Genomic DNA, 69,195 nt, shown 5'->3' on the forward strand with positions numbered 1-69,195 from the left:
AGACTGTGAATCAGGGGACTCCATGTCCCAGGTCATATCAGCAGGGAGATGGCCGTGCCTCCCGAACATCAGATAATACGGGGTGTATCCTGTGGAGCAATGAGTGGTGTTGTTGTACAGGTACACTAATTCGGGCAACAATTTTGGCCAGTCAGCCCTTTTTGCAGGGGTCAGAGTCCTCAGCATGTTGATTAGAGTCTGATTCATCTTCTCGCAAAGCCCATTGCCTTGGGGATGATAGGCTGTGGTCCTCAGCTTTTTACAGTCATATAGAGTGCACAGTTCTTGGAAGACTTGGGATTCAAATGCTGTTCCTTGGTCCGTAAGGATCTGGTCCGGACAGTCATAGGGGAGGATGAAGCTCTTCCACAGGGCTACTGCAGTGGTCCTTGCAGATAGGTCTCTGACAGGTACTGCAACCACAAATTTGGTATAGTGGTCGATGATCGTGAGAGCATAAGTGTGAAAAGATCTGCTTGGCTCCAAATTCACATGATCCAATGCCAGGTTCTCTAAGGGACGTTGGCTCACAATGGGATTTAGAGGGGCCCTTTGATTGTGTCGCTCTCCTCGAGCGATGGCGCATGCTGGGCATTCCCGACACCAGGCTTCGATGTCGGACTTCATGTTGACCCAGTAGAAGCGCCTTCGGAGGGTAGCTTCAGTCTTCTGAGCGCCAAAGTGTCCGGACCTGTCATGGTACATATCCAGTACTATCTTGGCGTCCCTCCTGGGAATCACAATCTGATACAGCCGGTCATAGGTGATAGGGTCCAGAGTTCTTCCCTTTAGCAGACCCTGATGCATGTTCAGAGTCTTTCTCTGGCACCACAATTGAGACAATTCTCCATCAGCTCTTCTCCGGCGGATTCTTTCAGGCACTCGCCCACTAGACAGATAGTCCATCACTTCTCTGGAGGTTTCTTCCTCATAGAGGAGACAGTCACATCCAATTGGGTCAACCGATCGAGTATTTTATGCAGGGTGTTCGCCAGATTAGGGACCTGTCCTGCTAAGCCAGCAGCTTCCGTAGCCGCAGGAGTAGGTGATGTCGGCTGCGTTGGATGGCAAGCTAGAGCAGAGTCTTCTATTTCCGCAGATTCAGGCTCTTTCTGCGGTCCAGTAGGCGGTCGGTCCCCTAATATGTCAATGGCAATTTCCTTAAACTCAAGAAAGGAGGCCTGGGCATGTTGAGAAGAGAAGATCTTTAGTTGACAACTTTGATTTCTATCAACAAGTCCATTAATGAATTGTTCTCTCAGGGTTTGGTCAGAGGTTTCAGCGTCTTTGGGATCAAGACGGGTTATGGCCTTCCATGTCTCCTGTAGGGAGAGGGCAAAGTCTCGGAGGGACTCTTGGGGCTTCTGTCTTTTCCCGAAGAATTGTTGCTTCAACTCTGAGGCAGTGCACTTGTCAAAGATGTTGCGCAGCCTATCGAGAATTTGGACCACATTCTGGCGCTGTTCTCGGGGCCAAGACTTGACTTCCCGGAGAGCGGGTCCTTTCAACTGCCCGGTTAGGATGCCCACTTTCTGTTCCTCTGTGAGCGGGTACATGGCGAAGGTGGCTAACAACTTGTCTCTGAATTCAGGGAGAGTGTGTAATTCTCCCTCGTAGTGGGGTAACCAGGGGGCCCCCAGATAGTAGGACATAGTCAGAGGCATCATGGTGGGGTCCCAGGGACACTAGCTGTAGCAGGGCTGAAGGGACTCTTTGGAGGGCTTAACATGCTCCGGTACCCTGAGGAGGGATGAGGGGACAAAACCTGCCCCAGTCCTGTATCTTCGTCCTGGGTGGACATGACGGGCCTAGCTGAAGGAAGTCTGCAAGGCACAATATCCGTTGCTATGGGCAATGGCTAGAATGGGACGTGGGCACCTTAAGACACAGTCACTATTCCCTGGGAGGTGAGCTAATAGCCTAGCGTCGGAAACAATCTCTACCCCCCTTTAACTTCCCCAGCGGTGCTCACTCAGGATCAGCACGGTGACAGGACAGCTCCGGTGTGCGAAAGACTCCGTCCCCGATGTCCATCAGGCAGCAGGGGCTCGTGATGCTCAACGGTGCTCCCCTCTAGTCGCAGGACACATGCGCCGGAACTCCGGATGAGGCGCACGGTACTGGCAGGCTTCAGGCGCGGCCTGTGCCGAAATCCAAGATGGCCGACTAGCCCTCTTCGTTGCCGGCCGCATGCGCTCCAGCGGAGCCTGGTGACGACTCGGGAGTTCCCGCCAGTGAGGATTTGGCGGGCTGGAAATACTTGCTGCGCCACACACCTCTGAGGTAAATGCTTCAGGCGCGGCAAGTGCTGGAGCGGAGCTCAACAGCATGGGGCAGCAGCAACACAGTTCATTGTAGAAATGCACACAATCACTTGGGCCTAAACCCGGATGGCAGCGGGGTTAGGCAGCACAGTCTTTGTAATAAAGGACAGTCTATAGTGCCAGAATAAGGCACAGAAGTATAAATCATGTTCTTGACGCCACTTGCAACATCCCCCACCAGGCCTAGCTTCTTCTTGGGGCCTATAGACACCCGGGGCCCGCAGTACCTGAGTGGCTGGAGGTTGTGGCCTAGGCATGCTAGTGTCACGGTACTTGGTATGGGGAACTGGAGGGCTGTCCTACAGCCTGGCAGGTCTCCAGCAGGGTGGTGTTGGCAAGAAATGATGAGGGAGAGGCTGCTATAGCGGTTCTCCCTGGGGCAACCCTTTGGGGTCTGGAGTATGAGTCTCTGTGTGGTGGATAGGGTGCCCGTGATGGTGATAGCCATAGTAGCAGGGACCAGACGGAGGCAAACGTTGAACAAAAATAACTTACAGTTCTTTATTGGAACCGACAGGAACAGTAGCAACGTGCCTTGACAAATGGTAGAATGCTGGGGCTGCAGTTGGAGATGGAACCACAGGAATGGGTCATCAGCCTGGATGCAATGGCAGGCTGGGAGATAGCTGTGTCCTAGTAGGATGCTTCAGCTTGTCCTGGGTTGCTTCAGATATCACCCTTGAAGGTCGGATGATACCCCTTTCTCTCACTAACTAGCTCTGCAGAGCTGCTCAGACAGTGAGCTGAGCTCTGGCTGCACTCTGACCAACTGGTCTGATCTGCTGAGTGACTGACACTAACTTCACTGGATGAACTCCAGTCTTCTTCTGAACTCTAGAACTTTCCTGACCAGGGGTTTTATTACTCCCACTGGTCAGGTGGTGGTTCCTCCTCCAATCGCATCCCAGCTTACAGATTCATGGTTAGAACACAGGTGAATGGCTAACACATATTACATCACATCCAACACTTAACTCCTGCCTTACCAAGCAGACTCTACCGCTGCAGTGTTCCCCTGTGTTATGTAGTGACCTGCTGTGGGGTTGATCAGACCCTTCACAGGCTGTAAGCTACATGGTGGGACGTATTTGCAACAACCCCTCTGCCTTGCATCAGCAGGGGTGTTGCATGTGTATGTGGCCTAAGGAGGAGCCACGAACCAGAAATACATCAGGCCCACAACAAAACTTTCTGTAACCTTTAACCTCTTAACGCTCAGCGTCCGATATATCGGACGCTGAGCTCAGTGACTTAGCGCTCAGCGTCCGATATATCGGACGCTGAGCTGATGCCGGTTTGGCTCAAGATCTGAGCCGAACCAGCATCAGGAAAGACGGGGTGCTGGCTGTGACTGATAGCCAGCACCCCAGTGTAACACCCACGATCGGAGTTGTCTCCGATCGCGGGTGCTTAACCCGTTAAATGCCGCGGTCAGCGCGACCGCGGCATCTAACATGCATCTGGGGGGCCTTTCCCCCACGATCGGCCCCCCGAACCGTTTTCGGGGGGCGCCGATCGTTGCTATAGCAACTCTTACTTGCAAGAATTGCCGGTAAGATGGCGTCTGTGACGTCATCTTACTGGCACAGTGCCAGCCTATGCAAGTGTATAGGCTGACACTGATAATATTCTGCAATACATCAGTATTGCAGAATATTATCATGAAGAAGCAATCACATGATTGCTTGCTCATGTCCCATGGTATAAAAGTGAAAAAGTAAAAAAAAAAAAAGTTATTCAATAAAAAAATAAAGTCATAAATCACTAAAAATGCCCCAAACCCCCAAAACATATAAAGAGACATATAACTCAAAAAAAAGTCTAAATCATAACACAAACCCCACATATATAGTATCACCGCGTCCGTAACAACCCGTAGAATAAAAGTAAATCATTATTGAACCCCCACGATAAACGCCGTAAAAAAAAACAAACTGTTATAAAACCTCCAAAAATTATGATTTTTACCTTTTCAATCCCACAAAAAATGCTATAAAATGTGATAAAAAAACCTTATGTACTCCGACATGATACTGGTGCAAAGTACAACATGTCCCGCAAAAAACAAGCCATCAACAAGCTCCGTAGCCAAAAAAGTAACAATGTTATGCCACTTGGAAGACGGCAATACATAAATGATAGATTTTTCCCCACATTAGGGTTTTGTTTGACAAATTTAGTAAAACGTAAGAAAATATATTCATGTCTGGTATCCCCGTAATCGTATCAACCCATAGAATAAAGATAACATGATTATTAGTCTATACGGTGAACACCAAAAAAAAAAAAAGTAAAAAATCCAGTACAGAATTGATGCTTTTCTACTCCCTCCCTCAAAAAAAGTTCCTAAATTTTCAACAATAGGTGATACCAACCCCAAAATGGTAACAATGGAAAAAGCATCTCATCCCGCAAAAAAAATGGCATCACATGGCCCAAATAACGGAAAAGCGAAAATTTTATAGCCTTCAAAAGGGGACAATGAGGAAACTAAAATCCTGGCAGCTGCAGGGCCCTCTTTCCATTCTGCACCTCGCTGTGCGCCCATAAAACAAGTCACAGCCACATGTGGGGGGTCTTTGTACTCAGGAGAAATTGCAGAACAAATTGTATGGTGGGTTTTCTCTTTTTATATTTTGGAAATGTGTAAATTTTAGGGCTAAATGAACGTATAAGGGAACAACATTCTAAATTTCACCTCCATTTTGATTCAATTACTATGAAGATCTCAAGGGGTTAACAATCTTCGTAAAAACTGTTTCTGATAGCTTGAGGGGTGCAGATTTGAAAATGGGTTGGTTATATAGGGGGTTTTGATGCTAAATATGTAAAATTTCATACAAAACTGTATTTATCCCCAAAATAGTCAATTCTGAAAATCCGGAGAAGCGATATTCTATTTGTAAGCCGCGTGACATCAAAATAAATTATCCAAACATTTCAGAAATTATGAAAATGTAAAGTAGACAAATGGGAAATGTTATTCTGCAAGTTATTTAGGTGGTAAATCTATCTGCCTGAAAACACAATGATTTTGAATTTCGAAAATGGCAAATTTTTCAAAAAATTTATCATATTTTCTTTTTTTTTGTAAATAAACGCAAAACTTATCTGCCAAAATTTACCACTAAAATGAAGTACAACATGTGGGGAAAAACAATCTCAGAATCGTTTTGATAAGTAACAGTGTTCGAAAGTTATAACCATATAAAGCGAAGCAAGTCAGAATCCAAAAAAATCGGGCTGAGCCTTAAGCTACAAAATGGCTGCGTCCTTAAGGGGTTAAACTGGTTTCACACCTCAACAAATGGTCTATATTATGACCATGACAATGCGGTAACTGCACATAATGTGGCTAAACCACCTGCAGTTTTTCAGGTAAAAATGTGTTTAACCTTTAGAGGTGATAGGCAGATATGACTCATTTTAAATATTTGGTATATAGTTGTGGCAAAATCTTTAGTTAAGTTTGTCAAGATTAATATTTACCACTACGGAAAAATTGAGGGCAAATGTCAAAATTTGGGCTAAATTGAAACTTTCATATGCAGCTGGATTGAGTCTAAATAACACGGCCTTTCTCTCAAGAATTCTCTGATGAAGATCAATGAGAAAAATTATCTTACTATGGACAAGATTTTTTTTTTTTTTGGGGGGGGGGGGAATGTCAAGTGCTAGCATTGGTAGTAAATATTTGCATTGCTCCCTGTGTGACTGGAGGCTTTATTTCATGGCTTGATAGCGGCTATTGAGAAAGACTCTCCAGAGGAGATATCGAAAAGTTTTGTGGAACAATTTAAATTTTCAATTAAAATTTTAGGATAAAAGCCTTTGGCCCCTTTCACACTTACGAGTGTGATGCGCTGAACTTGCATCACACTCGCAGCGAGTGCTGCCTGGATCGCCCGGCCTGACTGCTGCAAACCGGAACTGAACTCAGCATGTCAGTTCAGTTCCAGTTTGCAGCGGTCTGGTCGGGCGATCCAGGGAGCACTCATTGTGAGTGTGATGTAAGTGTGGAAAGGGCCTTAAAGAAGACCTATCACCAGAATTTTACCACCTTTACTAACAATGCCTGCTGATAAAGGGTTACAATAGTTGCCTCACTGGCAACTATTTTTAGGTGATATGGGGAGACCATATCACCTAAAAATAGTTGCCAGTGAGGCACTGTACCTTAATTACAGGTATTTTCTGAAATGTAAATTACCTTTCCTGACTCATCTCTGGTAGCTCCGACTCTTCTCTCTCTCTCAGGCTGCCAGTGAATAATTCCCTATAATTTTGACTGACAGCTCTGTGTCTCTTCAAATCCCTGCTCCGTCTCCGTGTACATAGGGACCGTCTGCTGATATACAACTACAGACATATAAAGCTCTATTTACTTATAGGAAATACTGTTTCAATTTTTTTACACAGTTCCTTGTGTTTTATTCATGACATATGACATCATTGCAGGTCTCTCAGCCTTCTAACAATAGCAAGAAGTCCATGGAGGCTGCTGTGACTTCATGTCATCACATACAGTACAATACAGGTGCAGTTTGCTATTGTTAAGAGGCCAAAGGACCTACGACCTGGTCACATGACATGAACTGCTGAATAGTAAGGAGGCATAAGGCATGGGTAGTATGAGATGGGAGGGGCCGTATAAGCAGGACATGCCGCCTCTTATGCGGGATAATATAAGATAAAAGATGATTTATGCGTTTGTAAGGAAAACTATTTTTAGCTAAAAGAAAGGTGTCAGTCAGTTCATAGAGCTCTATAGGAACCTGTCACTGGCTGTATATGTGCAAATGTGGTGACTAGAGATGAGCGAGCACTAAAATGCTCGGGTACTCGTTATTCGAGACGAACTTTTCCTGATGCTCGAGTGCTCGTCTCGAATAACGAGCCCCATTGAAGTCAATGGGAGACTCGAGCATTTTTCAAGGGGACCAAGGCTCTGCACAGGGAAGCTTGGCCAAACACCTGGAAACCTCAGAAAAGGATGGAAACACCACGGAAATGGACAGGAAACAGCAGGGGCAGCATGCATGGATGCCTCTGAGGCTGCTTAAACGCACCATTATGCCAAAATTATGGGCAACAGCATGGCCATGACAGAGTGACAGAATGAAGCTAGATAGCATCTAAAACATCCAATAATTGACCCTGACACTATAGGGGACGGCATGCAGAGGCAGCGGCAGCAGCGGCAGGCTAGAGAGTGGCATGGTGACATACCCTAAATGGACTCAGGCTTCAAACCAATGGGTGGCAGAGAGGAACCAAAGGAGGTGAGCAAGAAGCGCTGAAATTATTTCCTCTGTGAACAAAAGGTTGACGGTATATTTAGTCGATAACACAGCACGGTGGCGACATAGTGACCAAGTTCCATAACGTATCTGGTGAAACACCCGAAAAATGAGCCTGACACAGCTCGTTTGATAAGGGGACGACATTTGGAGGCAGCCATGGAGAGGACTTCCATTATTAAGAGCGACAGTATGGGGCATCCATATTGCGCTTCTATGATTGCAACTGCAGGTCTCCAGCATGGCGGCGACAGATGCGCCGAGTTCCACTATGTATGTGGTAAAACACCTGAAAATTCTGCCTGACACAGCTCGTTTGATAAGGGGACCATGTATGGAGGCAGTGAACTAGTAGTAGATTAAAGGTGCTGCAGTTAAAACTATGTTAGTTGGATCTTGGGATGGAGCTGGCGCTCCGCTGCCAGGTGAGCTTTCGCCAATCCAAGCCCCTGTCTCTAGGCTACTACCCAAACAGCACTTCTAAGAACCTTTTGTATAAGATCAAGTGTAGTAGCGTTCTTATAAGTTTGGGATATGGCGGGTGAGGGGAATGTAAACAGATGCGCAAGAAGCGCTGAAATAATATCGGTAAATGGTAAAAGTTTGGCAGTATATATTGTGGATTACACAGCAGGGTGGCGACAAAGTTAACAAGTTTGATGTGGAATGCCCTGTAATAGCTCTTGGGCGGTGTGCCTTTTATCGCCTAGGCTCAGCAGTTTGAGCACCGCCTGCTGTCGCTTAGCGACGGCACTGCTGCTGTGCCTAGAGCTAGCGACTGATGGCGCCATGCCCACGGATGGTAATTCGGAGGAGGAGGAGGAGGGGTGGGAGGAGGAGGAGGGGTGGGAGGAGGAGGAGGTATAGTAGGCCTTTGAGACCTGGACCGAGGTAGGCCCCGCAATCCTCGGCGTCGGCAGTATATGACCAGCCCCAGGGTCAGACTCGGTCCCAGCCTCCACCAAGTTAAGTGTAGTAGCGTTCTTATAAGTTTGGGATATGGCGGGTGAGGGGAATGTAAACAGATGCGCAAGAAGCGCTGAAATAATATCGGTTAATCATAAAAGTTTGCCAGTATATTTTGTGGATAACACAGCAGGGTGGCGACAAAGTTAACAACTTTTATGTGGAATCCATGAAAACAACCCAAATTTCTGCCTGACACACCTCGTTTGATAAGGGGACGATGTATGGAGGCAGCTATATGGACGACTTTTGGAGGTAGCAATGGAGACAACGTGTGGAGGCTGCTATGGAGACAATTTAATTTGGATAGTGCCTGTATGTGGCAGTCCAAAAAAGTTTTCAAACCAGAGGAGCAGGTAGGTGGCCCTCCAGAAAAATGAAATAGATTGAGTGCCTGTATGTGGCAGTCCAAAAAAGTTTTCAAACCAGAGGAGCAGGTAGATGGCCCTCCAGAAAAATGAAATAGATTGAGTGCCTGTATGTGGCAGTCCAAAAAAGTTTTCAAACCAGAGGAGCAGGTAGGTGGCCCTCCAGAAAAATTGAATAGATTGAGTGCCTGTATGTGGCACTCCCAAAAATTGTTTAAAACAGAGGACCGGGTAGGTGGCCCTCCAGAAAAATTAAATGCATAGAGTACTATAGCTAGAGCAAGTGGGCCCTGTCAAAAAATAGCCAGTTTCCTCTGCTTTAGTGTACAAAGAGGAGGAGAAGGAGGAAAATGAGGAGGAGGAGTGCATAAATTATTCAGGTTGAGCTTCCTTCACCTGGTGGAGATTGGAAATTATGAGAAATCCAGGCTTTATTCATCTTAATAAGCGGCAGCCTGTCAGTCGACAGGCGTGTACGCTTATCGGTGATGATGCCACCAGCTGCACTGAAAACCCGCTCGGACAACACGCTAGCGGCAGGGCAGGCAAGAACCTCCAAGGCGTACAGCGCCAGTTCGTGCCACATGTCCAGCTTTGAAACCCAGTAGTTGTAGGGAGCTGTGTGATCATTTAGGACGATGGTATGGTCAGCTACGTACTCCCTCACCATCTTTCTGTAAAGATCAGCCCTACTCTGCCGAGACTGGGAACAGGTGACAGTGTCTTGCTGGGGTGACATAAAGCTGGCAAAAGCCTTGTAAAGCGTACCCTTGCCAGTGCTGGACAAGCTGCCTGCTCGCCTACTCTCCCTCGCTACTTGTCCCGCAGAACTACGCACTCTGCCGCTAGCGCTGTCAGAAAGGAAATACTGTTTCAGCTTGTGCACCAGGGCCTGCTGGTATTCATGCATTCTCACACTCCTTTCCTCTCCAGGGATGAGAGTGGAAAGATTTTGCTTGTACCGTGGGTCCAGGAGAGTGAATACCCAGTAATCGGTGCTGGAATAAATTCTTTGAACGCGAGGGTCACGGGATAGGCAGCCTAGCATGAAATCTGCCATATCCGCCAGAGTCCCAACGCGCAAGAATTCACTCCCCTCACTGGCCTGACTGTCCATTTCCTCCTCCTCCAACTCCTCTTCTTCTGCCCATACACGCTGAACAGTGAAGGACTGAACAATGGTCCCCTCTTGTGTCTCGCCAACATTCTCCTCCTCTTCCTCCTCATCCTCCTCCACCTCCTCCGATATGCGCTGAGAAACAGACCTGAGGGTGCTTTGGCTATCAACAAGGGAATCTTCTTCCCCCGTCTCTTGTGACGAGCGCAAAGCTTCCGACTTCATGCTGATCAGAGAGTTTTTCAACAGGCCAAGCAGCGGGATGGTGAGGCTGATGATGGCGGCATCGCCACTGACCATCTGTGTTGACTCCTCGAAGTTACTCAGCACCTGACAGATATCAGACATCCACGTCCACTCCTCATTGTAGACTTGAGGAAGCTGACTGACCTGACTACCAGTTCTGGTGGAAGTTGACATCTGGCAGTCTACAATCGCTCTGCGCTGCTGGTAAACTCTGGATAACATGGTTAATGTTGAATTCCACCTCGTGGGCACGTCGCACAACAGTCGGTGAGCGGGCAGTTGGAGGCGGCGCTGCGCTGCCCTGAGAGTGGCAGCATCTGTGCTGGACTTCCTGAAATGCGCACAGATGCGGCGCACCTTCGTGAGCAAATCAGACAGATTGGGGTATGTCTTGAGGAAACGCTGAACTATCAGATTTAACACATGGGCCAGGCATGGCACATGTGTCAGTCTGCCGAGTTGCAGAGCCGCCACCAGGTTACGGCCGTTGTCACACACAACCATGCCTGGCTTTAGGTTCAGCGGTGCCAGCCACAGATCAGTCTGCGCTGTGATGCCCTGTAATAGTTCTTGGGCGGTGTGCCTTTTATCGCCTAGGCTCAGCAGTTTGAGCACCGCCTGCTGTCGCTTAGCGACGGCACTGCTGCTGTGCCTAGAGCTAGCGACTGATGGCGCCATGCCCACGGATGGTAGTTCGGAGGAGGAGGTGGAGGAGGGGTGGGAGGAGGAGGAGGCATAGTAGGCCTGAAAGACCTGGACCGAGGTAGGCCCCGCAATCCTCGGCGTCGGCAGTATATGACCAGCCGCAGGGTCAGACTCGGTCCCAGCCTCCACCAAGTTAACCCAATGTGCCGTCAGCGATATATAGTGGCCCTGCCCGGCAGCACTCGTCCACGTGTCCGTGGTCAGGTGGACCTTGTCAGAAACGGCGTTGGTCAGGGCACGGATGATGTTGTCTGACACGTGCTGGTGCAGGGCTGGGACGGCACATCGGGAAAAGTAGTGGCGGCTGGGGACCGAATACCGAGGGGCGGCCGCCGCCATGAGGTTGCGAAAGGCCTAGGTCTCTACCAGCCTATAGGGCAGCATCTCCAGGCTAAGCAATCTGGAGATGTGGACATTGAGGGCTTGGGCGTGCGGGTGGGTTGCACTATATTTCCTTTTCCGCTCCAGCGTCTGGGGTATGGAGAGCTGAACGCTGGTGGATGCTGTGGAGGATCGTGGAGGCGACAATGGGGTTTTTGGGCCAGGGTCCTGGGCAGGGGGCTGACTATCAGCTGACACAGGGGAAGGAGCAGTGGTGTGCACGTCCGGAGGTGAACGGGCTTGGTGCCACTGAGTGGGGTGTTTAGCATTCATATGCCTGCGCATACTGGTGGTAGTTAAGCTAGTAGTGGTGGAACCCCTGCTGATCCTGGTTTGGCAAAGGTTGCACACCACAGTCCGTTGGTCATCCGGTGTTTCCTTAAAGAACCTCCAGACTTCTGAAAATCTAGCCCTCGCCGCGGGAGCCCTCGCCACGGGAGCTTCACTACGTGACACATTTGGCGCTGATGCACCAGCTCTGGCCCTGCCTCTCCGTCTGGCCCCACCACTGCCTCTTCCAACCTGTTCTGGTCGAGGACTCTCCTCCGTCTCAGAAGCACTGTGTTCACCCGGCCTCTCAACCCAGCTTGGGTCTGTCACCTCATCATCCTCCGATCCCTCAGTCTGCTCCCCCCTCGGACTTCCTGCCCTGACAACAACTTCACCACTGTCTGACAACCGTGTCTCCTCATCGTCCGACACCTCTTTACACACTTCTTCCACTACGTCAAGAAGGTCATCATCACCCACAGACTGCGACTGGTGGAAAACCTGGGCATCGGAAAATTGCTCAGCAGCAACCGGACAAGTGGTTTGTGACTGTGGGAAGGGTCCAGAAAACAGTTCCTCAGAGTATGCCGGTTCAAATGCCAAATTTTCCTGGGAGGGGGCAGACTGGGGGGGAGGAGGCTGAGGTGCAGGAGCTGGAGGAGTGCCGATTTCGGTGACATGGGTGGACTGCGTGGAAGACTGACTGGTGGACAAATTGCTCGAAGCATTGTCGGCAATCCACGACATCACCTGTTCGCACTGTTCTGGCCTCAACAGTGCTCTACCACGAGTCCCAGTAACTACAGACATGAACCTAGGGAGTGTAGCTCTGCGGCGTTCCCCTGCTCCCTCATCAGCAGGTGGTGTCTCACCCCGCCCAGGACCACGGCCTCTGACCCCTGCAGTAGTTGGACGCCCACGTCCCCGCCCTCGTCCTCTACCCCTAGCCCTCGGGTTAAACATTTTTAAAATGAAAGTTATAACTTTAATTTTTTTTTTACTTTTTTTTTGTGTTTTTTAGTTTTTAAAACCAAACGATGCTATCCTATTGCTATGGCTATTTTCTAGCCAACTATGAAAGCACACTGCTATGCCAGATGAGATGACGCTGAGTTATGAAAAAATAAACATAAAATAAAAAGAAACTGGCAGACTGTGCCTAATTGAAATCCAACCCCTAATAAATTGTCCCACTTCGGTCTTTGCGATGGATATGTGCGTCACTAAGCGCTAAACACAACGGTCGCAAGTCTCACTGCAAATTCCTCACAATATGGTAGTAGATGCACTACAGCAAGGCCAGCCACCAGCAGATCAACCAGAAATAAAATATATAACGCTATTGTAGGCCTAAGTAAGCCGTTTGGATTCTCCTATGGCTATTTTCTAGCCAAGTATGAAAGCACACTGCTATGCCAGATGAGATGACGCTGAGTTATGAAAAAATAAACGTAAAATAAAAAGTAAATGGCAGACTGTGCCTAATTGAAATCCAACCCCTAATAAATTGTCCCACTTCGGTCTTTGCGATGGATATGTGCGTCACTAAGCGCTAAACACAACGGTCGCAAGTCTCACTGCAAATTCCTCACAATATGGTAGTAGATGCACTACAGCAAGGCCAGCCACCAGCAGATCAACCAGAAATAAAATATATAACGCTATTGTAGGCCTAAGTAAGCCGTTTGGATTCTCCTATGGCTATTTTCTAGCCAAGTATGAAAGCACACTGCTATGCCAGATGAGATGACGCTGAGTTATGAAAAAATAAACGTAAAATAAAAAGTAAATGGCAGACTGTGCCTAATTGAAATCCAACCCCTAATAAATTGTCCCACTTCGGTCTTTGCGATGGATATGTGCGTCACTAAGTGCTAAACACAACGGTCGCAAGTCTCACTGCAAATTCCTCACAATATGGTAGTAGATGCACTACAGCAAGGCCAGCCACCAGCAGATCAACCAGAAATAAAATATATAACGCTATTGTAGGCCTAAGTAAACCGTTTGGATTCTCCTATGGCTATTTTCTAGCCAAGTATGAAAGCACACTGCTATGCCAGATGAGATGACGCTGAGTTATCAAAAAATAAACGTAAAATAAAAAGAAAATGGCAGACTGTGCCTAATTGAAATCAAACCCCTAATAAATTGTCCCACTTTGGTGTTTGAGGTGGATATGTGTGTCACTAAGAGCTAAACACAACGGTAGCAAGTCCCCCTGCAAATTCCTCACATTATGGTACTAGCTGCAAATAAAAAAAAAAAATGTATAATGTTATTGTAGCCCTAAGAAGGGCTGTTGGGTTCTTGTTGAATCACTCCTGCCTAACACTATTCTAATAGAACAGCCTAACGCTTTCCCTGACCAGCAGCAGCTCTCTCCCTAGCGGCATCCAGACACAGAATGATCCGAGCAGCGCAGGCAGGGGCTAGTCTATTCCAGGGTCACCTGATCTGGCCAGCCAACCACTGCTATCGACGTGTAAGGGTACCACGTCATGCTGGGTGGCGTGCAGAGTCTCCTGGCTTGCGATTGGCTCTGTTTCTGGCCGCCAAAAAGCAAAACGGCGGGAGATGCCATTTTCTCGAGCGGGCGAAGTATTCATCCGAGCAACGAGCAGTTTCGAGTACGCTAATGCTCGAACGAGCATCAAGCTCGGACGAGTATGTTCGCTCATCTCTAGTGGTGACAGATTCCCTTTAAGTTTGAGTAGCTTATGAAGACAGATAATTAGCAGAGTCAAATAAAGTTAGGATAATTGAGACATCTATATACAGTTGGCAGAAAATGAAAAAATAATGTGTAAAATTTGGAATACCATTTTCATGAAGAGTAAAAGCATTCAGGGATAGAGAGATGGGTTAAATAAGGGTTTGAGATACGTCTCACAAATGTATAGAGCAGGATCTTTTGAGTCACTGTTGGTAGAATTCAGTCTTTCAAATAAAGTGACAAAATGGTTTAAGATAATGTTGAGGGAAAATAAAATTCTATGATGGATGTGGGAATGTATATTGAGCACATTGGTATTGGTTTTCAGTGATGTGTAATAGAATCTCACATAATTTTATTGTTCATATTGGAAACACAAGATAGGATATAGAGATAATGATAATTGTTTGAAATGTGGAGAAGGGGGGCAGATTGTTTCCATAGGTAATGGGAGGGGGTTTCTATATAAAACAGAGTTAGAGGTTACGTAAGAACTGTATATTTTATATATGTAGCTCCAGATAAATTTTTTTTTTGTCCCTTTGGCAATTGGATGTTCAAAGTTGTGTGCTGTCATGGGAACAAGGATCAATTAGGCCCCTTTCACACTTGCGTTTTTCACGCGTGCTTTTGACACGCAGAACTTGCATTGCACTCTGACCCATTGTTATCAATAGGTCTTTTCAGACTTTTTATTCACGCACACACGTTTTTTTTAACGTGCGTTGAAATCTCGGCATGCTCTACTTTTGCAAGTTACGTGCGTGAAAAACGCACCATACAAGTCTATGGAGACGCATCAAAAACGCATTGTACTCTGAGACACTTGCAAGTGCAATGCGTTTTTCACGCAGCAATTGTCATTTCACGCGCATTACCTGCTCGTGAAAAACGCATTGAAATTGCATTGAAAACGCGTGTGAAAAACTGAGACACTGAACAAACTCTGACTGAAAACTGACTGCACTCTGATGCAAAATGTGCGTTTTTCACTGACCAGACCCTGATCGCACCCTGATCTAACTCCAACGTGATCTGCAATGCAAGTGTGGAAGGGGCCTTACAGGCTTCATTACAGAAACATTGCAGCCTGGGACTTAAGTAAAAGCCTCCAGAGATCTTCACCATAGTGGGCAGAGGTGTCCGTCTGTAACTGCCTGTACACTTGTGGACAAAATTGTTGTAACACCTTGGTTTTTTTTTTTTTAAATCAGAACTTTTTTTTATTAAGGCATAGAAAAACGGAGCCTTACATTTTTTACATTTTAGAGTAAAGACACTTAAGAAAAAGAAACAGTAGGATCATGCAATGTACCAACAGTTTCCTGGACGCAGACGGACTTTGTATCTTCTTCTATGAAGGTGACGCAGCTGTGTCATATAAATCACAGAAAAAATAAAATGTCTCACAGCACTAGATGGATCATGAATATTTTGCTTAAAGAGAACCTGTCAGGCAAATTAACACACATACTTAATACATTTTTATAAACTGCCATTAGAAAGCATTGCCCCTATCCCTTCATTGTCCCTCTACATGCCTGTAAGCTTAAGCAATAAGGTACTAAGGCTATATTCACATAAATGTGTTCCCGTCATACAGTCCCACGGGGCTCACAATCTAATCAACCTTCCAGTATGTTTTGGAGTGTGATAGAAAACCCATGCAAACACGGACAGAACATACAAACTCTTTGAAGATGTTGACCTGGATGGGACTCGAACCCAGGACCTCAGCGCTGCCAGGCTGTAGTTCTAACCACTGAAACACTTTATCTCTCCATGTGCCCAGCCTCATTTACATAAGAAAATATGATTTTAGAATTATTAGTGTATGAATTAACTAGATAAAGGCTGGGATGGGATCCTTGTGAGCTTCTCCAACAGGTTGTGGTGACAGAATTAGTTACAGAAACCTGATGACATGTGTCCTTTAATGAGTCCTCACCCACACTTTGGGATTTTACACTGACCATCACGAGTTAAAGGGCATCTACCAACAGGATGAAGGACTGTATGCAAATGAGCCTGAGGTGCTCCGCGCTCCATAGTTGTTAAACAAGCCTTGGGCCCCTCAAACTCATTTGCATACAGTCTTTCAACCTGGTGGTAGATGTCTTTTAAAGATGCTAAAACAGCAGTAAAACGGAGTCAAATTGTAAAGTAAGGTGTTAAAATGATCTTTATTCTGTAAATATCACTAGGGGATTAACCCCTTAACAACGCAGCCTGTTTGTACGTTAAGGCTCGGTCCTTTTTTAAATTTTTCCAGGGTCTCTTCCTGTGGTAATAACTTTTCATAGCTTTAAGATATCCCTGTGATTTTGAGACTGTTTTCGAGACTGTTTTCTCGTGAGACATTGTAGTTTTCAAAGTTTCAAATGTTCTACTTTTTGGACAAAAAGGCAAACCACAATTTTTTTTTGTAGAAACCTTTTGCCATTGGTCTTTTTATTTCCATAATTTGTTTTACGTTTCCATTTTTTTGTTTAAAGATGTGAGAAGGTTTCAAATATTAGTAGAAACTTCTGCGGGATACCCTGTTTAGGGCAATACCCCATAAGCAGCAATGATCTGCAGGATGGAGACACAGCAGGGCTCAGGAGGAAAGGAGCACAATTTAGGTTTTTAAGCTCCGTTTTCACTAGATTGGTGTTGGGGGTGCCCCTGAGGTACCAGTACAATAGTACCCCAAGTAATGACCCCATTTTGGAAAGGGCACCCCTCAAAGAATGTATGCAGGATTGTATGATCATTTTAACCCCTAAGATGCTGGCTCCAATGTAATACAAAGTGAGTAGTGCAGAGAAACACATCAAAAATCATTCTGAGTGTTACCCCGTTTAGGGCAATACCCCATAGGCGGCAATAATCTGCCGGGTGGAGACATGGCAGGGCTCAAAAGGAAATTACTTGGATATACATTTGGAGCACAGGCATTGTACATTTTTTGTTCTTTTTGGCATCATGAAGCATTTGTAGATTCCAATAGGGGCCAGTATAGTAGAAAGCCCTAATAACTGACCCTATTTTGTAAACTACACATCTCCATGTATTATTCTAGGGGTATAGTTAGAATTGTAACCCCACCGGTGGACCTCCCAAAAAATGCATAATGGATAGTGCATAGTAAAACATTTCCATTATGTCATCTTGTGCCCAGCTCCTGCCACGTGAGACAAACACCCCAAAAATCATGATGCATGTTTTCCCAGGTACAGCAATACCCCATATGGGGCAGTAATCTCCAGGCTAGGCACATGGCAGGGCTTAGAAGGGAAGGTGTGGCATTTTGCATGATGTATAAGCTGTGCATAGTACATCAGGGTAAAATCTGCATCTAAAGATCCTGGGATATATGATAAATTCAGAAGCACAATTTCATACATAGTTCTGGTTTTTCTAGGCATGTCTCACAATGATAAAAGGTGTCCTTCTGGAGCACATCCTGCACCTCTTCTGTGTCCTTCCCTTCTTGGCAGTTTAAGGAACTTCTAAAAAGTGCTGCCCTGATACAATGCATGATGTGGCCTCGCTTCTGGAAGTGCTGGCACTCCCCCGTTCCTGGTCTCCAAAAAGAAAGTACTTTATTCCCACTTCTTGAAATTCCAGGAAAGTTCCCCTCTGACCTGCACATCGATATAACATGTAAGAATTATTTAGTGCTATCTGCATGATGTGCACAGCCAGCTTCTTGTACCACACACAGTATTTCCACATGGCGTTATAAATCTGAAGCACTTGGTCGACAAGTCCACCCCTCCCATGTACTTTTATAATCTTAAATACAGTCCGGCTTGGGGGTTTCTGTACTGGTACCTTGTACTGAGACAGGGGTGGTGGTGTGCCCATGTATTGTGATTAATACAAGGACCTCTCTCTTGTCCTTGTACTTGTACTTAACACACAATACAGAGTCGCTGCATAGTGCTCTGCTCTCCTGTACAGAGTCGCTGCATAGTGCCCGGCTCTCCTGTACAGAGTCGCTGCATAGTGCCCTGCTTTTGTGCCTTTTAAGTTTTTGCCGATTTCTGCGTACAGTGCCGTATGCCGCAGTATTTCTGGAAGCGAGGCACTTGAACAGGGTAGTACTGGTGTACAAATTGTTGAGGTAGAGATGGTAGCCCTGGTCCAGCAGTTGGTGCACCAAATCCCACACTATCTTCCCTTTAACACCTAGGAATTGGGGGGGGGGGGGTATTCTTAGGGCACTATAGTGGAGTCCTTCCCTTCATATACCCTGAACTTGTAGGTATACCCTGATGTACTTTCGCACAGCTTATAAATCTTCACGCCATACCTTGCCCTCTTATTGGGCAGGTACTGGCAGAATTGAAGTCCACCTTTAAATTTTACCAGGGAGTCGTCTATGCTCATGTTTGGTGGGGGGTATATGCCTGGTCAAAATTGGCACTATAATTATCTAATAAGGGCCTGACCGTAAATAAACAATGTTGTCGGTGTAGTGCATAAACTTATGGATGGCTTCAAAGCGCATCCTGCTCATGCGGAACATCTGGGTGTGGTACAGAATGTCTATGCTCCAGTAGTCCCTGATTGAAGGCTTCTTTACAATTCCCATAAGAAGTATTATGCCCCAATACTTCTCCATCTCTGCTCCAGTGACAGGGGTCCACCTGTAGGGTTGTGCATAAAATGAAAAGGGGTTTTGGGCAATATGCTGTGCAGCGTAGAGATTGGTCTGGACTACAATTAAATTCAACAGCTCCTCAAAAAAACCTTTAAAAAGTCAACAGCTCTGAGCCCTGCCGTGTTAAATTTCATTCCAGGTTGGCCCACAAAGTCGGGAACTGAGGGGTATAATTATCTGGGGCTACCGAGTGGAAGCCCCAGGCACTTCAATCTCAGGAGGCCCAGGCACAGGAACCCTACAACACCATCTCGGGGGTCCTTCTGGGTCACTGGAAGATGAGCAGGAGGACATCATCCCCACTTGTTGTACGCCAACACGGAGTACGTCTTCTGAGACATTGCTCACAAAAAAAATAAGAACGTACACCAGAAAAATTAGATGATGGGCACCCAACTACTGTCTGCCCGGCACACACAAAAAAAAAAAAAATTAAATAATGCTCACCAAACCACACGGACAAGCCGCACAAATGACACAAAAAATAAGATACGTGCACCCAACTATGGGCACACCCACAGCGCTCTGGGCAAAAAAAAAAACCTGTGTGCACTGCACAAATGCACCTAGTTTGCCCTAAGACAACCTAACTACCGCTAAAGATACTGTGCAGGCTATTCACACAGCACACTGAAAAGTGCGTCCAGTGCAGCACAACTGCACTGAAAAGTGCGTTTGGGTTTATAAGGGACAGGAAAGATATGGGAAAAAATGGAAGACAAGTGTGATCACGCAATTTCCCCCAAAGCTTTCCCAGTCAATAAGGTTGAGTGAAAAGAGAGCCACAATTACATTCATACAGATAGCGATCAATAAGGATAGGATCGAAAATAGTGTTTTTGTGCAAACAGTAACACTCTGCTCCTCTCTCCTGCGATACCAAACCAAAATGGAGCCGCTGGAGGAAGAGGGAGATAAAAACATGTTTTCGCAGTGATTGGTGGGTGGGACCAATCCGAATGGTTGGGTGACATGAGCAGGAGGTTCTCCTGACTCCGTCACGTGCGTCCCACCGTGATGTTATCATGTCATGTGACATGGTGGCACAGAAGAGCCTGGGTGCCCTCACGCCGTACGAGTACTGCACTGAGCGCTAATTGCTGGAGCCAGCGCTGTACTAGTACGGCGCGGAGCGCCAAGGGGTTAAAATTTGAGAACTTTCTTTCGAAGGAAATCCCTTTTAAAAGGAAACCTACCATGATGGTAACTTTTTCCTCCCTGCCTCTGCCTTAATCTGTAATTTAATAATCCTTAAACCTAATCTAACATGTTCATTTAAGTATTAATAAAATACTATTTTTTAAAAATTATTTTTATTGTAGAGGCTACTGGGACGTGTTACAGACTGGCTGCAGACATTGCCCCCCACTTTCTAGATAACCTATAAACACTGACTACACCAATTCAATGTTATTAATGATTCTTGGGGGTTTTACAGATAATTAAATTGCAAGTTAGAAGGTCAGCAGTGTTTTCTACGCACCCATCTCCAGTGAAACGACAGGTACACATTCTGCAGCGCTGGCCACGCATGCGTGGTCCGCACTGAGCGATTCGTGGCCACTTACAAGCCCCAGCCTCCTGTGTGCATGCACATGTGCCACACACAATGTAATGCTAGTAGATGGCTGCATTACATATATGGAGCCACATTGAGCCAGAGGAACTTGCAGAGCGTGCACGGCGGTCATGCACGCTCCACAATACTAGCGCACAGCACAAGCAGCCAATGGCTGCTGTGCTGTGTGCATTCTGTGCATGAGCACACTCTGCTCCGTGGGAGTGGAGTATCACGGGACTTGAAGTCCCCATGCGGAGTGCTGCAGCCATCTTGATTCATCGATCCTGGCATTCAGGAATAAAAAGGTAAACCATTGTAAAAATAATGGTTTCCGCATGATTTAAGTGGAATTTTTTGTTTGGGGATCGTATAACCCCTTTAATTTACACATTACTAAAGTAAAGATTTTAAGTTAAGTTAGGGCAGAAGTAGGCAGGAGGAATCTACCATCAGATCTACTTGTGATAATAGACCTCTCATTCAGTTGTCTGGGGTTTGCAGGGAGCCTTTTCCAGATGGCAGGTTTCAGCTCCTGCCAAAGATCCTCGATAGAATTTAGGTCTTTCTTCCTGAAAGCCATGCTTGGTGTTAAAAGGGCCGTCTTACAAGGTAGCTAAAATAGCCATGGGTTTCATTATGTCATCCTGGAAAACTTATTTTCAAATGTTCCCAGAAACCCCTAGAAGAGCATCTATGGCTATAAGTCTCCACAAGGCGGCCTTAATTGGCAAAGTTTCTGTAAGGAGAGCTGTTATATCTCAACCCCAATTAAAAGCCTCTCACTCAGACAAAGCAGTTCCCTACACTGTACTGAAGAGATACATTCACATCAAAACAGTGCTGTCTACAGTTGGAAATCTTTTACTTCTGGAATGATATACTGGTTTGGTTTTTATCCTGCCTTCATATCTTATCATGATGCTTGATAACAAGGCTGCCTTACAAGGTAGCCAAAAGAGGTGTGGTTTTCCTTATCCCATCCTGAAAACCTATTTGCATATTTTTCCAATCGGATTTAGCTCAGAGCTCATAAAAGGCCATTTCAGAGCCAATGCCCCCATCAGTCACAGCGGCCTCCAGAAGACACTGACCCCCCACCACAATACCCCCAGTTACCACTGTCCCCATCACAGTGCCCATAGTAGCAACCCCCCCACCCCGCAGTCAGTGCCCCCACCCACCTGTGATACAAAAAAAACAAAACCCTCACCTTTCCTTGCTCTCACAGCCATCTTCTTTTAGTGCACACCAACAATGTCACATGTACTGGCTTCAGATCCCAGACTAGTGCTGTGCCGGGGGAACAAGGAAAGGCGAGCATCACACCAGGCCTCTATCCTGCACTCCTGACAAGTGCAGCATAGGGGCAGGGACCAAAAGTTGCGGACCAGCTTTTGCCCATGGGCCTTGTGTTTGACACCCATGACCTAAACTGCTTGTAGACTACCTTGAAAGATCACTTAAAAAGGTGAATGATGTTGTTTGTATAATTAAAAGTCAAACAATTTTCCAATATGCTTCCTGTATCAATTCCTCACTATTTTCTAGATCTCTGCTTGCTGACATTTAACAGGAAGCCCATGCATTTACTTCCTGTGGAAAAAAAACTGGTCCATAGTCATGTGACATCACACAGGTACATAACACACAGCTGGGATTACTCTCTGCGATACTAACGAGCCGTGCACCTGTGTGACATCACATGAACAGGCACTGGTGTTCATCCACAAGCAGTAAACAATGAAGCTTCATATAGAATGTCAGTGAGTGAGAAACAACGAGGAGTTGTTACAGAAACTCAGATGAGCTGCTGACTAGTAAATCAGACTATATGCCTTTACCCTGTGACACTGTGGTGCACAAATGAAAAAAGTTTTTAGATTCTTTAAATTCCCCGCGATCATATGGGCCAATTGTTCTCCTTCCAGTACAGCCAAGTTTATCAACATATTTCCTGACTTCTTTTGGGCTTCTATATTACTAGTACCCTTATCCATAGGATCTGATCAGCCGAGGTTTGACACCTTGCACTCCTAGCTATTGGCTCTGACAGTGCTGGAGAAGCCACTACAATACAATCTGAGCCAGACAGCTCTGTCCACAGTATTTCAGCCTATTGGTGCAGTCGATTCATTATGGACGGAGCTCTGCCATAGCGTTTACCAGCTTATCATTGGGGATGTTGGGCATCACAGCTCCATCCACCAACTACTGCCATAATTCCCAAGGATACATCTTTAGTAGTATAAATACTCTCCAAAATACTCTATAAAATTCTAAGTGACTTAAAAGAGTACATTCACACAGTGCAGTTTGGAGTAGTTATAAGTCCATTACATCACACTGGATAAATTATGCATGTTTATGATGTTGGGGTGTTTAACATTTAACCCAAATTTTAAAGTTATCCTGTTTCCATGGGATAGGGGTATTACATACTGATTGATTGCATCCAACCACTGGAACCATCCAGTGATCATGAAAACATTGGTTCTATTTCTCTATGGTGCTGTAGGATTTAGCCATCCAGATGGCTCAGCGGAGTGAATGGATTCACAAGCGAAGGGACTCCTGCTGTTGGGATTTGTTAGGGGTCACACCAGTCAATAGATTATATAACAATTATTATGATTATATAACAATTATTAGAATTCAAATCCACTGGCATCATAAAACAACTAAACCAACTGTTTCACTCTTGGAGTTTAGTACAAATAAAGTCGTTATTTTTTATTTATTTTTTACTCTTTATTAGTCACTTTTCATAATTTGTTTCAACCAAAAGACGATAATACACAGCAGTCTAGTAACCCATGAAAATGTTTACACCCTTAATGCTCCCCAATGACTTATTTTTATTTATTTTTTTACAAGTTTTGCTTTTACATCTGAAAAATAAGTCTGCGGTACTGAGCAGTTCATTATCCACCCACTCACAGATGGAATCTGAATGTCCTTTTCAATGAGGCCACAGCAGGGAGGGGTCATAAGAAAGTTGTAATTTACTAAAACAGGGAAACAATTTTTGATGACTTTACAGGGGGAAGCCAGATGGCCGCAAAGAAATAAAAACAGAGTACCAACATGTGGCAAATAAAATGTCTGCCCGGGTATTAGGAGATTGCCTGCTAAGCAAGAGGGCATACCAGGACTGAGGGGAGAAGCTTGACCTAGCATCTTGTCTCCTTTTTGCATTGTGACGCTGCTGCCTTTGTTCCTAATGGATGATCCAAGCTCATTGTGAAGACAAGAAACCGTTAAAAAAGTCCATCTATCGGCTTGCAGCGTTGAGGCTAAGGAAAGGCAGGTCATCCCTACTAAGGCCACCGCCTGAAAATGGTGAAGCCAGCATCACATCCCTCGTTATTTACAGAATAATTTCATTTGGGAGGCGATGTTGCTTTCCTCTCATTTTACTTAGCAGGCACAGCAAACCTACAAATCATAAGAAATCAGCAGCTGCAACTAACAAAAAATATATCCGATACTTTAGCGTCAGCTCCTTGCTATCTGTACAGCCTACCTAGTGAAAGTCATGGTTCCAGTACCATAAATGTCACAGCTATATTCCATTGAGTAGAACAAGAGATCCAGCACAAGCCTTTCTAGAGGCAGGTCATCACTATTTCCCTGCCTTATAACCAATACAACCAGTGTGAGGCGCTGTAACCTGGACACAGCTCATTGCAAAAGAACTCCAGAAGGAGTTTACAAAGTTACTATCATGTGCCTAGTGGCAGATTTTGGGGGCTCACTTTAGATAGAGACTGCATAAATAGCACTGTTTGGGGGCATGGTGTATCTAGAAAAAGGTGCAAGCAAATGAAGGGAGCAGCAATTCATCCCTAGGAAAAGGGTTTAACAATTTGATAGTATTCTAGAAACAAGAGCTTTTCTCTGCTCTGGAGAAGGAGACAGAGTATAAGAAAGGAGCCTGAAGGGCAGGTGGTAAGGGTGGAAACATGTCTGCAGGAATGTACAAAGGACTAAAGGGGAAGGGAGAAAAAACACAAAAAGTAATCCCATGAGATCCGGCCTGGGAAAATCAACTAATTCCCGGCGGGGAGGGTGAGGGTTGAAGGAGGCCAGGCTGCTCCCTCTTGTGTCGAGGAGAAGAGAGGCAGCAGTGTCCTTGTCTTGCGTTCATCGCTTCACTCAGTTGCAGAATGTCCCTCAACCTTTTCAGCTACCCCAAGGCCCAAAGTGCAATCGTTGGCAAACCAAGGGCAGAGGCTCCAGCCCAGAGTTCCTTCATCTTGGGTGGGGGGAGTGAGAGTAGACACAGCGCCGTCCTATTGCCAGGATTGAGGAGGGAAGTTGCTTACTTCGGCAAGGTCCTGCATAGCTGAGCCTTTATGATTATATGTCAGCTTGATCCGCATGCGCAGCTGTTGCTGTAAATAAATATTGGAAAAATTCATAGCTTTCAAATTATATACTGACATAAAATAAAAACGCAACTTTTCTGTGGATTTTACCTTTTGGGGGTTCAGAACCTTAATGACCTGCGTGACACTGCCAGCATTGAAAGGTGAAAGGACATTACTACTCGGGGACAGGAGCTGAAGCTGGAACGTCTGAAATAAAAATAGATGATAAGTGATTGTCCTTGGCCTAATGCCTTAAACTTTATAAAGAGCAAATACAAGGACAATGACAATACCTTTGGTACTGCCGCCTGGAACACATAGTCTGTCATCTCGCTGTCGGTGCTGTTGTATGCTTGAGTGGTGATCACAGTCACGCTGGCATTAGTACTGGACCGCTCAAAGCTAAAGTCTATTTTCAGGCCATTCTTGTTGTAAGCAGTGATGGGTGGAATACCTAGAGACACGAGAGGAACAATTCTGACATACTGATACCTAATGTTGTTTAATAATTCAACAGAGAAAGAGGCAGGGCTTTTCACTGACCTGATATTTCATTGAAGAGGGGTTGCACCGACAGTCCATCCAGCAAGAGCTGGGGTGCAGGCATCTGAGGGACTGGTGCAGGAGGAGCTGAAACAACACAAAAGGAAAAAAATTAGGAAGAAATGCAACTGAAAAACATTGCTCCCCATGCTAACAAGTTATGTCAGGCACAGCAACTACTCCATTAGGCTACAATCACACTAACATGTGCCCGTCGTACCGTAATGGTGCTCAGCCCCGCCCATCTCCATAGAGAAACATAGTACAAGATGCCGTATTCCGGGAAAGATAGGACATGTCCCATTTTTCTCACGGGTACGGAACAGAATATTCCCGTACCGTGCCGTGCGCCCATTGCCGTCTATGGGGGACTTATATACGTCACAAGTGGTTTGTCTTAAAATGTCAAAACCTTTATTAATGTTACAATACATAATACAGTTTTAAAAACCATGGAGACAAAGTTGTGGCCTCAGTGTTGAGGATATCCACATGATACAACACAATATTGGGTGGTGAAACACAGAGACAAAAAGGGCGACACCGGGCAAAGTGGAGCTGATACATATGTATATGCAGTATAGTGAGCTGGACGCCAGAGGGAATGGACCCTATAAAAGCTGTCTGAAGTATGCACAGCGTGCACAGCATGAAGATGGCCGCTGGTATGTGAATACAGTAAACCAGGGCCTCTTAGATTAGGCTATCAGTTCTTACCTAATGTTCGTGATGTTGCTCCACCGTCCGGGAAGACAGCCTCCCCGACGCGCGTTTCGGCTCTAACTGAGGCACCCCCAGACGAAGGCTCAGTTAGAGTCGAAACGCCTTTTTTGTCTCTGTGTTTCACCACCCAATATTGTGTTGTATCATTTGGATATCCTCAACGCTGAGGCCACAACTTTGTCTCCATGGTTTTTAAAACTGGGCTTTTTTAGTTTTGTCACTTCCATTTTTCACTCCCCACCTTCAAAAATCTATAACTTTTTTATTTTTCCACATAAAGAGCTCTGTAATGGCTTATTTTCTGCGTCACAAATTGCACTTCGTAGTGACGGTATTTAATATTCCATGGCGCGTACTGGAAAGTGGGAAAAAAATTCCAAATGCAGTGAAAATGGTGAAAAAACACATTTGCGACGTTTTCTTGTGGGCTTGGATTTTACAGCTTTCACTGTGTGGCCCAAATGACATGTCTACTTTATTCCTTGGGTTGCTACAATTACGTGGATACCAAATTTGTATAGGTTTTATAATGTTTTCATACGTTTAAAAAAATGAAAACCTCCTGATTTTGCCATTTTCTGGCGGCAATAACTTTTTCATACTTTGGTGTACGGAGCTGTGGGTGGTGTCATTTTTTGCAACGTTTGATGGCGTTTTCATTGCTATCATTTTTAGGGCTGTGCGACCTTTTGATCACTTTTAATAAATTTTTTTATATTTTCCAAAATGGCAAAAAAAAAATGTCATTTTTGACTTTGGACGCTATTTTCCGTTACGGGGTTAAACGCAGTGAAAAACCATTATTATATTTTGATAGATCTTTTTTATAATTATTTTTTTTAAACTTTTTTTTACTCTTACTTTTACTATTTTTCAGACTCCCTAGGGTACTTTAACCCTAGGTTGTCTGATCGATCCTACCATATACTGCCATACTACAGTATAGCAATATATGGGGATAGCACATTGTAATGAATGGGTTAAAACGAGACAGCTTCGGGCCTTCGTGAGACCCGAAGCTGTCATGGCAACGGATCACCGCTCCCCGTGACGTCAAGGCACCCGCTAGCACCGATGCAATATGCAGCAAAGACTTACCGGCTATGGAGCCCGCGAGCCCTCTCCATGCACCGGGACAAACCACTTGTGTATTATATTAGTGCCATCTCTCCCTTCTTTTTGAAGGGTAATTTTGGATTCTATTTGAGTATTCTGTCTGGCACTACCAAGGTTCAGTATTATTAGGCAGGGGGCCACATTATGCTAGCAAGACAAGACACATATGCTATGTGTATTTGACCTCTCAGGCCTCCCTTACACCTGAGCCTACTCAGATTGTATAGACTTATATACGTCGTATATACGTCAGCCGTATATATAACCCCCGTACAGCAGTGTGAATGTAGCCTTAGCCTGACAAATTTCAGGCAGCATTCAAACATTGCATTTCTGATGCTTTTTGAGTTTTTAAACACTGTATGAAAATTCATGCATTCAAAAAATAAAACATGGCTTCAAAAGCTAAATATGTATCTGATAATTTATAACTAATTGTAGTTCTGGAGCCAAATGTTTCTGTTTTTGTAACTGTTGAATGTATGAATTTTCAAATCAGGTTTTAGTGGTTTTAGTCTTCAGCCCAACAACAAGCTAGCATGATATGGATTGGGGTCATGACGCTGACCATGCCTATTAGAGTATATTAAAGGAAATCTACCATGTGCTTTTTTTTCATTATGAACCAAAACATACCTAGAGAATGCTGTAGCTACACTGATGCAAAACATATCTTGTTCAATCAGTGAACTGAGTGGTTTTGCTGAAAAAACTTTTTAAATTATACACTCACCGGCCACTTTATTAGGTACACCTGTCCAACTGCTCGTTAACACTTAATTTCTAATCAGCCAATCACATGGTGGCAACTCAGTGCATTTAGGCATGTAGACATGGTCAAGACAATCTCCTGCAGTTCAAACCGAGCATCAGTATGGGGAAGAAAGGAGATTTGAGTGCCTTTGAACGTGGCATGGTTGTTGGTGCCAGAAGGGCTGGTCTGAGTATTTCAGAAACTGCTGATCTACTGGGATTTTCACGCACAACCATCTCTAGGGTTTACAGAGAATGGTCCGGAAAAAAAAAACATCCAGTGAGCGGCAGTTCTGTGGGCGGAAATGCCTTGTTGATGCCAGAGGTCAGAGGAGAATGGGCAGACTGGTTGGAGCTGATAGAAAGGCAACAGTGACTCAAATCGCCACCCGTTACAACCAAGGTAGGCAGAAGAGCATCTCTGAACGCACAGTACGTCGAACTTTGAGGCAGATGGGTTACAGCAGCAGAAGACCACACTGGGTGCCACTCCTTTCTGCTAAGAACAGGAAACTGAGGCTACAATATGCACAAGCTCATTGAAATTGGACAGTAGAAGATTGGAAAAACGTTGCCTGGTCTGATGAGTCTCGATTTTTGCTGCGACATTCGGATGGTAGGGTCAGAATTTGGTGTCAGCAACATGAAAGCATGGATCCATCCTGCCTTGTATCAACGGTTCAGGCTGGTGGTGGTGGTGTCATGGTGTGGGGAATATTTTCTTGGCACTCTTTGGGCCCCTTAGTACCAATTGAGCATTGTTGCAACGCCACGGCCTACCTGAGTATTGTTGCAGACCATGTCCATCCCTTTATGACCACAATGTACCCAACATCTGATGGCTACTTTCAGCAGGATAATGCGCCATATCATAAAGCTGGAATCATCTCAGACTGGTTTGTGGTGGGATGTGGTGGAACGGGAGATTCGCATCATGGATGTGCAGCCGACAAATCTGCGGCAACTGTGTGATGCCATCATGTCAATATGGACCAAAATCTCTGAGGAATGCTTCCAGCACCTTGTTGAATCTATACCATGAAGAATTGAGGCAGTTCTGAAGGCAAAAGGGGGTCCAACCCGTTACTAGCCTGGTGTACCTAATAAAGTGGCCGGTGAGTGTAATAATGAGGCTCTGTCACTCCTGTGGCTGCCTCAGCACTCTCTTCTTACCCTAATTATGCATGGTTTCAGAGAACGCTGTATTCACTTTGATGTCCCTGACAGGCATAAGTAATCAAATCGCAGCACCATACCCCAGCTGCTATATTAGTCATCCAGATTGATTAGTCCTGTCTGGACAGTTCAGGATCTTCGTGAAATGTGTTTATGTACAGCAGGAAGTCTGCACCCAGCTTTCCCAAGGTCCTGAATTTTATAGTTGTTTTTTGAGCAAAAGCATTTGGATCAGGGATTTAAACAAGATATTTTTCTGCATCAGTGTCGGTATAGCATTCTCAAGGTAGGTTTGGTTCACAATGCATAAAAACAGAATGGTAGATTTCCTTTAAAGTAACACTGCATCAAAATCCACAGGACCTGGGCGTAACACACATTCGGGGTGAGAGGTGGAGGACCGAGTGCTGCTCACCTCTTTATAGGAACGCCTGGTTCCCAGCTGTGCTTGCGGTAAGAGATGCAGCATGTTCAATAATTTTCCCATTGGCAGTTACATGTTGTGTCCACCGTACGCTGCGGGCGTCTATGGGGAGAGATATTCGGCCGCAAATTGTGTAGCCGTATAAACATCCCTACAACGTTCCAATGAAAGCGTGTGTATATATTATGTGTGTGTATATTTAAATATATATATTATATACACAACACAAAGGGGCATCATAGCACACAACACAGAATATAATTAGTCAATGGGGGAGACTATTAGGTCTTGTACAGCAAACACCAGTCTTTACAATCCCAGCATGTGGAGCACGAAACACTGGGTTTAATAATAGCTTCTGATGAATTATGGCGCAGCACTCGTGCACTGAATGAAATGTACTCCAGGTCACTTCTGGAATAATTCCATCTATAACCAACACTTGTATCCTGTGACAGGCTAAAGCACGTATTGCGGACCAGATAGTCCAGGCTGACCTTGGCCACATCCGCTATTCAAAAAAAGTGTTGGCAAGAGTAGAAAAAGAGGGGTGGATGCTATTTCCTGGCCATGCATCAGGAGCTACAACAGAATCCTGAGCTTGGTCACCATGCTGAACTGAAGGTAAACGCCATTCACAAGTGTCTAATTCTTAAGAACACAGTCTTCCCATAAGCAAAATACTCACCTCCAAGATTCAGATCACCCAGTAAATCTAGCAGCTCTCCTCCCACAGAGGATTGTTTTTGAGGCGGTGCAGTAGGTATAACCAGCTGAATATCATTTCCTCCTAAAAGATCTAATAAATCGTTGGCCTGTAAAGAAAAGAACATGCAGATGTTTTCTTGCAAACAAAAATCTTACTGAGTGTGGATGACTCAGCAGCAGCTGGAATTTTATCAGCAGCACTTCACCTTTCATTGAGTGCACAGAGGGGACCGGCCAATCAATAGCATAACTTGTCAATTTGCAAGCTACAGCATTATCTATATTATTAGTTATTAATAGTGCAACATTAATTCCATGGTGCTTTATATTCCAAAAGGGTTCACATGCATTACATAAGCACAAAGTCCAAAAGATACAAAACTAGAATGAAAAGGCAGAAGTGGAAGGAGGACCCCTCCTGTGAAGGTCCAAATAACCAATAGAGGAAATAGCCAAGAGCCATGTCAAAATGTAAAAACTGCTAAACAATATGTGAGCAAATGTCAATCTCTAAGAGAGAGAATTTAAGATGCACATAACAATAAGATGCGCTGGTTATTCAGACCACAATTGTTACATATGACCCCATTCGTTCTTACAGCAGCTTACAAGGACCTAAAACTGTGGGTAAAGTACTTTAACCCTTCCAATGTTTATTTTTAATGTCACATTATTAGTGTTTCTATCAAATGTTTGCTTGTAACAAAGCTACAAAGTACAAAGAAAATCTCCTCAGCCAGTAGAATCTCGTGCCCCTTTATGAATTGATTCCATAAAAGAGACAATCTGCAGTGCAGTGAGATAGAAATGCAGAATTGACTAGAGCAGTGGTGGCGAACCTAGGGCACTGGTGCCAGAGGTGGCACTCGAAGCTCTTTCTGTGGGCACCCAGGCCATCACCAGAGATGACTCCAGGTATCTTCCTGCAGTCCCAGACAGCCCAGGACTTGATGTGCACAGAGCTATTTTAAAGTGACAATGCTATCTGGGACTACTGCACGAGTGGGAAGGTGTGGACAGATCTGGATTATCTTTGTAGCTCCGGCTTTGGCCCTGACAATTCTTGTTTTTGGGATCCTAGCTACATTGATCATCCAAATTTCTTCTATTTTTTGCTTTATTGGTGTCCTCAGGGTGCGATTATGAATATAAGATGTGACAGCAAGGAGTATAAAACACAAATTAAATTCCCATGTTGGCATTTTGCGATAAATAAGTGGGTCTTTGTTGTAGTTTGGGCACTCGGTCTCTAAAAGGTTCGCCATCACTGGACTAGAGCATAGTACTGCTAATGCAATTAAAGGATTCCCTTGGTTTAAAGGGGTTTTCACATTAAACAAGTTAGGCCTTATCCACAGGACTGATCAAGGAAAAATGTAAATCTAGCCTAAAGCCAAGTAATTATAATTTATTCAAAGCATCCAGGTCCAGGATTTTTAATATTTTTTTTATAGTACAATCAATTGACTGCGCTTGGCAATCTCAATCAGCTCCATAGGGATGAATGGAGCAGAATGGCCGTCTGCTCCATTCATCTCGGGGAGCGACGAAGGGTCCAACAGAAGGACCTTTTCTTGTGATCTGTGGGGGTCTCATCACGGAGACCCCCACAGATCAGCAAGTTGGGCCTTATCTTGTGGATAGGACCTAAATTGTTTGCGGCGAAAAACTATTTCAAGTATGGATGAAATCGTAGCATCTGCTGTAATACACAGATTACAGACATTACCTGGCTGGTTGGCAGTTGAGCAGAAGGGACTGGTTTGGTGTCAATGATTCCTGGTTCTGCCTCCCCATTCGTTTGAGCTACATCAGTTGGTCCATTTGTCATGGATTTCTCCATTACAGGCATCCTCTCTAGAAGTGCAGGCCTAAAAAGCAGCAGATATCAGAACTATCCATACGTTAAATACAATTTACAGATTTTGTCAGTCGTCTCACCTCATGTGGTCGTATTTCTTGAATAAAGCATTATATTCCACAGCTCTTTGCTGAAGCTCAACATCAATGCTACTTCCATAGATAGAAACCACTTTCTTGATGCGGCTGGAGAAAATAAAGAGGACTTTGTAGAAAAGCTGCAGTCATTGTACAACTTGATAAAACCTTATACATTTTTGGTAGGAAGATAGAATAAAGACAGGCACTTACTTGACGGTGTTACTGAACCTAGTAGAGTTTTTCATAATGGCCGTCAAAGCAAAGCCTCGTGTAACTGAGCTGGACATGTTAGAAATTAAAATACTCTCTAGAATGTCCAGAACCTCGTCTTCTGTAACCTATTTAGAAGAGAAAAGCTTATTATTATATTCCATAGGTTAAATACAAATTCACTTGAATTGTCCAACATTTCATACCTGAATAGGTTCCTCCTCTTCACACTGGCCCGATACCAGCAGGTCTCCATACTCTCCTATACACCAAGATGACACCTGAACCAGGGGTTGCTGTAAATGCAAAGAAGAAAAGCTAAACAAAAGTAAATGGACAAACCACAAAAAATACATGTTGTAAATAACTTTCATATGACTCCGTTTCTTTTTTGTGTACCCCATCTGGAAAAATTTCAAAATTTAATAAGAACATTGTGAAATAAAAAAATACATGTGAAAGCAGCACCACTTAGTGGTTATTCAGCAAATTGCGTGTGCTAAAAAAGCATTCATGGATCCCAGGCTGCTTTTTTCATGTGAATAAAACAATTACTTTGCTTTAGATTTTTCCATGATCAGTCAGGGATCACAGACATGAGAAGTGCCATGACACGGACTGAACACTCTGCTGGGGACTGAATATTAATCTATGATGCGCTGAGTTCTTGTTTCCCCTCCGATATTCAGCACAGCCAGTAGTACAGTGTCTGCTCTGCTGCATATTGGAGAAATTAACTCTGTGCATCATATATCAATATCAGCAAAGTGATCGTTCCGTGGCATGGCACTTCCCACGTCCAAGATCATGGAAAAACGAGAATTTAGCCCTAGACCGCAGCGAAACCTCGATTCTACACATGCTGGATTGTAATAGCTTACCTGGGAGATGTCATCCAGAATAGCCTTATAGAGTTTCTGTACAGTGTATTCATGCATCTCATTGCTGTTAGTGATTAATTGAATTAAATTAGGAACGGCATCATCACGTACATAGCTTCCAGCCTACAAATAAAAATATATGAAAAAAATTGCAAAATCAAACTTTTTTTTACTGCAATCCTTTTTGATATAAAAGTGGGATAGTTCAAAGGGGATGTCCACTTTCAGCAAATGATTGATGTTTTTTGTGTAAAGAGAGGTTACCGTTTTCTTCATCTTGGTTTGCTGTCATTCTATAGATAACTTGATTATTTAAATCATGGTCATGTGATGTCACACAGGTGCATGGCTCGTTATAGCACACAGCTCTGTTGACTCGGATATAATGAGCCGTGCACCTGTGAGACATCACATGACCAGGAACCGATTTTATTGAGAAGTAAACAATAAAACTTCCTAGCAAACAGTTCTAGAAAATAGAGGAATTGATACAAAGAGTATATTGGAAAACTGTATAACTTTTCATTACACATACAATAGCAATTCTTTTGATAAAGTAGACAAACCGTTTAAACTTTCCCATACACGAGATCATATAGACTGTAAATCAGATGCAATCTAAGCCTAAAGAGTAAGATTTTAATACTTACAGTAGTAAGGACTCTCATTATAGTATCTATGTGCCACCGCTTAGAAGGAGCATATCTATAAGAAAGTAAATTATGTTAAATACCCAGCATTTTCCACTTCTATGGGTTTTATGGTTTATGAAAGTTGGGGGTTTAGTTTAGTTATTTTACTTACTTCTCAGCTGCTAAGAAGATGCCTGATGCACAATCTGCTTTAAATTCAGGTTCACAGGAATCAAGGAAATAAAGCAGCTCCTTCATCATCCCTCGAATGTTGTTGCCGTTCACTAATGCAAAGCTAAGTTCCATGGCTCGCCTAGAATGCAAGGGATTTTACCAAACAGGTCAGACCTTTCCATTGTATGAAAAAAAAAAAATAAACAGCAGAAGAATAATTTCAAAGCTTTGGATGTGGTCAGGTTATTGGTATCAGCACTTAATATCAGCCGGTGGATCACTCAGTAATCATCATATGACATCCATGAATATATCAGAATGGCACCAGGATTGGAAAGCTTTACACAGCATATCCAATAATCAGAGGAAAAAACCATTACATGGAGCTATTCTCACCTCTTTATAGAAACGTCTAAGTCCTTCAGACAATCAACAATGGTGCTGCGGTGTCTTTGTACTGCGTTGTGATCCGTCTGTACAGTTTTAAGTAGAGATGTCAATGCGACATAACTGTAATATAATACAGACAAGAAATAGCAGTGATCAAAACCATATCAAAGCTTTTAATCACGTACACTAAGTGGGCAAAAAGGATATTAAAAAATAACAAAACATATGTACTCACCGAATATTCTTGTCATTATTTAATAAGAACCGTCCCAGGATATTAATTGCTAAAACCTGTAGAAAGGATAAAAGTAAAAGTGAGACCAATAACATACGTCACAGAAAGGGAACAAGGTATGGGACACAGGCATCACTCAGAAACAGTCCAATTTTCAATAAAGTCCTTGTAAATCACTTTGATTTAAGGGGTTATCCGAAGACACAATGGGGCAGATTTACTTACCCGGTCCATTTGCGATCCAGCGGCGCGTTCTCTGCGGTGGATTCGGGTCCGGCCGGGATTTACTAAGGTAGTTCCTCCGACGTCCACCAGGTGGCGCTGCTGCGCTGAAATTCCCCAGAATGCATTGATCTTCACCAAGCCGGACCGAGTGAAGGCCCCCCCCCTTTTTTTTTTTCGTTCGGCCACGTCCCCTGATTTCCTTTGTGTGCATGCCAGCGCCAATGCGCCACAATCCGATCGCGTGTGCCAAAATCCCGGGGCAATTCAGAGGAAATCGGCGCAAATCGGAAATATTCGGGTAACACGTCGGGAAAACGCAAATTGGGCCCTTAGTAAATGACCCCTAATGTTGTCATACAGTATTATAGGAGGATTGTTAGATGCAAACTACGGAAATTTATTTAATTCTTAAAAGGGTTGGCTACTAATAAACTTTACCAGGGAAAGTACAATATGCCAAAAGGCTCTCCCATATTGTAATTACCCTTGTGAAGTTGGTCTGTAGCAGCAGGGCTCAAGACTTCCTGTGACATGCTGTGTCTCAACTGGGGTCATGTACATACCCTGGTAAAGTTATGAGTGGCCAACCCCTTTAAATCAAAAGTACAGCAATATACCCGTCAGCCTGCAAGGAACGTGATGGGGTCATGCATTAAATGCAAGTTATCCCCCCATCCACATGTATGAAGGGAAACTGAAATTGCAGGAAGCGTTAACATGCTGAAATGGTCCAACAATTTCTTCCACTCAGATTACTGTATTTAATACAGGAAAAGTGCAAATAAAGATCTGCTCACACATAAACAGCATAATTCTCCTTTACTAATAAGATAAAAAGATATAGACTGCTCAATATTATACAAGTCCTACTTTGCTAGGTACAAGGAAAAGAGATGTATCAGCAAGTCCTCTAGCTCAGCATGAAAGTTATTATTTCTGTGAAGTGCAGAATAGCAAAAACAACTCAAGAGTGGATGCGAAGTATGACGGAAAAGAGTTTTATTGGACAAAACTGCCCAGAGAAAGAGCACAGAGTGTCAGAAGATACGCACCCGCAGGCCACTTTCTGATTTTATGTCCATAATTGTTAAGACTGTTTCATACAGAATAGCGTTGCCAACATTTTTGCTGGTCTCTGTGTTTGTAGCAACCTGTAAAAAAAGCAAAATAGTATGAGGCTGAATTCATACATAGCAATTTTTGTTTGTTTTTACATCAATTAAGCAGTTTTAGTTTATGCTTTTATGTACCTTCCTTTACCATAATAAAAACCTAACTTATTATTGTATCAGTTTAAAAAGCCCTAAGAGGAAACGTCATCTTACATAGTTACATAGCATTTGCCCCATTCGCTTACAGACTGTTTCAACAGCTTTCACTGTGCCTTCCCAGAACGTTGTCTTATACTTCTGTTTATGAATAATAATTTCTTTATTTATATAGCTCACAGAGATTACGCAGCGCTAGGCAGAGCTTGCCAGTTCGGTCCCTGTCCCCAATGGGGCTCACAATCTAAGCAACCTACCAGTACGTTTTGTGGGTATATCATTATGGAGTGTGGGAGAAAACCCACAGAGAAAACACAGAGAGAACATACAAACTCTTTGCAGATGTTGACCCTGCGACTTGAACCCAGGTCCCCAGCGTTGCAAGGCTGTAATGCTAACCACTAAGTCACTGTGCCACCCATGAAGCTGTGCATGTCTTTTTTTGGGGGGAGAAGCCATTTATTTTCATCAATACAATTTTATTCTTTTTCTACAACTTTTTAGGGCGTTTGAATCCTAGGGGTCAGAGAGCACATTCAATATATACAAGTTATAGAAATATATATTATACATACAGACACTACTTATATATAATAAAGTATATTGCCAATATCGTGGGGGTCTGTATCTTTGATTTGTAAAATTACAGTACAAAACATGTATAATATAGAATTTTTCGTACATAAGACACGGACTGACAGACACTGATGAACGGTCACCGACTGATGCAGATGGACCAACACTGGCTTACATTATACTAACAGACGGTGACCAACACTAACCACCTACACTAACCACCTACACTGCCTGTCCCCTGCAACAATGACACTTTGCATCCAGTTACTATGAAACTTCAAAGGTCCAGTAAGTTTGTGCACACCTGGATGCACAGTTACACCAAGGTGCATGAAGGGGTTAAATAGCAAGTTTCCAAAAATGTTGTCTATCAATTAATATAAGAAAGTGAAAATGTCTTCATTCCCTGTTCTAAACTGATCAGTTCACTGCTCAGTAAAGAGAGACTGCTCTTCAGGTGTACAGAGAGAAGGAGGAGCAGACACAAAGATTTGCTGCATCAAAGAACAAAAAGTGGTCAGAAGGGCTCCTGGGGGTGTTACCAGAGCACCTCCATGCTGTAGGACTTGTCTGGCCCCCAAAAGCAGACAAGGGGATGGTGGATGTGCTTACGGTGCACAGGCATGGGAGGAGAGCATAACAGCCTATAAAGCTGTAGCGAGGAGGTGCTCTGGCAACTACCCCTATCTGGCTCATTATTATTGTGAAAGTTGATTTTAGAAGGAAGGAGGCCATGTGCAACAAATATAAGAAGGTTGCCACAGTCAGTGCTGCCGGCTTATCGTGCTCATTTTAAAGGTAAATTTTCAACTTTTAAAATTCTGTTTTTTTTTTTTTTTGCAATTCTAAATAAATTGGGCAAATTCATTTTTCAAAAGACCTGTTCTATGTGTTCAATCTCTTCTGGTTTTGGCTTATAATAGCTGAAGCAAATTTGGTTGAGATAAATGTACCTGCGCCAAGATGTCATTCATTGCCTCACTTGAGTCATCATCATTTCGACCAAGGATCCTGAGAAGTCGGAGTATCCGAACCTATAAAAGAATAATCATGAAAGGTTTTTCTTAGAGCATTCCTATAAGGCTTCATTCACACGGCCATTGGGGGACGTATATCAACGCATATTGGCACACGGTGCCGTACCCGGGGAAAAGATAGGACATTTCCGCCATGCCTCTCTATGGAGAGGGGTGGGGGAGAGCAGCACTCGCCCCCTCCTCCTCTCCCAGGTGCCGCCCTGTGCCCACCGTGCTCCGGTACAGCGGGCACGTGTTCGTGTGAATTTAGCCTGAGGTATACTAATATTTGATGAAAACTTATGAGACCTCCTCGATCCAGACAACAGGAATCCATCTCTCATTAATAGGTGGAGCAGCATAACGAGCATGTGTCCTGCTACTCCATTTAGTTCTACTCTATGGAGGTACCAGAGATAGAACACAGCGTTCTGCTATCTGTGTGCCATCAAATGGTTAGTGAATGGAGTTCATAAATCCACTAGTGAATGGAATCTATCAGTTTGAACGGGAAGCCCATTCTCCAGATTGCGGGGGTCTCAACTATCAAGCATAGGGGGTAACTTATAAACTTGAGGAAAGCCTTTTAATATTATATGTCTCAGGCAAGATTACTAGGGTCAATATCACAACACAAAAGGCAAGTTCATTCTCACCTGTAGGAAAGGGTCACTAATACCAGACACATCATGTTCAGGAGAATACCCAGACATTATGAGATTCTTAAGGATACGAACTAGCTGAGGAACAAGCTGTGGAGATATAAGACAGTGTTACCAGTCCAACCTAATGCTCCACCACCAGACATGGACAAAACATTACCATTGATACACAGAGTGGGCACTAGATTTACACTGCCATATTGTAGACTAAAGGCACGTGTGCACTACAGCATCACAAAGTACAAAAGACAAGCAGCGTTATAATCAATAGAGAGGGAGATGTTTAGTCATAAAACATGTTCAGGGAAGAGATTTGTGATTATTTGGGAACAAATATGAAGAACTAAGGAGGCTTACCTTCTCATTCTAACAGCAGGATCCGAAAAAGGAAGATAGCAAAAGACAGGAAGCAGGTGTTAGGAGGAGCAAACAGCACAACCTGAGCCATGCTGTTCTAATATGATATACAGGTATATAAACATCACATGTAGAACAAACCCAACATGTGGCATACACACAGAAAACTGGTAACATTACAGATAACTTCACATGAATACATAGATTCTGTAGTTGTGCTAAAAAGGATCCACCAGATTTCTGAAAATAAGGGGGTAGAAGAAAAGTTCTACAGAGCATGTATGGTCACCTCCTGAATACTGAGCATAAAATATTCCTTCACTTCAGGTGACAGACAAGTTTGTCACCCATATTCAATATTCAATAAATCTGGCCAATAAATGTACAGTGTCTTACAGGAAATCTACCATCGGGAAAATATTTTCACAAGTAGTTTCCGAGGTAGATTCCCCCTCCCTGCACTACCCCCAAAACATTTTTTAGATAAATCTTTTCTTTTGGCTTTACAAAATAAAATCTTTACTTTAGCATTGTGCAAAAAAATGTATTTCGGCGGCTACTGGGAACAGAGCAGGGAGAGGGAAATCTACCCCAAGAACTACTTCAGAAAGTAGCTTCCCGATAGCAGATTTAATTTAAGCGATCTTCCACAATTAATTTAAACAGATCAAATACAGATTCCTAGGATACATTTTGATTTCTCATCTTCAATTTTGTTCCCGTTTTGTCTAATCCAAACCCTAAACATTTTGGAATCCTGGACAATTAAAAACAAAACAAAAAACATGCTCATGTGAGCAGGGAATACATGTTTATGAACATCGACTTGTAAGGACTAAAAGTATTTATATTAATATGCTAATATATTAACATAGACCAGTAAAAAAAGTTATATCTGACAAAGATATACATGGAACACACACAATGTAGAGTCCCTACTCATATGGTGTATATTATATCGTAAAAGGTATATGGCAGTGATGGCTAACCTATGGCACTGGTGCCAGAGGTGGCACTCAGAGCCCTTTCTGTGGGCACCCAGGCCATCACCAGATAGGACTCCAGGTATCTTCCTGCAATCCCAGGCAGCCCAGGACTTGCTGTGCACAGAGCTATATTAAAGTGACAGCTCTACCTGGGACTATTTTCTGCTTTATTGGTGTCCTCAGGTGATGGTATCAATGAAAACTGTGACAGAGCAGGGAGTATAAATCACAAATTAAATTTCTGTGTTGGCACTTTGCGATAAATAAGCGGGTCTTTGTTGTAGTTTGGGCACTCGGTTTCTAAAAGTTTTGCCATCACTGGTATATGGGGAAGGGGTTATTAGGAGCTTGCTCCGTAATAAAGTCTGAAGTTTGCCATGAATTGGCACATAAGGGGCCGGTGTTACCAATAGATGTCAGCTAAAGCTTCGGCAGGCAATCTTGCAGTCCCCCAGCAAACAAAGCAGTGTCTTTTGAACTACCACTCAAGGACAAATGACCAACAGATCTTCAAAATAAGCAAAGCTAGTTTTGTTCTGTTTGTTGTTGTTTTTTTTTTTTAGATCCAAGGGCCAAAAGAGGTCCAGCATGGAAAGAATTCGGACCAGCAGTGAAAAATATGGCCAAGAAACCCTACCTTCCTAAAATGTGTCAACATGTCGGGGCTTCTTTCACACATCTCTGTCAGGAGCACCACGGAGGTATGCAGCACTCCTGTATAAGGGAATTATCACAACTATGTGTTATTGAATATTGAAATTTAGTAAAATAGAACAGAAAAGCAGGACATCAAGTCACACACCAACTAAAGTGGCTCCTACATACCATGGTTTTTCTCGTTCAGCAGGTTTTTCGTAGCAGGTAAAAACATTTCCATGAGCTCTGGGACCTTTCTGATAACGTGAACAGCACATAATGCAGCCTGCAAAGACCCATAGAAGATGACGCATTAAAAAGTTATCTAAAGTTCATTCAGAGTACCTACTAGCATGCTCTCACAGTTATACATTATGTCATCTGTACACATGCAGAGCTGAAGTTGAGAAGCCTAGTAAAAGTCTCTGCTATCTAAAGATCCATTAGACAATGCTTGCGTAGTATTAGTGGATAGTAAGTGCTTTATAAAATTACCTTCTTGCGCAAGTAGGAGTTGGATGTTTTCAGGAGTTTTTCTACTTCCCCAGCCAAGTCTCTGCACATCTCAGAGGATCCCATGCAGCCCAATGTGCACAGTGCCAGACCCTGCACATACTGAGTGCTGTGATTTAGATCACTAAGAAAGAGACAATACAGGTTACACATATCTGACAGCAATGGGTCAGCTTTATACACACATTAGCGGAGGATAAATAAAAATTGAGTCTTATGAAAACTGTTTTAGGATACCTGCATATGAACGCATGCAGCCGGTGGAAATGGGCGCGTATGTTAGCCCAATCCCACAGACTCCTATCCAGCACACATTATGGGAGTCCTTTTGTTATACAGATTTGCAACTGGCGACAGAACTGCAGTGCTAGCACTGTATTAATTGTTACGTTGCCAATAGTGAAGTTCTGCTGGCAGAATTATAGGGCATATTTCCCTATAATTCAAGGACTTCTGTCCTGTGCTCAGTGTGCAGTCGACAGGGTCGGGCCAACATACAGGCCTGCTTTACACAGGTTGCAGCAGTCCTTATTGATACTATGATAATACAGAGGATGCTGAATTTCAGATACCCCAACAACACGATGCAGACAACCCGTAACCCACATTTCCAAGTGACCAGTTAAAGGATGAAAGATGGTTTTTCCTATTAAAAAAATCTGCTCCATTTTTAAATTCATAAGTGGGTCCTAGCAATACCCCTCTATTGAATCTGCAGCATACAGCCACAAAACTGAAGAGGCATCTGAATACCAGTTATTAGTCAGCTGTTATTCTGTTTTCTCCAAACCACCCACATAGAATGATATCATTAATACAGAGAACAACTGTATAACCAAGAAGAGAAGATCCTCCATTAATCTATGAGCACAGCTTAAACATTATGTAATGTAATCGATATAGTAAGGTCTCGCTCACCTAACTCACAACTAACTTATACTGTGTTGTCCGAGTGCTTGTCAAGAAACAATCAATCCCACTTTCCTACATCACTTCTCATTGAGGAGCATGAAGGTTCCAAACAATATAACTACAGACAATAATTGTCCAGATAAAAACTATTGTTTGTTGCCACCTCAACAGGGAGAGAAAAAAACAATCATATGAAGAATCACTTGTAGAGACCCCCTGTGATCACTTCTACGGGAAAAAGTTATAGTAGGTTATAAAGTCCTACAAATCTTATAAAGGGGCAGTTGAACTTCTCACATCAAAGAACGCTTCACACTGAATCATAAGAGGATTCCTGTATGACTAATGTCATCTAGAAGGCACAAAAACCTCTGAAAGAGACCATGGAGACATCTATTAAACCCCTTCAGGACTTCAATGTGGCTATACACATCCTAACTGCACACTGCCTATAGCAGTGATGGCAAACCTTTTAGAGACCGAGTGCCCAAACTACAACAAAGACCCACTTATTTATCGCAAAATGCCAACACTTTTTATTTGTTATTTATACTCCCTTCTCTGTCACAGTTTTCATTGATACCAGCACCCTGAGGACACCAATAAAGCAGAAAATACTCCCAGGTACAGCTGTCACTTTAAAATACCTCTGTGCAAAGCAAGTCCTGAGCTGTCTGGGACTGCAGGAAGATACCCAAGTCATCTCTGGTGATGGCCTGGGTGCCCACAGAAAGGGCTCTGCGTGCCACGTCTGGCACCAGTGCCATAGGTTAGCCATCACTGGCCTATAGCATGTGTATATATGTCCTAACAGGGCACATTAAACTGCTTTGCCTTCTTAACAGTGGCACCTACAAAAACAGTTCTAGGTTCATATTAAAAGGGAGAACCTGGCATCAGGATTGTATTTCTAGGTTCCAAGGTAGCAATCTGAAGTGTGACCACCACTAGTCTGCCAGCTGTAGGAAGAATGGAGAAGTAGCTGCAGGGAGACATAGCTGAGAGTTTGCAGAGATACATGCACACTATGCATCTGTAGTAGCTGCAGGGAGACATAGCTGAGAGTTTGCAGAGATACATGCACACTATGCATCTGTAGCTAAACCTGGGAAGGATTGATGTTATACAGATTTTTAACAAATCTTAGTAAAGATTTATTCAATACTTCTTAAAAAAAAAAAAAAAACTAAAGACATGCTCAAAAATATTATTTTCAATTCAATAAAGGAAAATAAAAAATTAATAAAAAAGCATATCTTTTCAAGTTAATGTAGCACATGTCATGAAAAGTAAAATTGTTACATGTAAAAAGGTTTCAAATATAATAATTTAAAGAAGAACTGCAAAAATTGGCCTGAACATTTAAGTACCACTGTTGGTATAACTCACAAAGCAAAAGACTACCATTAAATCTCCAATACCCTTCCACTAGCACTTTCATCTCCATAAAGGGGTTTAATAACCTGTATGGATTAGTTGTTCTATACACATACAGTATATATACAGGCATTCTGGTAATCTGCAGCATTTTTGTTAAATAAACCCAACCTCTTATCCCAGTCTCCATTTATAGCGGGGAATGTTAATAGATACTGCCATCTCCAGTTACAACCATTGCTTTTTGTCTCGTCTCTCACCTAATAAGAATCTAGAACAAGAATTCTCAAATAAAACAACCGACAAGTGACATGACTGACCTAATTTCCATGGAGTGCACTGGAAAGAAGAAGCAGACCAGTCCCCAAGCCCTAAACATTTAGCTTCCTACAAATTATTAATCCTCCACTTAACATTGATAACATACTTCCTGAAGCTAAAGCCTGAAAATGTGATTCTAAAATACGGTTAAATTACTGTGACCACATACGTATCGGCACCTTAATGTGGGCAGGAAAGCGGATGTGAAAAGTCTGTAAAGATGAGGACGGGAAGCACAGATTTCAAAATGAAAGACGTTCCAGTCAAGGAATTTCTCAAGTCAAACTTAATAGGAAAAGTTTCAGCCTCTAAAAGACTTGAATGGATAAAATGGCACCACAATGGAAATGCTATGCAATCATTTAACTGCCGTTTACAATGTTTTGGATTTTAGGATTGCCTCCAAAACTTTCCTGAACACTGTGCTTGCATCATCCAGGTTTTTGCATAGTAAAAACAATACTCAAAATGTATACTCTAGTCTACACAGATCCTCCAAGTACTATAAACAGTATCAAATGTAGACAGAACCATCTGCACAACCCATTACGGGGACAGTTATTCTAGGTGGTTTGTAGAACTACTAATCCCAGCATGCAGTACAGTCAGTGTATTACACCTGAGCATTCAGCCCGTGCCACCCCCCCCCCCCCTGCCGCACTTCAGGTGTACAAGATGCTATTATTTCTTACTTCTTAATGCAATTAGTCATCAGCAAGTGGACATCTTGTCTTTCATCCAGCAGAAGCATTGCCCCAAGATAACCAATCCTCTTGTCTGTGAATTTCTGGGAGGCAATAAGTTTCAAGCACTCGAGCTGCAGGGGGAAGACAATCAATTCAATTACCAGTCCAAGAATCAAATTATCCCACAAAAAAATAAAACATAGATATACTGCATGATGCATTTTATTTATAATTTTTTTAACATAGGAATCAGCAGAGGTCATATACTTCTGAAAGTATACAAATGGCATATACTTTTGCTAGAAACAGAAATTAATATGCACATAATTGTGACAGTTTAACTACCGGTATTTTAGAAAGCAAAAAAAAAAAAAGCACAAAAACATTCTAAATCTGTGAGAAGCAGAAGGACTGACCACAGTACGGTGCTGCTGTTACGAGGGAAGAAGGGACTCTTTGCATCAGGCCTCATGCACACAACCGAACAAGCTAACCGCACAATTTTTGACTAGCACAAGGCCCACATATATGTGTACGGTCACGGTGCAGTAAGGATGGGTGAGTGCTACAAATTATAGAGCAGTTCCAGCCCATATTGCGGGATATCGCTCAGTTCCTGTGGACATGAGCAAACGTTGAACGTGTCCATAGGTCCCCATTTACCAGAAGCCAAAAACAGAAAAAAAAAAAATGTTGGTATCCGTTGGTTCTTAGTGAGCCCATGAGTAATGTTAATTCTGGTCCCACTGATCGAAGAAATGATTCAAACGATAAAAGGCAACAGCAAATCAAAGTGAAAGAAGACGTTTCAACATTGACCGTGTGCCAGGTGAATAAAGGAGCCTTTCGTTGGCATCGGTTAAAGCTATACATATAAATAATTCAATCTTCCAACATTCACCTCCAACAGACATAGCTAAAAAGAGTCGGCAGATCAAAAATTATAACGATAACAAATATTCACATTCACAATTTTTTCACACATTAAAAGATTAATAAAGATCTATGAAATCTATGGAGGCCCTTTTAACCAATGCTGCATTTTACAACCCATTACAAGTCGTGCAGTCCGAAGCAGCATTCCCACACTGTACTTGGATTGCCATTTGAAATGAAGTGTAAGCACACTGGGAGAATCTCATCACCAAATGCATGTGTTTTCACCAAAACGCTCGTGTTTGGCAAGTAGCGACATGTTTACCATTTGCTTCTTACCAGACACATGCATTTTGATCTAAACGCATATGCATTGGGCTAAGAGAGCATCCCAGGTAGCCCAAACGACACCATTATTAATGTTTTGTATTAAGCATTAATAACTTACCTGCCCAAAATGAGCAGGATATCCCAGCATGTGCATATAAAGTAGCTTAGCCACATTACGGCAGCGATAGGTGTTGTCTTCCTCACGGAATGAGGAGCGGATGGCAGCACACTCCTTCTGAATCATCTCCCGCTCCTCAGCTTGTGTGCGTGCTGTCCGGATGGTGCGAATCAGCTCTCGCAGTCTGATAGGGGCCGGCATCCTCTGCATGAAACAAATAACAATAGACATTCATTTATTTGGAGAGAAAAAAAAAAGTAAAAATGCCCGATGCCGTCCAATAAGTGTTTGACTATGTCAGAGTGTGAAGGAATATGTTCCAGAGACAAAGGGAACAGTTAACACCCAGTTATCAATAAAGACATAAATTTCCAGGAGGAATAGGAAGAGTATGTCCCAGGATTATTTAGTAGGGAACACAAGCAGCAGCAGCATCAGCACTCAGCAGTGGGAGCTAAACAATGGCTGTTAAATGTCTTGTAATTCTCTGTGAGCAGACACCAATAAAAAAAACACTACTGCCAGTCCTTCTCAATGCCCCTACATTGCTAGACCCAATTTATTCTATACATGCGATTGCCTAATATATGGGAGTACTACACACCTGATATTTCATACATTGTAGCTCAGAATACAACTACATTTACATTCTACTAAACAGTAAGTTATAGCATGTAAGTGAAGCCTAGAGGTCCCTTGTGATCAAACACTTGACCCCTGACCTGAGGATATGGGTTATTTGTGGAACAAACTTCAATAAAAACTCCTTTTACGGTTAGTTTAATGGTCGATATCTACAAAACAGACCGAGCAGTACCACATGACAAATTGTGCTCAGCTCTGCCATATCTGTAAACGTTCCTAGTGATATGCGAGATAACATAACCATCATGAAGGAAGCCAGCAATACAAGCAGCCTTGAGAACATAAAACCTTAACAACAGAGACTCTGCACATCATTGGAGCTGTAGTGAACTGTGTATGTGGAACGTCAGACATTACTCGTCAATGAACGCCACCAACTACATTTTTTTTGTTCCAGGAACAGCCGCTCTGGTTCTTAAAGACCAGTGTCCATGGAAACTATGCCACACCTCTCTATACAAATAGCACACATGTAACCTGTGCATCTCCTAAGCCTCGGGTGTGACCCCACGACCTGCAAAGGCTGGGAAAATACAATGTCTCAGCTGGATTGTGAATCCCTGCACAATAATACGTTCTCCGGCATCTGTCCCTTTAATTCTCGTGTAAGAGATAAAGATGCAAGAACATTATTAGAAGATACAATTAATAAACTTATTAGGATGAAATGTATAATTATAACATGGAATACACCCCAGGAAAAACAAGCAACGCTGTAATTCTCAAATCATCCAGCAAGACCTCACGTCCGCACTTACATCTAACATGTTTAGCAAACACTACTGCTACACCAATGTGATAGGTACAGATAAGAAAACGACAGCCAGAGGAAAGTATGACATGACGGTCTAAGGTAGCGGCTCTTTAGCCGTTGTAACACTACAACTTCCAGCATGCTATGGAGGCCACTGGGTGTAGTGCCACAAGAGCCACAGAGCCATAGATTAGAGGTAACTAGTCTAGGAACACCAAGTGCTTTATGCACTTTACCCACCACCAAGACTACAAATCACTTCCTTACCTTCAATTTTTCGATTGCCAGGTCTGACAGTGTCTCCAACAAGTCCATCGGTCCCAAGTTACACGACACTCTCCTCTTCACCCTACCCCTGTTTGAATCAGACTCAGAACAAGGTGATGTCCCTCCCCAAGAAACTTTCTGTTCAGGTGAATGGGAACTTGACAGGGGAGGGTCATACAATACCAGCTCAGCAATTCAAACAGGTTGAGCGGAAGAGGAGTGGAGTGCAGCGAGGAACCATCGAAGTATGGACCCTGGGGTGCGGCAGGGAGAAAACAGAAGGTACGGAAAATAAATTTATTTCAGAATTACTTGCAAAAGTAATGTTTTTTTAATAAAACTTTGTTCGAAATCTAACATGTAGAAGCAAAACATTTTTGCTCAGTTCTTTATAGTTTATCTATAAGCCATGGATTTGGTAGTCACCAGCATGTGATTTCTGTGATTTATTCCTGTCTATTCTTTATACTCTTATTTACCGATATACAGCTTTTACATACTGGTATACAAAGGATCACAATGAACTCAAGGGCTCATCTCCCTAAGGGGGCATTTATTAAGGTGCTCCCTTAGGGAGATGATCCCTTGAGTTAATAAAGGGGCCCACAAAATGCTAACAATAACAACCTTCTGGGAACCTACCTCCCCCATGTAATACACGGATGGCTATTTATCTTTCCAGTACTTATTACTATCCTGTGAAATGTTCATAAAAGCAAGGAACAAGAGAAATATATATTACTTCCAACACAACCTTGCTTGTCTGATAGCCTGGTGTGGTAAGTAAAAAAGTCTACAGTAGACAAGACTTTTAAATATGCACAATTGAGCCCCCTTGTATTACATGAATGGCCATTAAACTGCTGGGGAAATGCCAGTCAATCAGGTGATCACCCCTATAGCTGAACTTATTTAGCTAGGGTTGTGGATAGAGGGTTGTGCTGGAAATGTATAGAGAGTAGAGGGGTCAGTGGCTTATGACTTCTATGGAGAAATGTTGTTTCAGAACAAGTGGACCATATATGTACCGTTCACATTATATGTACAGTATATATAACCTATGACGCCATGTCTCCATCATTTTTCACCGTTACAAACAGGGTTACATATAAAGGACATCGACCATAAGGATTTCTTACGTGGCCGATGCATTTTATAGTAAGAGCATATAGGAACAAGTATTCGTACCTTCAGGATGCTAATATGCTATTGAGTGTAAGGCGCTCCATCCTACGTCACCAGAGCGCCTCTTGGCTCAGAAGACTAATTAAATATGCATACCCCCACTGAGCACATCCGGCTCATTAGCATATTATTATAAGTTCTATTTTAGTTTCAACAAAGTTTTATTCAATGAGAAAACAAGAAAAAGCCTTACAATCGAACACGCTGAACAGAGACCTTGCATGGGGAATATTATAAGTCAGTTTTGTTGGATACATAGGCAAATATAGTGTCATAATAAACAGTAGGACAAAGGGAAAAGGAAAGACAAGAAAACAAGGGGGGGGGGGGGGGGGAGTGTATAAAAATGTGTCCTTATATTGGTATTGCTCTAGTAATTATAGAGATAAGTTGCAATTAAAGGTGGGGAAGGTCCCCTTAACCTCAAAACGACTGTTATGTGGTTAGCGCTCAAGAGTGTGTGGTAATCTAAAGTGCCATATTCCTTCGAATAGTGCATAGGTCGTCTCTATCCTCTAAACAGCATGAATAGGTTAATCCTGTTTTTGACGGCTGTAAAGGACAGCTCCGGTGATTTCCATTTTGCTGCTAAATGGATTCTAGTTGCTAGTACTATAAATTGAATCAGGCGATGTGCCTTTATTCCTAACCTTCCCAGGTTTGTCTCCCAAAAGGAGTACCGCTGATGTTACTGGGGTCGTGTTACCCAGTAAAAAGCGGATGTGGGATTTGACCTTGTTCCAGAGGGAGACGACCAAAGGGCATTACAGCCCGAAAAGCTATTTGGGAGATGGGGATACACATTGGCGAGGTGGAAGGGGACATAAGTCCTGTGCAGTAGCCTAAGCGAGTTATCTGTCAGTGAGACCTGTTGGCTTCCTTTTGCTAGGGTAGAACAACGGTGTCTCCACTTCTGCAAGGAGATTTGGCAGCCTAAATCTGTCTCCCATTGCTCCATGAAGCATGATTTATATCCGGGGTGGAGCATTGAAGATGTAGAATATAAAAGTGAGATTGTCACTCTCATTTATACTGAGGTTTTCAAATGCTGTTCTGGAGGCCGAGTTGTGCCTCAGGGTATAGTCCTTGCAAAATGCAGGATTTATTCGTTTTTTTAGGAACATCCTGCAGTACCTGAAGCTCCGAAAGCTTGTTCCTCATACTAGAAAATTTGTCAGCCAGTTAAGTTTGGGCATTAATCATCGGTAGCTGTGAGAGTGTGCGCTCCAATCCAGGTAGATATAGTATCAGGAAGTGAGACACCTCTGCTGAGAAACAGGAGGGCTGTTATTCTGAGCAGGTCACAATGAGATCACAGCACCTAACTGACCAGAGTGGAGAGCAATTACCACATAGGGTAACACTCAATAGGGGGCATTTATTAAAACCTATGTAGTGTAGTCATAGGCACAAACTGACAGTTTCTGTCTTTTTCTACTCCATTTGCACAGTTGTCATATATTAGGCACACACTACATAGGAATATCAAGACTGGTGACCTGTATTCTGCTGCAACCACTGACTCTTGCACAAACATGTGCAGCTCATGTAAATGTGCCGATTGGTGGCACAATCCCACAGACTTCACAGTCCACTGTAGTTATTACCGTTCGGCCAGCTGAGGAAATTATATATTTCTATATAATACTTGGACTCCCATCCACTGCTCTGTGTGCAGTCAGTAGGATCTTGCCCCCATACAGCACATTACACGGGGTGGATATATTTATGTGCAAGAGCCCTAAGGAAGAGAAAGAAAGGAGACCTGGGAAGTATCCAAACTAGACCAGCAAGGGATTAGTAGGGAAAGTATCATTCAGTAAAAGAGGCAGACATTTAACAGAAAAGAAAAAAAATGCCAGCCATGAGGGAGAAGTGTTTAGTTCCTAAAATAAAAGGTCATCTTTACAGCTCTCCCCAAATCCACATTGTTGTTATTTGATATAGCAGTGTCCATGGCATACTACACTGTATTGTGAACCATCGCCACACAATGAAGTCTAAAGCTGCACAAAGCCGTTCATGTATATTTAAGACAAGCCCCTTTCCCCTTAGTACAGTTGTCTGGTAGTTAAGTGATCATATACAAAAAAAAAAAAAAACCTACAGAGGCATCTATACTTTCCCTTACAGACACAGCTTTGGCAGACCCTTCAACACCACGCATGGCTTACAAGAGGCCCGATAACATGATTAGGCCAAACCAGTATATCAATTCCAGAAGGAACAGATTCCCAACTCTAGACAGCTCTCTTTAGACCTGATAGAGTATCATCAGTACAGAGCAGGGTTCTGGTTTGGCTGAGTGAGAGGCTATTGACACAGCTTTGGCCACAGGTCACTAAAGAAATCACTTACATGGTCCCCATCAGTAAACTAGAGAGTGATCTGCATATAAAATAATTGAAGGATCCATCAGGAGTCCATCTTAAATCAAAGATATAATAATTTAAAAAAATTACAATTAGTGCACAATTTTACCCAATAAAATGACACATTGTAACATTAGCCCAAAAGACTACATAATAAATCAATGGGATCCATCAAGATAAGTTTGTGTCAGTCAAAGGTCAAAATGAGAATTATTCGAAAAAAAGAAATTATGAAATAGTTTGAGCCAATTCATTGGCCACTTGGTTGTGATGCATTCAATTTTGGTAAATTTAAAGAGAATCATAGACAAATCTGGTGATATTGTTAATGGATTGCTTCCTGTAAATTCCAATTACAGGCAGTCCCTGGGGTTCCCTTTAAGAACAAACCTACAGAACCTGTCACCAGGAGACCCATTTTAGCACTCCCCCAGTCCCCACAGACCATAGTACATACACTGCCAAAGTGTTTTTGTATAAAAGTCCCCCCCCCCCTTGGGAAACATGTGACCTTTTCAAATATATGAATAACTCCCCTCACTTGGGATTGGCTGTAGAGGAGCAGGGGGCGTCGCTAAGCCCAATGATGGGTGTTTTCATATATTTGAAAAGGTCACATGGAGAAGCTGTTCCCCAAGGGTGGGGGGGGGGGGGACTGCTCCTTTCCAGCTCCTCCCATTTGGCAACTGCCTAGTCACACAACAGATGCTAATGAAAGGTACAATATAACATCTTTTTTTCTCTAAAACCAATTTTTAATACAAAAACACTTTGCTCTGTGGGGGAGTGCTAAAAATGGGTCTTCTGGTGACAGGTTCTCTTTAACTTGAGTTTGTATGCAAGTCTGAACCGTATACTTTATTATTGTAACCCCAGTCAAAATTATTTTGGTCTCTTTGACAACTGGATTTTAAAATGTTGGATTGTCATAAGAACCAGGAAAGCTTAATTACAGGCACCATTGATAACTGTTAAAGGTGTTTATTGTAGTCTAGGACTAAAGTACAGTAAATTACCAAAATCCAGAGGTCTGTTTGTAACTAGGGGTCGTATGTAAGTCAGGTGTTCTTAAGTAGGGGACCGCCTGTAAATAGCAGTATAAATACCACTTCTGTATATATAACACAATACACACAAACACCATGTAGCTATGACAATTTAATGTATACATAGTAGTAGTCTAACTGTTACAGGGCGGACCTTTACTATACATTAACCAGACACCAGTACGATATTCAGTAGAGAAATAAACAGTCCGGCTCCTCCAGCAGTAACCAGTCTGATTTGTTCAGGAATGAAGAAGGTTATCTGAGGTGCATTCTCTGTGTTATCCCTGTATACAGGAGGCTCCGTGCCAGCCTCCATCAGGAAGAATCGGAAAAATGCTTGAAACATCTAACAGGCAGCTCCAACCTTCAGAAACTAAACAACACAGAGTCCCTCCATCCTGCAGAGCTTTCCACTTCAGCAGCCTACTTATACACTGGGTTACCATTCACTGACAGCAAGCGGCAACCTTACAGATGGCAAGGAGTAACTGAACAAATAGAATGATTATTATAATTAGAAATGAACAGTGTATTATAATCATTTATCACCTTACAAATGGAAACATTTATGTAGGCGGCAAAATGGGACCAATCTAATGAGTGAAATGAAAAGAAGGTAATTCTAGAGCAAGTGGTTCTGTAAGACCAAAGTAAAGAGATCCGAAGAAACTTGAGACTTTTGGGCTGAGCGCTCCGTCCACTGATCGTAATGTAATACAGAAGGTCGCTCCTCAATATTGTATAGTATTAACACTTCCAGCTGTAATTCCGGGAATAACAGGCACTTCCATCTAAAGAAGTGCCAGGATTATACATAGACCTCACAAATCTGCATGTAAATGATTGGCAACATCAGGGAAAGCTCCTTACACAGACAATGAGGCATGTGCCACTGTGTCTCACCAAAAGCGGCCAAGTTATGTAACTACATACAAGCACAACTGATGAGGAGCCAACACCAGGTATAGTTTTGTCAGATACAAGATATGGAAGGCAGCCTTTACTACTGACTAAACTAGCCACATCATCGTTCAATCCTACACGTCCAGGATATGCTCAGATACAGTGTCGGCTGGGTTTCAATGGAAAAAAAATTATAACACAGTTGTTCACATGCTCCTCTGTTTACCGACATCTTGTGGACCCAATCTCCACTCAGATACAGGAGCCTGCTGTTAGGGTTTCACTGTACTAAAAAAAAGGGGTGTTTAAGATTATGTGATCAAATAGGTTGTTCCATAACCCTCAGCGCTTCACTTCCGGCCATACATAGCATGGTGGTTGTTATTGGGATTGCTTGAATGGAACGGAGATGCAAACAGTCCTAGGGCACTGCAAATTAGTCCATATCTGAGCAAATATATTAAAAGATACCCATTTATAAACTATTAATAAAAGCTATAACAAATAAACGTGGGAATACCTAATACTCTCACATTTGTTATACCCATTTATAAACGATTAATAAAAAGTTATGTTTTAATATATTTGCACAGATATGGACCACTTTACACTTCTCCAGGACAGTTTTGGGCTTATGTTATATAGTGTCCTGCTGAAGCATTTGGTCCATTTTTAAATTTGTAAAAAGGAGATGCAAAAGTCCACGAGTCTGAAGAAGTGTTGCCCACTGGCCTTAAAGGGAACCTGTCACCAGGAGACCCATTTTAGCACTCCCCCAGTCCCCACAGAGCATAGTACATACACTGCCAAAGTGTTTTGGTATAACAAATTGGTTTTACAGAAAAAAAGATATGTTATATTGTACCTTTCATTAGCATCTGTGTGACTAGGCAGTTGCCCAATGGGAGGTTCTGGAAAGGAGCAGTTCCCCCCCACCCTTGGGAAAAAATGTGACCTTTTCAAATATATGAATAACTCCCCTCACTCGGGATTGGCTGTAGAGGAGCAGGGGGTGTCGCTAAGCCAAGTGACGGGTGTTTTCATATATTTAAAGAGGTCACATGGAGTAGCTGTTCCCCAAGGGTGGGGGGGGGGGGAACTGCTCCTTTCCAGACCCTCCCATTTGGCAACTGCCCAGTCACACAGCAGATACTAATGAAAGGTACAATATAAACCAATTTTATATACAAAAACACTTTGGCAGCGTATGTACTATGCTCTGTGGGGACTGGGGGAGTGCTAAAAATGGGTCTCCTGGCGACAGGTAAAATTATAAAGTTGAATATATGGGAATCTGAGGGAAACAATTTTTAGCTAAAAGAAGGGTGTTACTTACTATGGGGAACTAGCCTCTAGCTGTATTTATGTCAAATGTGGTGACTGGTTCCCTTTAAGTTTGTGGGGGTGTTCAGTCACAGACTGAAAACAAGTCCCTATCACCGACATGAGACAGTGGATTAACACAATTCTTTATGCAGAGATACAGCTCGACTTGCTGCAAACCAGTTTATGAAGATAACATAATGGAAAAATACCCAACCTCTGCCATTCAATGCAGCAATGTATAATCCCACCTTCCTCGCACAAAAGCTCCTAAGACAATATCAAAAGGCCAGAGGTGTTTACCAGTCCCCAAACTAATCAGTCGAGGAGTAATCTTTTACCATTAACAGAAACCTGCGTTCCTTCCCTCCATGGATCGCTGCCTGGAATGTGACTTTGTAACCTTGTCGTGAATTGACTCCTGCAGCTTTCAACAGACCCCTGCGCACCAATTTGCCTCACAATGTAACAGGATGTGTCCCTCCAGTCATTCCTCCTATTCCCTTCCTATCAGTTAATGAGCAGCCATGAAGCTGGACCTGAGCGCTGGAGTAGGGGAAACTTATTACAAAACTGCTGGAAGGAAACAAAGATAGACAAACATCGGCCATTAACACGTCAACTACTCCCTGTATCTGAATGATAGATCAAGGACAGCACATCACCACTCCCTTTAATGAATGCCAGGACCTTCCCATGGTGCACACCAGCTATTATTATACAGTATATTCCCCTGAAATCAGAAATATCAACAGTAAATATAAATCAATGAATCATTCTCCAATGTCATTACATATGTATGCATTTATGAGAAAGGTACATAACCATAAATTCAATCCTGCTAGACATCAGATGCTCCCAGTTACAAGAGTGAAGCAAAACACTATGTTGTTTCTATTATAAATCTGGCATTGACACAGAGAATACTACTACTACTCATTTTCTTCCTATGTTTATGTCCTATGTCTCAACCAAGATGGCTACTGCTAAGCCAAGTCTAATCTAGGCAAATTGTACCTTAATTTTACATCTAAAATCTGAAACAATAGTGCACAAGATCTCAAACTCCTTTGAACGCCCAATTTTTGTTATTCTATGTGTGGATTGGGTGCTGTGGAAATGAGCCGCTGAATCCACAATGAAAAACGGTTGCAACTCTACCTCAACTATCCTTAGCCTTACAGCTCTCACGAGCTTTCTCAGACTCCCGACAAGACATGATTTATGGTACAATGGTCGTATTTCATGTGTCTCCAATTCTACCTACAGTTCAGGCCTTTGGAAAAGCTGGGTGATAGCATGCGGGACGTATCATCCTAAATCCTTTCAAAGGAAATAGAACATAATATTACTAGTCTCACTTATATTTATTGTTGGTGAAGGAGGAGATGTTTCTTTGGTCCCATACATATTGCCACTGTATATTAACCATTATATGGTATGGCACTAAGCAGAATAGGATCACAGATTAAAGGGTTCATTCACAGGGACGTATGTAGCAATAGGCGCACGGAGCGATACGGTACCGCTCCATACACAGGGAAAAAAATTGTTCATGTCTAGGACATCTTTCCCCGTGTGTACGGCTATACTCCGTGCATCTCTATGGAAAGGGGAGGGGGTCACCTCTCCAGTGCGCTGGGCGTGTGCCCACCCGGCTATAGCCAGACAGGCACACATTCGTGTGACTGTAGCTTTATCTAAAATCGCCAACATCACAGGCCAAGCAAAACATGTCAGGATCTTTATGTAAGTGGAGTCTCCATTACAATAACACGCCACCATATATGCAGACATGGTTGTGTGCATGAAGCCTTAGCTAGCAATATAGGGCAGCTCTCACACCACATGTCCAGATCACCTCTCAGGGTAAGAATCAGGCCCCTCATGCAGGATTGGTGAAATTCCAGTGCACATTACTTAGAGGTCTGGGTCTTAAGATTCCTTCATTTGCTACATGCTGAAAGTTTAATCCATAGGTTCTTGCACTGCTGCTAGACATTGACCTCCAGCTCCCACCACATGAATCCTTTCATTGCTGTATGACTACATAATGTTCTATTGCTCAATGTATAGAAAGTTAAACCTTTAACATATATAGCATACCAAAATCTCCCACCCCCTCCAATATGATCATACACTATTGTCAGGGGAAACGCATATTATCGCTGCATTGGTGCGAGTCAAGAATTACACTCCATCCATAAAATCAATATATGTTGTGTAATGTGTCCATATAGAGCTGGAGCAGCATCTGCCTGCACTGGAAAACGCACTCTACCTCCATAAGTCCAACAAGGACCAAAATTAATCTAAAGCCAATCGGCAGGGTGTCTGGGTAGACACCTGCAAGCACCAGTCAGCACATGCACATGATTTATTTTCGTTTGCTGATCGCACACTGACGCATTGATTACAATGGACCAAGGCAGATAAAAGCATTTTTTCACAGGTCCATGTGGAGGCTGCTGGAAACTCAGAAGAGGTCCTCTTCCTACCCGTTTTTTGCAGCTTGGGCCTTCCCCTAGAAGACCATGGGAACTCAAAAACAATGGATGGGACACAGATGTCATCCATGTGCCTGCCATATTTGCAATCATGTAAACATTCAAGAGGTTGGGGCAAACTAGGCCACTAGCTGTCACTATCATTTATGTCTAAAGTTATAGACCATTACGTGGTCATATCAACCAACTGCTACAACACAAGGTCTAGAAATCATACAGTATTTAGAAATAACATTTAGAAAAACCTCTGATATGTTGGAAAATTGATTGACACGAATAAAACACGGCAGCTGATATCTTATCTATATACAATTCCCAATCGAAATTACTTCCCTCCTCAGCCTTTCACCCTTGCAGACAATCACTCCTACTATTCCCCGACACACTTCCAGCCATCAGGAGTAATTTCTCTGCACAACACTGCTTGTCTTTTACATAAATGACCAATTTCAGTATTTACAGACCATCACATCCTTCTCCTCTATTCTTCCCTTTACATGTTAGTTCCCTAAATTGCTGAACTGTTGTCTTATACAAGGCAGGGGACACAACTGCCAGTGAGGAATTGATACAATCTGTTCTCCAGGGAGATCATAGCCCAACTTCATGCATACTTTTCACCTGGCGGGGGGGGGGGGGGGGGGTTACGCTACACTTGGATATTTGGCAACTGGATAAATAACTAATCCCCTTTAAGTAAGCAGATGAGATGTCAGTGGGGATCCCTGGAAACGCATGTGCGTTCGGGCCGAGGACCGCCCACTGTGCGCTAGCGTTGCGTTATGAACGTACGCCTACTGGAACGTGTGACCGCGGCCTCAGATGCCGAAAGTTTAGAACCCAAAACAACACTATAGGGGCAGAGCGCTGAAGCCGTATATAGACATTAATATAAGACCTAACAAAAAGTGGGCAACTCCACACTGCGGGCCACTAGCCGGCTCCCACGTTCTGGACCTCACAACGACCCCCAGGCTATGCAATGTGCGGATATAACTTTTGTGATACTAAACTCTGTTTTATGCAAGGGCACTACCTACCTCCAAAGATAAGTAGGTGACAGTTAACATCAAACATGTCCCTTCCCTCAGCATTTATAGGGACACAGTCACACAGTAAGTTTTGTGTCCAGTATCATGTATATCACTTCAGCAGAAGCCCAGGCCTAACTGTACATGCTTGGAGTTGTAGTCCCACAGCAGGCAGTGTCTGGAGAGAGAGTCACATCTAGTATGAGAGCTGTCCAGTCAGAGGGCCCCGCCTCACCCGGACAGCCTTTTCATTCAGCTCCAGAGCCCAGGCTGTGCCTCCTGTCAGTGATCACACTCTCCCCTCCGTGACATTTCCTCCCGTGTCACAGTGCCCTGCCTCCCAGACAGCCCTGAGGGTGCCGGCAGAGCCCATACTCCCCAGGGGAAGCCTTCCCACCCACTCCCAGCTGTCACAGTCCACCACAGACCCCCACACGTCGCTGTCACTCTCACCGCCCGGTGTTGCTGCTATTTCCTCGGCTCCGGGACACCCAAAATGGCGGCTGATGGGCCGCAGCACCGCGGCTGCGCGGAAGGATCTTAATGAAGCCAATGGGAAGACGTCCCGTGAGCGTGATGACAGGATTGTGTGTGGAATCAGGATAAGGGGAAGACAAGGAAGACGCTGCAAGATACAAGTGAACAACCGCTTACTGCGATTCTTCCTGCTTGGCCTGGATTTCTTTTACCGATCTAGCGGAAGGACACCAGTGAGAAGCGTCCAGGGAAGCCAATGATGACGTCAGCTCAGTGCCCCGTCACTGCCAGACCCGGAAGCTGTGGAGGGCGGTGCCCCTGATGTCACCTGGTACACTTTGGGCGTGGAGTGATGACGTCGTTTGCTACTGTCATCCACGGGATCCTCCCCTTAATACTTTTTCCTTCCATATGAAGAATTTAAAGGGCACTTCCTTTTTTGCTATAAAAAACATGCAATAAGAGAAAAAGGATGTTTGTTTTTTTCCCCCTCATATTTATAGTCCAATAACCTTTGTATTTTTCTGTTGACTTGTGATAGGAGGCCTTGATGTCCTGCATGACAAGTTGTATTTTATAATGGTACCATTACATTTTCTTTATAATATATTGTGGCCCTGGCACTCATGCTTCTGTATTATTATTCAGGTTGTGGTAAATTTGCATCCCTGCCCTGGTCCTCCATGTTTCCCCATTTTACCATTACAACTTATTTTAAATGGTGTGTGCGAGTCTGCAAGATATTACAACTTCTTCATCCCTTGCTTACCAGAAACATGGCATCTAAGTCATGATACATCAGCACCTTATGAGATTTTTTTCCAGTTACAGGAAAAAGCTATTTTTTATGGTTATAATGACATAAGTTAAATTGGCGATTTTATTTAAAATTGGGAACAGGGATGCTATTTTTATCTCTATCTCTATATTTATCACTATTGTTTAGTTTCTTTAGCAGGTTTAAACATGTAATCATATGAGCAATCATAGAATTACTGCAGTACCTCTGTATTGCTGTATATTGTCCATTTATCATCCATTTATGGAACACTTCTTTGGAAAAAAAAAAACATTAAAAACTAGAGAATCTAATTTCCCTATGGGTCATACTGTGGTCAGATATATTATCCAGGAGGTCAACTTTTTGAAATGTGAATATATTAATGTAAACATTGATTTAGGTGATGGATTGCAGTATTAGGTGTTTAAAAGAAACCTAACATTTGTTTTTATGCATTGTGAAGCAAACATAGCTACACTGATGTAGAAAGATATCTTGTTTAATCCCTGATCCAAGTGGTTTTGCTCAAAAACAATTATAAAATTCAGGACCTTGGGAAAGCTGGGTGCATACCGACTGCTGTGTTTCACAGAGTTTCCTGAACTGTCCAGACAGGACTTATCAATCTGAGCTGAATGACTTATACACAGCAGCTGGGGGATGGAGCAGTGATCGATTACTTCTGCCTGTCAGGGACAACGCAGTGAATACAGCGTTCTCTGAAGCAGTTCATAATTAGAGTAAGGGGAGAGACGCGCCGGAGCTGCCACAGGAGCAACAGAGCCACATTATCATAATTTTTTTTTTTTTCAGCAAAACCACTCAGTTCAGGGATTAAATAAAATATGTTTCTGCATCAGCGTAGCTACAGCATTTTCAAGATATGTTTAGTTCACAATGCATAAAAGCAAATGGTAGATTTCCTTTAAACTCCTAATACTATAATCCATTGCCTAAATCAATATTAATATGTTCACATTTCAAAATAAAACATCTAAACTATAACTGATGCTTAAAGGAAACCTACCACTTAAAAGTGATAGGTTTATACACATATATAAACATATGCACCGAGTTATAAGCTAATATAACTTATAATTCTAAGATAGGGGCTTTGTTCCCTTAACAAAAATATGCTCTGGCACCAGCTCACCCTGAGCTGGTGCCATGTATATGTGTATAAACCTACCACTTTTAAGTGGTAGGTTTCCTTTAAAATGAGAAAAAAAGAAAATTGGAGCAGCCCTGGTATAGGTCAATCACTGGTGCAAGACTTCAAAGTGGCTGATCCAGACGCAACAAAAGTTCACCAGAAATATACAATGGCGAAGCAGCACTCTTTAAAAAAGTATTTCTTTATTCCACCATGATAAAAAAAAGTGATGTTTCAAACGTTGCCTTTTTATCATGGTGAAATAAAGAAATTCTTTTTTAGCCCCCACGGGACTCAGCCTCTTTTGGCTTTAAGGACGCAGCCCCATTTTTCAAATCTGCCCTGTGTCACTATAAGTGGTTATAGCTTTGGAACGCTATGAGATTGTTTTCTCGTGACACATTGTACAGGCAGTCCCCGGGTTACATACAAGATAGGGTCTGTAGGTTTGTTCTTAAGTTGAATTTGTATGTTAGTCGGAACTGTATATTTTATCATTGTAACCCCAGCCAGCCTTTTTTGGTCTCTGTGACAATTGGATTTTAAAAATGTTGGGTTGTCATAAGAATCAGGATTAACACTAAAGCTTCATTACAGACACCTCTGATAACTGTTATAACTGATCAATGTAGCCTAGGACTAAAGCACAATACATAACCAATATCCAGTGGTCTGTTTGTAACTAGGGGTCGTATGTAAGTCGAGTGTTCTTAAGTAGTGACCGCCTGTACTTCAAATTAGTTTAAAAATTTGGATGAAATCTTTGTTTTTAGTTATGAAAAAAAATAAATTTGGCAAAAATCTGGAAAAATTCTTTATTTTCAACGTTCTAAATTCTCTTCTTTTAATGCAGATAGTCATAGCACCCAAATAAATTCATAACTTACATTTACCAAATGTCTGCTTTATGTTAGATGGTTTTTTAAGATTCCACATATTTTACTAGAATGTTATGAGAATGTCAGGTATCATTTTTCACATTTTTTGTAAAATCACCAAAGCCCGTATTTAGATGGACCTGCTCAAATTCTAATTGACACTGAGAGGCCTAAATAATAGCTAGACTCATAAATTACCCCATTATGGAAACTATACCCCTCAACATATAAAAAACACTTTTAAGAAGTTTGTTAACCCTTTAGGTGTTTTATATGGGTTAAAACAAAATGGAGGTGCAGTCTACAAATTGTAATATTTTTTCACAATACACTCATTTTGGGTGGAAAATTAAACATTTACAATGGATTAAATGAAAAAAGGCTCCACAAAGTTTGATACACAATTTCTCTTGAGTACACCGATATCCTATATGTGGTGGTAACCTGCTGTATGGGCGCTCGGCCGGGCATAGAAGCTATGTCATATTTGCTATGTCATGTACATGCTATAATTTTTTTCTTTTTTTAATGTGGACCTATAGGGGCATCTATAGCTAATTGGTGAGATTTTATTAACTCTTTGTTGGTGGAGGAAATGAAAATCATAAATTTTTAGGAAAATTTTTATGTGTTTTTTTTCTGGCCGTTAACTATACCATAAAAATAGTATATTATGTTTATTCTCTGGGTCGCCACGATTACGAAAAGACCTCATTTATATAGATTTTTTATTTTTTCCCATTTTTACTGAATAAAAAGTAATTTGGCAAAAATGTTGTTGATTTTAGCATCACCGTCTTTCATATGCATAACTTTTTTTATTTTTTGCCTCACAAATCTGTTTAAGGGCTTATTTTTTGTGAGAAAGATTGTTCTTTTTAGTGGTCTTACTTTAGAGTACATAACATTTTTTTAATCACTTTTTTGAGCATTTTTTTTGTAGGGTATTAATTAAAAATTATCTTTTTTTGGAGCTTTTTTGTTTTTTTTTAACGGGGTTTACTTTGTGGTTCTAATAACAATTCTGTTTTATTATGCAGATTGTTACGGATGCAGGGATACCAAATATGTGGGGGTTTTGTGTATTTTATTCAGTTGTACTGAATAAAAACTAATTTGGAGAAAATCTTGTTCATTTTAGCATCACCATCTTTTCATATGCATAACTTTTTTATTTTTCGGCTGACAAATCTGTTAGGGGCTTATTTTCTGCGAAAAGAGTTGTTCTTTTTATTGGGCCTTTTTTAGAGTGCATAACATTTTTTAAATCACTTTTTAGAGCATTTTTTGTAGGGTATTAATTAAAAATTATCTTTTTTGGAATGTTTTTTGCATTTTTTTTCTCCGGCGTTTACTGTGCGGGTCCAGTAATGATTCTGTTTTATTATACAGATACGGACGCAGCAATACCAAATATGCAGGGTTTTTTTTGTTTGTTTTTTTATACTTTATTAAGTGTTTTTATTGGAAAGTGACATTTTAGGGGCTTATATTTTTATGTATTTATTTTTTATTTATTCTAATGTGTAGTGTTTATTGTTTTTACATTTTTTACTTTTCCATAACTTGAACTTGAACCAGCGATGCTCAGATAGCTGTTTCAAGCCCAATACACTGCTCTACAATACTTTTTCATTGTAGAGCAGTGTAAACTAGTTAGAAAGCAGAATGGATACAGAGATGGGGGCCCACTGCTTTGCAAATTGCACTAGATTTTATGGTGTGTATGGTAACCAAACGGAGTCCTTGTATAGCGTGGCCCACTCTCATTACGCACATAGGTTGTTTAGTCCAAGACTACATAGACGACAATGGGTACCCCTTTCTTGAAGGGGAAATGGACACAAACAAGGTTGGGAGTGTTGATATAAAATTTGAATCTTTATTAGTACAAGAACATAAAAATGCCAATGGAATTGGCGCTGGTGTGTATACACACAATATAACATACAGTATAAAACACAGTGGTTTGGCACAGATGAAAAGCGGATATGCCTGAGCAGAGGAGAAAAAGTATGCTGAAACCAGTAAATATGGAGCTGGACAAAGAGGTGTAATAAGTGTGTGGTATCTCCATAGAATGGATATCTAGGAGAGATGCACAAAAACTCCTGTGAAAGGAGAATATTGGAGTTTAAGGCTGTCTATGAATGTGTACCAGCTCTTACCAGTAAGGGGTAGTGCAGAGCTCCGCTGCCAGGTTTGGACCGCGTCCCGACGCGCGTTTCGGCTCGGCTCCATGAATGTGCATAATAACTGGCTTGAATACTTGGTCATTATAGAGGTGATATGTTTATGCTGACTTGTTTTGAACCACCACCACATTCTTTTTTGTGTTTTGTGGAATCTTTTAACTTTTTATTGTTGTCTTGATTGCTGTAATGTGTTAATAAAGATTGTTGATATTTTATTCCCAATAAGCAGCTTTCTGGTCTGTGATTGTGGATTAACTTTTTGTCCTATATACCTCCATTGGTATTGTTGTCAGCTGTGATAGACAGCTGATAGCCGTTGTTTCTGGTGCCGGCTCCGTTCGTAAGCCGGTGCCAGAAGCAGGACGTTATAGCACATCCCCGTGCGCTTAGCATCTAGCTGCGAGGACGTACTATAACGTCCTGGTGTCCCTAGGGGTTAAGGAGTGCTGCTTTGCTATTGTATTTTTCTGATGCTTAAAATTATGTATTGGCAATCTTACTCAATACATTGTATGTACCCTGCCCAGTATTCATGATGGCATATACACTGGAGATCAACATTAGAAAACTATGTATGAACGCATGATTTTTTTCAGAAATAATGTAATCTTCATGGATCAACATTTGTTCCTTTGGTAAGGATCATGTCACTTATAATAATGATAATAAGTGTTTTACAAAATTACAAAAGTATATCAACATAAAGGTCTGAAGGTTACACCAGTCACCTATCAGTAGGAAGTGTACAGGGCTTTACTTGCAGCCAAGGTAGCCAGTGGCTCATTGTAACGAATAACATGCAAAAATTAGATTATTTGGCATTACTCCCATGCTGAATAATTTTGCAGGAGTGAAGTACAATCGGAGAAATTTAGATTGAATTTGGAAATCCCTGGCACTCACCACAGATGCGAAGTAAGACGGTTCATTCTCCCTCCAATCATCATCAGACAGGTCAGGGATGCCGCTTTTCCAGTGTTTGTCAAATGGCCTGGCTTTTTGTTCTTGTAGCAGAGTATAAACCTGGGTGAGTGGTTTAGGGAGGTCCGAGGTGCCCAATAGAATCTCTAATTTGGAGAATTTTACTGTCAGGTTGAGGGAACCGAACTGGGCCCTGAAGGCATGGCGTTATTGTGTATAGTGGAAGCTTGCAGTATCGGGGACTGTATATCTCTCTCTTAGCACATCAAAGCTGAGTAATTCTGCATTTCCTGTTAGGAGCTGACCAACAAATTTTACTCCTGCTGCCCCCCACATCGTCCATCCAGGGAGATAGAGAAAATGGGGGATCCATGGGTTTAGCCATAACGGAGTCCTGGGTGAGAGAGGAGGGTAGCTGTTTTATCCAACCATAATTTGCGCCCTGTGCCAGCACACCGCTACTGTACGCATAGGCAGTGGGATAGTAGATGTGGATTTATTTCTGTAAAGGAGATTCGTGAGAGCTTCATACAAACCCGTTAAGGCCACGGCCAAAGTGGTAGCAGCATTACCCCTGTCTATGTCTATCCACCAATGGGCATATACCATCTGGGAGGCCAAATAGTATAAATATATAGCTGCTAGCCCACCCTGAGACTTGGGAGCTTGAAGTAAAGCTAGACTAAAGCGTGGTGCGCCACCCTACCAATAGAAGGACCGGAGAATACCATCTATGTGCTTGAACAGACTTTTAGGAAGTAGTACCGGACATGTATGGAATAGATATATAAATTTGGGAAGGAAGATCATCTTAAAGATGTTAATACGACCATACAAGGATAGAGGGTGGGTAGACCAGGCTTTCAAGTGAGACTCAGTATTAGTTATCAATAGGTCGATATTTAATTCCGCGTAGGCCTGAATCTTGCGTGATATCTGTATTCCCAAATATTTAATTGGGATACTTCTTGGACCGGGACTGGGAGGGGAGGGGGAGTTACCCAGTTCTCTGAAAGGGGGAAAAGGGCCGACTTATCCCAGTTAACAATGAGGCCTGAGAAGCTCCCATAACATTTAATCAGAGACAGGTGGGATACCAGAGATGGGTCCACATCCCCTAGGTATACAAGTGTGTCATCGGCATACATGGATACTTTTTCAGTTATACTACCTCTAGTAATGCCCTTGATATCATCAGAGTTAAGGATCGCCACAGCAAGGGGTTCAATGGCAAGAGCGAAGAGAAGCAGGAAATCTTTGAGCCAGAGGGTGGAGCTTAGGCCCTTCCCGTCAGGGGCTGTGCCGAGCTAAATTTTCTCCTGCACCACAGAGTCCTCAGGCAGGGTTCCCGCCATTCACGCATGGACGGAGCTTGATCCGTGCAGACTGTTGATACCCGCCAGTGAGTAGGAATCCATGGGTGATGGAAGATGGGGAGCCCGTAATGGTGAAGCAGCCTGATTCAGGGTTTACACGGAGTCAAGTTGTGCAAATCGACTCACGGTTATTTATTTGAACTGGAACAGCGGGCAATGGCCTAAAATCAGCAGTAGGGTCAGCAGGCTGGGAAGCTGGTAGGAGATAGCTGGTCCGCAGGAAGGGTTGATCACAGCCCAGTAATAACTTCAGGCTGGGCTGGTAGATGGAGCCGAGTCCAGACAGTGGACCTCTGCTCTGGAGCTTGCCCAAGGTGTAAGCTTGCCCAAGACAGCTCTGCTTCCTGGTATTGTGACACAGACTTGTGCAGCACAGACAGGTGTTGAACTATCCTCTGCTTACTTTGCTGACTAAAATCCAAGACAAGACCATGTGCTCCGACCCACCAGAGGTTTTTATACTCCCCTGGGCAGGTGGCAGCACCCACCGATCAGCTTCCAGCTTGCTTTACAATAGTTCAAAGGATATCATTAGTTAATAACATTTCACAAGTTAACCGTTTCCAGCTGCGATTCCTAAGTTCTCCACTTTCAGAGATCTCCTAGAGAGATGGCCAGTCTCCCGAGGTAGCTCCTAACATGGAGAGGGCACTATCCGCAACAACTACCTACCTTATGCATCGGCAGGGTTGTTGCACATTTATATTTGCATTCTAGGCTGTCAGGAGGCAGTGCATCCTCTGTACCACAGCGGGCGATGACATAAGATATACCTGGGACCGGAGTCTAAGTCGTACCAGGTTTTCACCAGAGCCTGCCGCAAAGCACGTTGGACTTGTTGCGGCCTGGTACCACCAGGTCGTTCCACAGGTATGACTTTGTTCGCGGTGGCAGCCAAGGTGAAGTACAGAATCGTAAGGTGAACTCAGGCAGCACAGGATCGGCGTCAGGGATGTAGCGGAAGGTCAGGACAGGCAGCACGAGATCAGATAATAATGGGAATTCAGAAACTCAGTAAAGCGCATGGAACAGCTTTCTCTGAGGCACTATGCACAAAGATCAGGCAGGGAATGCTGGGAGAGGCCAGCTTTTATCAAATTTTCGGGGGAATGGCCAGCACCGCTAACTGGTCTGCTGGATCCGGAACAGGAGCGGGGAGAGGTAAGTTAGCAAGGAGGTAGCTGGGACCTGGAGTGAGGCACAGCTGTGCCTGCAACCTGGGATGTGGGTCGCGGGGACACCCAAGACAGTACCCCCTCCCCTTTTGGCCTCCCCCTATTCTTGGTTTGGAGGAACCTTTTCAGGAGTCCACGGTCCAAGATATTGTCCTCGGGCTCCAAAGATCTCTCTTCAGGCACGAACCCCTTCCAATCAACAAGGAAGAATCACTTAACTCTCACTGTCTTCATGTCCAGAACCTCCTTTACCATAAAAACATCAGTGGAGTTAGCCTCAGGAGCAGGAGGAGGATTTTTCTGAGAGAAGGGGTTCAAAATTACAGGCTTCAGGAGCGAGACATGGAAGGAATTCGGGATGCACATAGTGGAAGGAAGACGGAGTTTATAGGCCACAGGATTTATGTGCTTTACCACCTCGAATGGCCCCAAAAAATGTGGACCAAGCTTATAGCTAGGGATCTTTAGCCGGACATATCTGGATGGTAGCCACACCTTGTGACCCAGAGAGAAGACTAGAGGAGACCTGCGCTTCTTATCGGCCTGGGTCTTGATGCGGGAAGATGCCGAACAGACTGATGAGTCTGTTCCCAGATGGATTTTAGGTCCTGCGCCAACTCTTCTTCCGCAGGAACATCCAAGGGAATGGACAGAGGAAGAGGTGGGCGTGGAATTTGTTCATAGACAATAAAGAAAGGCGCTGTGCCAGCAGATTTAGAGTCCAGGGAGTTATAGGAGAACTCTGCCTACGGCAACAGAGTGGACCAGTCGTCCTGACGGGCAGAGACAAAATGAGGAAGGTAACTGTCCAGAGTTTGGTTAACTCTCTCTAACTGTCCATTTGACTGAGGGTGGTATGCAGACGAGAAGTCCAGTTACCACCCAGATGACGGTATTCCCAGAGGAAGATGGAAAATCCGTGATAAAGTCCATAGCCACATGAGCCCACAGGCAGCTGGGTATCGGCAACAGCATCACAAGATGGCTTATTACAAGCACAGGAGGTGCAGGAACCGACAAAATCTCGTACATCTTTGACCAGATCTGGCCACCAATAGAGACAGGAAATAAGGGCTTCTGGACGGATGATATGCCGAGGAGCCGGTTCTTCCCCAATATCGTCAGAGGCATGGGAGAGAGCATCCACCTTGATGTTCTTTTCCTCAAGATGAAATTGGATCAGAAAATTGAAACATAAAAAGAAGAGGGACCAGCGAGCTTGTCGTGGATTGAGACTCTAAGCAGTGTGGAGGTACAGGAGATTCTTGTGCTCGAGTATACGCTGACCGAATGATGAGTTCCTTCCAGAAGATAGCACCACTCTTCCAAAGTAAGTTTAATGGCCAGGAGTTACCGATGGGGTAATTCCTCTTGGCCGAAGAGTTTTAGAGAAAAAGCCACAGGTAAGCGTTCGACCCTTGGGCCCTTTTTGACTGAGAACAGCCCTGGCACCTACCAAGGAGGTGTCAACTTCCAGCTGGAAAGGCTTCTCTGTATCTGGCCATATGAGTACTTTAAAGGCAGACTTTAATTTAGTGAAGACCTCTTCAGCAGCCTAAGGCCAGAGTCAGGGATTGGCGCCCTTCTTGGTGAGTGCCACGATGGGAGATACCGGGGAGGAGAAGTGCAGAATAAACTGCTGGTAGTGATTTGCAAAGCCTAGGAACCTCTGTATTGCACTTAGTCCTACAGGACGAGGCTATTGAAGAACAGCAGACAACTTGGCAGGATCCATCTGGAGGCCTCTGTCGGAGATAACTTTTGCATCTCAACTATTTCACCATATGTATGGTAATTCACTGGTAAACAACATGAAATTACTTGAAGACAACAGAACCAGCATCATGAACCAAGTAATATCACCAAAATGAGAATAAAATCCAAATATTTATTGGTATACATTAAAACCACATAAAAATAAACAACCTAGTGTGCCTCACTGTAACACTGTGCAAATCTCCGAGTGTACTCCCCTTTCTGTTGCCTATAAATGAAGCTAAATATGAGCAGGATCAAAGTGCAGATAAATATGCTCTAGCCATAGATCAATAAATTGCAAAAGGTAACATGATGAATAACATGAATAAATAGAGGTAATATCACCAATGTCCATATGCCTGGAGAAGAAAGGAGTACCCACGCATATCGCCGCGTTCCTGTGGCTTCCTCAGGGTTAACAGTATACCAGACTAAATGTTTCTTTTATCTGTAAGCCGGCATGTGACGTCACATCCGCCTGTCATCTAGAGTCTCCCGCACCTCCACGAGTCCCGAAGGAAAGCGCCCCGCGCGCACACACCTCCATGTGTAAGCACTGCTCGCGTCACGGGACAGCCCCAGGAACCCCAAATGACATATGTAAACAGTAAGTGAATGCTCGTATGATAATTGATGATGATTATTGTTTCTTTGAAGTATTTCTGCAAGGCTGTCAATATCTCTTGATGGTGTATATAACTCCAA

At 43.1% G+C, this 69,195-nt stretch overlaps 1 protein-coding gene across 1 annotated transcript; it reads right to left on the reverse strand.

Annotated features, from left to right (window-relative positions):
- Positions 1-23,333: 23,333 nt before the first annotated feature.
- AP1G1 (adaptor related protein complex 1 subunit gamma 1) lies at positions 23,334-58,424 on the reverse strand. Its single transcript, XM_072117313.1, has 24 exons — positions 58,230-58,424; positions 47,407-47,660; positions 45,741-45,944; positions 44,423-44,547; positions 41,103-41,244; positions 40,797-40,893; positions 40,609-40,685; positions 38,623-38,718; positions 37,904-37,984; positions 36,159-36,257; positions 34,882-34,937; positions 34,653-34,766; positions 34,255-34,395; positions 34,101-34,155; positions 33,451-33,573; positions 32,776-32,865; positions 32,570-32,697; positions 32,360-32,464; positions 32,148-32,289; positions 30,399-30,525; positions 25,519-25,605; positions 25,269-25,429; positions 25,084-25,182; positions 23,334-24,999 (listed from the first exon to the last, which is right to left on the reverse strand). Exons 2-24 carry the CDS (start codon positions 47,452-47,454, stop codon positions 24,898-24,900), a joined length of 2,499 nt encoding a protein of 832 aa, XP_071973414.1. The 5' UTR covers positions 47,455-47,660; positions 58,230-58,424; the 3' UTR covers positions 23,334-24,897.
- Positions 58,425-69,195: the final 10,771 nt, after the last annotated feature.

This window comes from Engystomops pustulosus, chromosome 7, assembly GCF_040894005.1.
Source record: "Engystomops pustulosus chromosome 7, aEngPut4.maternal, whole genome shotgun sequence".
Classification (NCBI taxonomy): Eukaryota; Metazoa; Chordata; class Amphibia; order Anura; family Leptodactylidae; genus Engystomops; species Engystomops pustulosus.

Bases quoted from the DNA above. Each gene is read 5' to 3' on its own strand.
- AP1G1 (XM_072117313.1), bottom strand. From the start codon at position 47,454: ATGGACTTGTTGGAGACACTGTCAGACCTGGCAATCGAAAAATTGAAG. The intron at 40,894-41,102 runs GTAATTTTATAA...GGGTCTTTGCAG, and splicing joins ACTCCTACTTGCGCAAGAAG to GCTGCATTATGTGCTGTTCA. The intron at 25,183-25,268 runs GTATTGTCATTG...TTTTTATTTCAG, and splicing joins TCCAGGCGGCAGTACCAAAG to ACGTTCCAGCTTCAGCTCCT.